Below are 70,086 nucleotides of genomic sequence, written 5' to 3' on the forward strand. Positions count from 1 at the left end.
GTGGTAGTAGTGGTGGGGATGCTGAGGAGTATGAATGGCAAATGAACGAAGCATTGGAGGCCTATACGTACGGTGAGATGAACCGGCTGATACAAAGGGCTTTGCAGCCCGCGGTACCTCGACCTCGACCCATTGTCCACCGCCGAGCAGTGATTGATCGGGATCACGTAGCTGCACATCAGCGTCTATATGACGACTACTTCACAGAGCAGCCGCGGTTTGGGGCCAACCTGTTCAGGCGGCGTTTTAGGATGCACAGTGAGCTGTTTATGCGTATCGTTGACGCTTTGGAGCGTCGATATATGTGTATCCGCTTCACGCACGATGCGGCTGGCAGACCCGGCCACACCCCTATTCGAAAGTGCACTGCGGCAATCAGGCAGTTGGCCTACGGAGGCGCGGCAGACATGTGGGATGAGTACCTCCACATCGGTGAGACGACTGCCCTGAAGTGTCTGAAGTATTTCTGTGAGGGCGTCTTTGAAATATTCAAGGACCAGTATCTTCGAAGCCCTACCCCGGAAGACTGTCAGGATCTGATGCAGATGCACGGGGAGAAGCATGGATTCCCAGGGATGTTAGGTAGCATATATTGTATGCATTGGGAGTGGAAGAACTGTCCCGCTGCCTGGAAGGGGTCCCACACCACCGGCTACAAGGGAAAGAATCCCACTATGATCCTCGAGGTCGTAGCTGATTATTAGCTGTGGATTTGGCATGCGTATTTTGGGATAGCCGGATCGAACAACGACCTCAACGTCCTCAACTCGTCGCTCCTTTTCAACGAGCAGTGCCAGGGCGTCGGTCCGACCATCAGTTTTGTCACCAACGGCAACCGGCATGATATGAGCTACTACTTGGCGGACGGAATATACCCTAGGTGGCCCGTCTTTGTGAAGACGATCACAGGCGCAAATGAGGACAGGAAGGCCTACTTTGCGAAACGGCAGGAGTCGGCGCGCAAGGACGTGGAGCGCGCATTTGGTGTGTTCCAGGCTCGATGGGCGGCGGTTAAGGGTCCAACGCGTTTGTGGCATGTCGACTACATTGCTTCTATAATATACGCCTTTATTATCATGCACAACATGATAGTCGAAGATGAAGGTGTACAACTGACTAGTTGGGCCAATGACGATGAAGCCGGTCCAAGCCACGGCGTGGCCACCCCCAACGTACGAAGGGGGGTACCTCACGATGAAATCGGCCGCCTCCAGGTACATGCCGACATGCGCCAAGTGGTTGCTCATATTCAACTCCAAAAGGATTTAATTGAAGAGTTGTGGGCGCGGAGGACTGCATGACAATAGTGTTTTTTATTTTATGTATTTTTTTTTATTTTAATGAAATTAATGAATTTTCCCGTATATGTGTCATAAATTTAATTCTGTATTTTATGTTTAATTCCGTAAATTTAGTTGTTTTTTAATTTAGATTGTTGTGGCTAGTCTATAGCTAGTCTATTGCTTGTCCAGTTGCTTGTCCTGATGATGTAGCAGGAGAAATTTTAGTGCTAATGATGTGGCAGGAGGAGTTTGTGGCTATCCTATGGCTAGCCTAAACTCATTATGGATGCTCAAACAATAACACGAGATTTTTTTTAGTCAATTCTAAAAACAATAATGCTATGCGGCCATAATGTGGCTGGCCACACGGTGGCATTTTAGTAAATAGATGCAAAAAGTAATATAATAAAATAATAGTTTTAGTTAGTGCTCAGGTACTTTTACTTAATCACCCTTCTCCTTTAATTTGGGAATAGATATGCATTTCACTTCATATATATATTTAAAATAAATCTCCCTCTATATTAACTACAACTCTATTTCCCAAAAATAATTATTATCGGATCTTTAAAGTCCTACATAATTAATCTTGAACTAATGAAGTGTGTACGTTTATTGCATATATTAAAATTTTCCCTTTATAACTAAGACGTTTTTTCATTTAGGGAAGTTCCACTATAGTTAAGTCAATTTTATTATATGTTATAAAAAATACTCTATTTTACACTCTTAATTTATTTCATCTCTTACTTTACTCTTTTTTTATTAATTTTTTATGTTTTTTTATCTTTTACTTTATTATCTATTCCTTAACACATTATATATTATTTTTTAAACTTTGTTCTAAAAATTAAGTAAGTATCTAAAGGAAAGGAAAGAATAACATTTACTGTAATTATTACGCCAAGATAGATACACTCTAACGGCTAACCATATAATTATAATTATATTATAACAAATTTCACTTCTAAAAACAATAATAAGAATAAGTAGTAGATAAATAAATATACTATATCAAATGAGTAATACAAATTTCTATCATGATTTAATGTTATGATTATCAAAATTACCGACTGCTATATAGCACCACGAGTTCATACTTCATATTAAGAACGACTATAGTTTGATACCGTGTAGCAAAATGTCATTAGTTAATATATTTAATTATAAATTTATATAATATATATTTATTATACGCATTAATATCAATTCCCATAATATATTATGGGGCATAAAGTGGGAAAAAGTTGAAGATCAATTAATTAAGTGGATCTAACCTTAGATTTATCAATTTAACTTAAATTGAAAAATCAATTAGAAATAAAATTGATTGATTCAAATTGATTATTGAGGACTTTTTAGATCAATTGGTAAAAATAAACGACTGGATATTCGCTCAATCAATTAGAGTAAAAAAATATAAATATAAATTGATACTCCGTATTAGATATTAATTATAATAATAATAATAATAATAATAATATATTATTATTATTATCATTATTTATTAATTTTTTGCTATTTTCGTAGACTTTATCGTAGTGCCATAACATTATTTTAAAATTATCATCAATTTCAAATATTAACTTTAAATTTCACTTTATATCATTAAATTTACACTGATTTATCATACTATTAGTATTACTACTTATTTAATTATTAGTGCAAAACGTGACACTACACTTAAGACATGTACATTAAAAGGATTTAAATATTTAATGATAACATTATGTTATACAACATTTCCTTAATACTGTTAACTTTTTAAAATAAAAATCCTAAAAATAAGAAAAGAAATAGTGATAAGTATAAAGCGTTCTACATTTTATAGAAGGATAAGGAAGTTGGATGAATTAAGGGAAGGGGTAGAATAGTCTTGGAAATTTTGATACTTTTAATTTGCATTAAATGACTCAGTTTTCAAAATAAAAAACTGATTATGGCCAGCCATAATGTGGCCATTTAGTAGGGATGTCAATCGGGCCAGCCCACCGGGTTTCGGGCCAGCCCTACTCGGGTTACGGGTCAATCGGGTGCGGGCTAACCGGGTTGTGAATTCTTTCGGGTTATAAAAGTTCAACCCTAACCCTAAAAGTTCGGGTTTCGGGCTAGCCCGGCGGGTTAATCGGGTTGCTACCGATAAGATTAACAAGCGATCAATCCAACAAATAATGATGAAAATTAGTTATATTCATAAAATGTAAAATATTTAATTATGATAAATTTGAGATATATGCTCAAACTCAATCAAAAACATGATCAAATACTAATATTTGAGATATATCGTGAAATTTTAATGCATATATTAGAAAATTAAATAATTTTTTTAAGTGAATTTGAAGTTTTTTATTTATTTATCAATTATTATATTAATAAATATTCAATATATAATTTGTATATTTAATATAAAAAATTGAAAATTATGTTTTTAGTTACCAATGAAGTGTCAAATTAGGAGTAAAAAATAGAATAATAGAAATTTTATCGGGTTTTTGGGCCAGCCCATCGGTTTTCGGGTCTGGCCCTAACGGGCCGCGGGTTAATCGGGTGCGGGCTAATCGGGTTTTAATTTTATCGGGCTGGAAATTTCCAGCCCTAACCCTATAAATTTGGCGAGTTATTCGGGCCAGCCCACGGGTTGCGGGCTACATTGACATCCCTACCATTTAGCATCACTCTTCTAAAAAAGCACTAAATATAGTTCCATTTTATTCATCTTTAGTTGCATTTATTTTGTACACCTACTTTGCCTAAGTTTTGCCGACCACTATTAAAAACAACCTAGTTTTTACATATGTCATGTTAAATGTGTTTTGTTTCGGTGGTGGTGGTTTTCACATATGAATAATGACAAAGAAAAATGAAATGTGCACAAACGAAATTGATCGAAAAAATTGGCTCCATCGAAAATGCAAGTGCTAAGTGAAAAGTGAAATTCTAATAGTAGAGATATTAGGACTAATAATTTTTGGCACGACACGATAACACGATACGAATCTATAAAAATTAATGGGTATGTGTCAAGCCTTATTGGGTTCGTGTCCTTATCGTGTCGACATGATAACGACACGAAAACTTCGTGTCGTGTTTATGTTACACATTAAGAAATAATATAAATATATTATAATATTATTATTTTTTATATATTTTAAAAAATTTAAATTTTAAAATTTAAATTTTAAATTTAATATAAGAAAGTAATATTTATACATTATAATAATATTATTATAGTGTCGTTATTGTGTCGTGTCATATATTTGTTGTTATCGTGTCGTGTTGACCCGAAGTGGTTCGTGTCGTTAATAGGTTCGTGTCGTGTTCGTGTCTGAGAGTAGCGGGTTGTGTTCGTGTTCGTGTTTGGAGTTTAATTGGTCGTTTTCGTGTCGTGTTGTTATCATGTCGACACGATAACGACACAACATGCACGATTTGCCACCCCTAGACTAGATATATTCCTTATGTCCCACAATATGAGTCACATTTTGCTATTTTAGTCCGTCTTATAGTAAGAATCACATTTCACTTTTATCATAAATGATAAGTAGATTCCACATTATAAGAACAATATAAAAAAGTGGACCTCATATTCTACTAACTTTTCTAATCCATTATTCTTTATATTTCTTAAAACATGCGTGCCTATATTCAATATAACTCATATCGTAAAACGAAGGAAATATTATATTCTCAAATTGGAATGGGAAATTGAGTTTTTTTTCTTAATTCTTACAAATATAATTTCTCCAACCTCACTCTTTCAGTGAGATATAAGTATAAGCAACATTAACTCAAATCATAGAAAATAGCAATCGGTATGTGATATCCCCAATTATAGATTTAGCCGACAAATTTTACTTAAATGAACTCGAAAGAAAATCGGTAAGACTGATGTATGAACACCTCGCAAAAAGTTTGGCTGGATTTAGTAGCCCGTTACATGGATTTCAAAAGTATTACTAAGTGTATACTTTTCATGATTGATAAGATATATGAATGTCTTTTTTTTTTTATATATATTAATTTTTCATACTGTGATTTCTCCAATTTCACACTTAAAGATACGAATCTAATCAAGATTAGTTCAAATGATAAAAATTATCAATTTTTGTGGGATATCTCTAAATTTCTATCAATCAAAATAAACAAAAGAGTCACTGATGTAAATTTCGGAAGCGCCAAACCAAGGTAGGAAAAGTGAAGCCATACGATGAGCCAAATCGGAGCTGGAGTCCATTTCAAACATCAATCTCCATATCAATCTGAAGTACAAATGATATTGAAAGATCACCATTGTCTTCATCGTCAAAAGAGCTTTGCGCGGGTACCTTGCATGCCTCAATCGAAGCCCGGATGAGATAGTTATGGTCGTTCTAAGAAAGTCGCGCAATGCAGAAAGAAATGCGCTGTCGGGCGTTTTAGTCAAAATATCCGTTTTTTGTCCCGAAACTTCACGTGGGCGGCAAAATGAGCCGTGGGAAACGCACGGTCGGGCGTTTTTCCCGGGATATGACTTTTGACTAAGAATTGTTTTATTTTGCTCTTTTTTTCACCCATAGTATAAAATTGACATGTTAGGGGTTTTCCATGGCAGCTTTGGAATGATATCGTAGAACAAAGTCTCAAATTTGAGCACCCCCTTCATGTTTAAAGGTTTATCCAAAATCCCTTGTGGTTGCATTCCAATCTATTGTCGGACTTAGGTTGAATGTTAAGGTATGCTTTACTAGTTTTTGTGTTGCTAGTTTTGTAGAGCCATCAGATTCTTTGCTTTGATGAAAGTTGCCTTGGGTTATCTTCATTATTTTATAAAAAATTCATATGTTCCAAGCATTTATTTAAATCATAACACTTTTATCTTCTTTCTTTTCCATCACTTTTATTATTTCAATTTTTGTTGAGTTTATTGGGTTATCGAAATATTTTGCAAGAGCAAGTTCGGGCAAATATATTTGTCTTTAATAACTAAGATTCCCATTAGTCGATTATACTTTTATCAACTTATTTCAGCTCCTGAAACAATTAGTTGGGCTTGAGGTCTGACTAAAAGCCCACACCAATACTAGGCTCCTTGAATTGTACTATCTCGATCACCTAATAATATCATACTCTCTTGTCACATTTCTTTTATTAATAAAAGCCAAAGCTTTCTCTTATACACAAAATAATATTTCCAAAAAATCTTGTGTCATTTTGCAAAAGTAGGCCACTGTTTCACAAAACAAAGGGGTATGGAACGACGACGTTTGCTCTGCCCTAATTCCCAAACTGTAGTCGTATGCCCTAATTACCGTCCGCAATTCCCCAATTGGGCTTAATTTTTCAATTCTTTTACCAGGCGACGACAAATAGTGAATCTGTGGCTCCATTGCAGTACGTTTGTCTTTTTATTAGCGAAATAATAACAGTTTTATTGCATAATGTTTGGTGTGCTGGTTTCTTGCATTTTTTAATTGCAAACTGGTTGACATTATAACTCGTTTGAGCTGCAATAGGTGATTTGGGAAGTTAGGTTTCGATTTTGAATAGATTATTGCTGTAAAAATGTGTTATCATGCTGGTCTTAAACTGAACCAACAAATAAAGAATCAAGCTTGTAGATTTGTTTGAATAAGTCTTGTCTGCAATGTTTTTATTTGTACAAGAGTGGATAGTAGTGAAATTGAAGATATTTAAAAGGAAATGCAGCTTTAACCAAGAAAAGTTTTGTTGAAATACTAATACTATAGTTTGAGGACTCTGATACTAAGTTATCTTTTCTGGAAGTTGAGCATCTTGATTGCAAATGCAAATATTAAAGTGAAAGCGATGACGAACACGAGAAGCATGGATGCCACGAATCCCACCATACTGTGTTTGAAGCCGAAGTAGTTTCTCAAGAATTGTTCAACAGTTTCCCCAGAAGCCATCAGATTCTGGTTTTCCCCGAATTGAGTAACAAGCATACCATACAAGCTATAAGCCGTGGGGCATAACCAGTAGTACCATCGAAAATACACAGGCATAGCCTGTCATTTGCAGAAGCAGTTAGTTATCCGTTAACATTCAGAATAACTGAAAAACATTTCTGTAACTTACAGGGCGTGGGATGATGAAGCCCGAGAAGAGATTCCACAGTCCATAGAAGAAAGAAGAGCTAATGTTGGCTACAGTTTGATTAGGAGATACTGCCACAGCCATCATGCCGTATAGAACATAGAATTGCAATGTGATGAAAAGGAAATACAAGAGCCAGAAGAATTTCTCAGCATTCCAATCGAATCCAATCATTGCATAGATAATAAGGCCATATAAAATGGATTGAACAAGGACATATGGAATCTCAATGAGGACCTGCAACAGAAAAAAGGGGCTCTTAAGTATCTCCAAACTTCAGAGGTAACTCATGTTTGTGAATACTCACTTGCGAGAGCGCATATGGTAGATCTGAGTACATTCCTGCTGCCTTTTCTCTGTAAAAGACTGTCCGTTCAATGGAAACTACTGGCTGGACTGTCGAGCCGTATTGGAACCCCAAGAAGCTGATGCTAGAGTACATTGAACCCATGGCATTTAAGAGGTCTTGTTGATTGTCCCTGCAATATGGTATAATGAGCATGAAAATAATGGCATAGTTTTCTGAAATATCAAAAGTTTCTTTAGTGACTTACGTTTTGGAGCCGAGATCCCAGAACATTGAGCCGAACATAAGGGCTATGAAGGTTGTGAAAACAAATCTGACTGCTGTGTATGCGGTATTTCTCCAGTAGGACCAGTGTTGTTTCCATAAGCAAGCCTTGCATTGAGTGAGGAAGGATCGAGAAAACTGCGAGGGGAAATATAGATCTTTTGTGCCAGGGCGAGGGACGCTCAATTCATTGATCAGGGCTTTGTTCCTCCTACAGAATTGTACAGTAGAAGATTATTAGCTTGTCATAGCAACAATAGTCCCCAAATATATTCATATTTTTTAGTACCTGTACAAGTCTGAATTTTTGTAAAGATCCGCAAAATTAGATCCCGATTGAAGCTCTTGTGCAGAAGAAGTGACTTCAAGCATCCAGGTAGCTGGATTATATCCATTTTTAATCTTTGCTACTCCTTCTATTGCTTCAAAGTAGTTGATCATATGGCTCGAGTTGCGGCCCAGTGGCCCGACATATATCTCTTCACCTCCCCTTTTCAGCAAAAACAGCTGCCAAAACCATTGGATGAGAGTTCATGTAAACAAAACAATGTTTTCTCACCGTAGTATATATGTAAAATTGGATTTGTAGGTTTAACTTTTCATATGGGGCATACCTCATCAAATGCTTCAAATATGTCGATGCTTGGCTGATGGATAGTGCATACCACTGTTCTTCCTGTGTTCACCGTGTTTCTGACTGTTCTCATCACAATTGCAGCAGCCCTTGCATCAAGCCCAGATGTTGGCTCATCCATAAATATGATTGAAGGATTAGCTACAAGTTCAACTGCGATTGTCAGTCGTTTTCTCTGCTCAGTTGAGAGACCAGTAACCCCACGCAACCCAACTATTGCTCCTCTCAATGAGTTAAGTTCTATAAGTTCCATCACCTCTTCAACGAACATCTGTTGGATAGTTGATCTACTCATAAGCCTCATAAAAGAATCGTTTTAAGTGTAATCTACAGAACTATGCATAAAAGTATAACTGTTGACCTTTCTAGTTTTTACATCCACTTCTGCTGGCAAGCGCAACCAAGCTGAGTAAGTGAGTGACTCATGGACCGTGACATTTGGAGAATGGATGTCGTTCTGCTCACAATATCCAGATATCCGGGCAAACGTTTCCTGTTTCTTTGGATAACCAGAGATTTTGATGTCTCCTTCAATATATCCTCCTGTTTTTCTCCCGGCTAATACATCCATCAATGTAGTTTTACCAGCTCCACTAACACCCATCAAAGCAGTAAGAACACCTGGCCTAAACGCCCCGCTTACTTCCTTCAGGAGTACCAGTTTAGCTTCATTTGCTCCTAAAGCTTTCATTTCCTGCAAAATGATCTATAAGCATACTATTTTCTGAAGGAAACATGGATATCTTCATTAGAAGTCAAACATACTGTTGGCATGTCAACTGCGTAGCTGATGTTATTAAATGTAAGGGAATGCGGTTCAAATGGCAGGATCATTCCCCTACTCTGGTTCGCATTGGCTTCTATTTCTGTGGATGAGGTTCCACCAACCTGAGCCTGAGCCCTAGCTCGGATGGCACCCTCTTCATCTTCTTCTGGTAATACAGCTTGTTTCTTGTCATATGCTGCAGTATTTTATGGCCATATTTTAGTTGCTGGAGTGTAATATCAGGAAAACACAGTAGAAAGAACTTACCACCGAGATATGTAAGACAGATCAAGTGGCCGAAGTTGAATAAAAACATGAATCCAATGCAAGCTCCCAATCCTATCCAATACCAGTAAGATTCTGGGAAGAAACCTCTTGACTCCATCACAAGGACACCTAATTTAGTCCCATTAATCTTCTGCAAAATCATCATATCATTGTGAGTAGTTTTCTTACCAAATGCTAGTAATGATCTAAGAGCAATGATTGATGTGTTGCTAACCTTACTCCAACTGTGTCCTGTGAATTCGTTAACAAGAATTGCATTCTGAGCATACATCAATGGTGAGGACCAGTAACCCCATAACCACCATTTCTTTACACTGTCTGTGTTTCCAATCAAAATAAACGTAATGAGACAACGACCGACTATTTCACGTGAGATGGATGTGAATGAACAATTTATCTATAATTCATACTTCGTGCCAGGACAAATCCGCCTAGTGCAAAAAGCGCGAGCATAGAGAACATGCCAATTGTGTTTGCTACAATCATATTCCTTGTTGCTGCTGCAATAAATCTGAATAGTCCTCCTGCTAGCTGGTTTACGAAAAAGAGCAAGAGGTACTGCTTCACAAATCTGCATTATAAATTCTGTATCATTGATCTTAGTTGAAGGAGATGAACAAAAGTAATTTATTTGTGTATGGTTGGTTACCTTCCTACATTTGGATCAAGTCCATATACATAGTAAGTTAAACCTGTCCATAGACCAACTTCAAAAAGGGCCAACGGAATGCTCAGTAACCATGGTGGAAGACCATATATCCATGGGGGGAAGAAGAACATATCCTTTTGTTTGTAGAAGACAGGAAGCTTCCTAATTGTCATCGCAAGCTCTGACATTCCGTTGAACATGACTATAATGACTGAGAAAAATTGTACCCCGGTGTATATGCCTCCGTCAGTGATGTTGTCTTTAGACATTCTAGTTCGGAAGAACATTCCCATGGATACAGCTGCCATGCTGAGGAGCTGAACAAACAATTATCAGAAAGGCGATGTCACTGAAGTATTTGATTTGATATAATCCATTGTAAAACTACTGTCTAGCTTGCAAATGCTTGCCTGGAAGATTTTGTAGCGATAGACAAATGAGTTTCTCCTTGTCCACAAGATTTCTCTTTGAGCACAGGCTTTCAGGAGTTCCTTATTCCCGAGAGTGTACTTTTTAGTTGTCAATGCAGCAGGATGGTTCTTGCTCCTATCGTATGGAACTGCAAGCTCTTCCCCAAGCCTCCGACCAACGACAGATGATTGAAATGCCTCTGCGAATTCTCTACCTGAAACGAACTGGTATGGCTTTTCCTTATCTGCCCAATATTGTTGCTGATCCTTTTTTGAGGTTACCTGCATAATATTAGTAGATTTATCATCAATCTTTCGTACGTTTTTTGTGGTGTATAACATTTTTGCATTTCTTACTTCTTGCAAGAAATCAGCCACTCCTTTTCTATCAGGGCATTTGAAACCCATGGATTCAAAGAATTCAAGCACATGTTCTCTAGGACCTTGATAGACAACATGCCCCTCAGACAAAAGCACAATGTCATCGAACAGGTCATATGTCTCAGGCGCTGGCTGCAGGAGTGAGATACAAGCAGTTCCCTCCATGATGTGAACATATTGTCGAAGCATATTGATGATCTGATATGTTGTAGAACTGTCCAGTCCAGTTGATATCTCATCCATGAAAAGTGCATTAGATGGTCCAACAAGCATTTCTCCTGCAGGTTTTCCCATAGCTTTCTGTATTATTTTGTGTTACTTAGTGGATCACTTTGTTTGGTTAGTTTACCTGTTGTGACGCGTTTTTTCTGCCCTCCGGAAATCCCCCTTAACATGTCATTTCCAACTAAAGTATCAGCGCATATATCAAGCCCCAAAACTTTAAGAATGTACTCTGTAACAACATTTGCTTCATCTCCTTCTGTGGCAGCGGCCTACGTTATCACAAATAGTAACATTAGAAAGTTTCTGCGTTGACACTGATAGAGTAAATTCAAGTGTTATGGATTGATAACAATAACAGCTAGCTATGTATTGTAAATTTGGTTTACCTTCATGAACATATCAATATTAGGATCTGGTTTAATGTTTGCTACTTTCTCTCTTCTTGCCAGTTCTGCCAGCATCTCTGCCCGAGCCATAATGACAGTAAGTCGACAGTAAATAATATCAAGAACGAAAATTTTGATTTCAGAACCTTGACTATAGAGTACAGCTATGAGATTTTACAAACCATATCGTGAGCCAACTCCCTGGCATCTGGCCGAAAATGCTAAGGTTTCTTTAACCGTCAATTCTCCTAAATGCAGATCATGTTGGCTGATATACGCTGCAGTTCTTTGGGGCACAAATTCATTCATTTCATGGCCATTGTAAGTCACTCTTCCTGAAAACTGGTAATGTATGTCAATTAGAATCATGTTTGTTTTAAATTGGCATTCATGAAAAAGTTTGATTTACTTTTAGATCAGAATCAAGCCTTCCCGCCAAAGCCAGCAAGTAGGTCGTCTTTCCAGAACTCGGAGGGCCTAAAAGCAAGGTCAATCTGCTGGGCTTGATGATCCCACTGACATCTTTCAAAATGCTAAACGGTTTCTTTCTGCTGGGAATTATACGGAGAAAGCTCAGAATCCCCTAAGAATGAAGAGGAGCACAGATCAAATTCAGACACTCGAAGATTCAGAGATAAGGTAAGATTGTAAGAAAGGCATATATTACCTCGAAAGCGTTGATGTAGAAGTTGATGAAAGTAGGCAGAGCCCTGCTTGCTACGTAGGCTTCTGCATCGATATTCAGATGCTCGTACCTCACTTCAATCGTTGGTAATTCAATTCCCACTCTGTAGAACGAAATATGTCATGACTCTGATTATTCAAAACTCATCAAAACCAAAACCAAAACCATCTCTTTACCTATCAATTCTGCTCCTGAGCCTTCTCAAGAACTGCTCGTTATCAATTTCCACGTTCCTGACCAACCTCTCCACCAGCTTCTTCTTGTCCTCGTCTCCGAGATCATGAACATCAACATCCTGCGCGCCCTTTGATCCTACAAGAATCCCTCTCCTGAGACGAGCAACAGTTGGCAGTTTCTCCAGGGCAGCCCATTTCAAGGCCTCTTCGTCGTCTTCTTCATGTGTTGAGCGCCTAAACACTCCATCATCCGTTTCCCTCCATATCCGCTTGCTGTCTTCCCTCAAGCTCATGCTCAAGGTCGAGCTCGGCCTGTTGTTCCCTCTCATGCTTCCCATCTCCATTTCTCAAGTCTAGTTATTTTTTTTCTTTTTGGGTGGTGATGATAGGATGTGTTTCTACTTGCTTTGTTTCATAAACATTATGATCTTCTTGTATTGTTACACATCTGCATGCTGGAAACTGGGGCTAGTTTGTTTTGGAAGTTTAGAGTCATGAATTTTTTATATAGCCTTATAGTTTGAAAATGCTACTTTTAAATGAAACTGTATTTAATGATTTCCTTCTAGATTTTTAATTATTTTTTTCGAAACGAATGCCTATTTTGTAGATTATCTGACTTTGCCTCTAGAACACACTGTCTAGAATGTGTACTAAACTTTTAATTATTTTTTTGGAAACGAATGCCTATTTTGTAGATTATCTAACTTTGTTGATTGTTTTAAGTCTAGAATGTGTACTAAACAACTCATTAATAAGAATTCCTAACTACACGTGAAAAAATAATACTCACAATGGGAAACATACAGAAATTCACCCTTCCCATATTAGAATTTGTGTTCTTAATTTTGTGATATTTATTAAGTTTTATTGCATTGAAGAATGTGCTTTTAAATGATTAATTAACTTCTTGTTCGAAATAGAAACTATTGTCAACCATATAGTATTATCCATGACAATTGACAATGCCATGATAAGTATTTCAACATGATGATTCGTTTTGTTTTGTTTTTTATTTATTCTCTGTTCTGGTTATATCTCTATGTTCCAAAAAAAAGACATACATAGCATAGAATCATGCGACATATGGTTTTTGTCCTAACCTTTTCTTATTGGCAAATAAACAAAATGAGACTTGAATATGAGACCTTTGGCTTCTTGTATGATGTACTAACCACTCTAACTTTAGGCCAATTTTTGTCCTTACCTTTTAGTTTACTATTTAGCCATAATAAGTTGGCAAGAAATAAATAGCTTCAAAATTACGACCAAATAAACTTACAAAAGCAAGAGCTAGTAGCGATTAGGCGCCTCCACTATTACAATAGGTCCTTAGACATTAATTGGCACAAATTAATCACAAATATTTGGGTTAATTAAGTGGGTGGATATATACATACATATATATGTCATTCTTTACGAGTAGGCAGTATATATCGTAAATGATAAATTTATGTAGGACATAATTATCTACTAATAGACTATAGTTGTTATTTTCAAAATAATATAATCTCTCTGGATCGCTTGGCAGCTGAGGTGTAATTAATAGAATGTAGACATAACATGCTAAATGAGTAGGATTTAATTTGGTGAACCTTAGTCTAAATGCATGGTTGATTTTTCACTATTTGAAAGCAAAGTTTCATAGCATTTTTTCATAATCTATATACAGGGATGTATTTCATTGTAGTGTTTCTCTTTCTTTCTATTATGGGTTTTGAATTTTGACCTCTACTCTAGTGATTTTTAAGAAAGATTAGATGTTTCTAATTTGAGTCATCATAAGATTATCTTTAATAAGAAGTTTTAGTTTTAAATATTGCTTGTGTTTGATGTAGTACTTAGTATTTTTATCACATCATAATTTGGGAAAATGTAGTATTTTCCCAAATTATGGTAGTGTGATATGATATACTACTATACGTAAAAAGTTGCAATCAACTTCGAACAATATCTTAATGTAGAACTAAGACCAAATATCAATCTCTTAGGATTTGGAAATTAGACGACTGTGATTAACATAACGTTGTATATTTTGTATGTAACAGTTAAGAGTAATCGTTTTCAATTAATGCAAAACCAGTTATGGAAATATTGTAATTCATGTGGTATGTAGCATGCTTTCTGCTATATGCACTATGCTGAAGTGAATCCAATATCATAGCATGCACATACATGCTACTCCTAAAGTAAGAAATCTCTAAGATTATTTTCTATCTTACTCTACCATTGGTAGGGGTGATATTGTTCATAAAATTTCATCCTTAGATGAGTTATCACCCCTACCCAACATGCCATAACTATTTATTAGTATCATTTTTATAAAACGCGCGAGTGTAGAAAAGTGATCCGGACTCCTAAAGTGGGACGGAGGAAGTAATAAACACCGGATGATTCTTATCCTACACCACTTCACAACACATTGTCGTACGAGTTTGTGAAAGGTAGCTTTCCTCGATACACACTTGAGGACAAGTTGGTTTTCGAAGAGGAGGAGAATGATACGTGCAGATCTCAGCCAATGGGTCTGAGTGTATTTCCTAGTCGTTTTGTAGACTTTATTTAATTTTCTATTGACGTATTAGTACTATTTTATTTAAAATTCATGAGTAATTGTAATGAGCAAATATTAGCTAATTTCTCGATTTTCTAAAGGTTCTTTTGGATGGTAAAAAGAAAGTTAAACTGCATAAGATCCAAGATCACTATTAAAAAAAGTCAATATAGTAAAATATTGAATCTAATTTATCACTTTTCCTTAAAATCTCACTCTCCTATAATTCTTTTCCTTAGCTCTTCAACCAGCGTGTTGTTACCACAATACTTACCAGCATTATTGGTAACACAGAGTTAGGCCATTTTTAATTTGTGGCAGCCCTATACTTAGTAGCAGACGTGTATATATGTAGATGTAATAGTAGTAGTATATTTTATCTTTGTTACTAAACTCTTATTTAATACGGTTTCCTGCTGTTAGTCTAATAAAGACTTCCAAAAATAAATACAACAAAATTATTTTGTGACGATAGATTTCATTCGTCCTATAGAAATAGGCCGAATTTTCTTTTTCGTTCGTCTCATATAAACAGCTCATATCTATATGAAAACTTTGTCTCTTTTGCTTTTACTTTATTATTTATTGGTCTCATTATCCACTATATTATTTCAACTATTTTTTCTCCTACTCTCTTATTTTACTAATTATGTATTAAAACCCGTGACATTCTCAATTGACTTATTTCTATGGGTCGAAGGGAGCGTGACAATGATACAACCCAATTGGACTCCTAATTATTTTGTTAATGTGATGGTGACACAGACACGATAATTATATATTCCATTCATTATTTTCTATTTTAGCTTCATGTCTGTGTAGTGTAGAACTGTAGATGTTGATAATTTCAACCATTTATTCAATTTCAACTATGTATTTTGATTAGAACACGGTAAAAATGCATAACTATAGGACCATATATGCAGGAGGTGACGGAAAATCATTAATTAATGTCGCTACTGGAAATTAAATTACAGCTGTGAATTGTGGGCACACAATTAAATTGTTGAAGTAGGCACTTGAAAGTCTAAATAACCATCTATAAAGTCATCAATTTCTAATAGCACTCCAACCTAGATCTCAATTGAAAAATCCATCACGGTACACATTAAAACAAATAAGCATTCAATTAAAATTCAACGCAAAATTTAAAAAATAGTACTCCCTCCGTCCCATAAAAGTTAAGTCGTATTCCTTTTTAGTCCGTCCCAACAAAGTTGAGTCATTTCCTTTTTTAACAAAAGACAAAACATCTAATCACTCTTACTTTATTCCATCATTTACTATACTCTTCTTATCTCTCCTACTTTTTTTATCTCTCCTATTTATTTAATATAAATTCTTAATCTCCGTGCTCAAAAGTTTTGTCTCAACTTTTATGGGACGGAGGGAGTATTTTTTTAATTTAGGGTGGGTGGTATAATGAAATTGGAATTGAAATTATGATGGAATTAAAATTAAATAATTAATAGTATAAAGTACTACCTCTGTCCCTGGAAATTTGATACATATTACCATTTCAGTCCGTCCCTGAAAATTTGGTACACTTCACTTTTACCATTTTTGGTAGTGGACCCCATATTCCACTAACTCATTCCTACTCACATTTTATTATAAAACTAATACTCCCTCCGTCCCAAGGTATTAGACTAACTTTCCTTTTTGATATGTCCCAACATATTAGACTCATTTCCTTTTTTAGCAAAAAGCATTTATCTTATTTTATTCTCCACCTACTTTTTTCTCTCTTCTCTCCCCTACTTTTTCCCTCTCTCATACTTTACTCTCTCCACTTTAATTATTTAAATATCAATTCCTTAAATCATGTGTCCAAAAGAAGTGAGTCTAATACTCCGGGACGGAGGGAGTACTTTAAAAGTAGGACCCACATCCCACCAACTTTTTCAACTCACTTTCCATTACATTTCTTAAAACCCGTGTCAGGTCAAAGTGTAGCAAATTTTGGGGGACCGAGGTAGTAATATTTTAAAAGTAGTAGTACTAGTATTAAACTTACTAAACAAATAAAGAATACAGAAATAAAATATTACTCCCTCCGTCCCACATAATTTTACCCAGTATTCCATTTTGGGCCGTCCCACATAATTTTACCCATTTCACTTTTACCATTTTTGGTAGTGGACCCCATATTCTACTAACTCATTCCTACTCACATTTTATTATAAAACAAATACTTTAAAAATAGGACCCACATCCCACCAACTATTTCAACTCACTTTCCATTACATTTCTTAAAATCCGTGTTGGGTCAAAGTGTGTAATAAAATTATATGGGACGGAGGGAGTACTACTATTATATAGTACTACAAAAGTATTAGTATTAATTATTTAATTTTAATTCTAGCACAATTTCAATTTCATTATACCACACCCCCTAAATACAAAAAAGAATTTCACGAATAGTGAGAAGAGACATAACTAGACCTAAAAGTATAAACTTACCTTGATTTTCTTCAGTAGAATTTAAAAAAATATTTGATCGTGACTGCCTTAAATATTTGAAAGATCGGTAAGGGCAAATGCTAAATGCTACTCCATAGGTTTGTGTTAAAATGACAACCCCTCTTAAAATAACAACGTGACACCGCTTATACAGCAATATTATAAACGCTACACAGCAATATTACAAACACTACACAACAATCTATAGATTGTTGTATAGTGTGTCGATATTGATGTTTAAGAAAAATTGCTGTTTAAAGACCAACACATTGCTGCCCGTCTCTTTTCAATTTTTTTTTTTTTTTTTGCCACGTGACAGCTTATTATTCGTCCACATATACAAATGATTGGCTAGAAATGGTGGTATGATGTTATTTTAAGAGGTGGTGGCACCCTAACATGCCCATGCTAGTACATGGATAAATGAAATGAAATTCTTGAATTACTAAAAAGTGAAAAATTAAATAAAAGGAAAAGTAAAATGGATTTAGAGTTTACAATCTTCTTTGAGTTTTGATTATAAAATATATCTTCTCGAAGACTTAAAATTAACGTTCTAGTCCTAGCCTTCGTGAAAATTAATGTGCTTCTAGATGGCCGTCGTTTCCTTTTTTCCTATTGTAAGATATTTGTATTTTATTGCCCATTTAATAAATCAAATTCCTCGATGTCAGAGCCTATATTGATACAGTGCATAATTATTGATTCACCACATTACGAATGGTAAGGAAAATATATACTCCTTCCTTCTGTCCGTGATTTAAAAACTTTTTCAACATGAAACGAATTTTATGGAATTATTTACTTCTAGATTTAAAAACTTTTTCAACATGAAACGAATTTTATGGAATTATTTAACTTTAGAAGTAAAGTAGATAAAATAAGTTAATGGAACGTAGATGCTACTATATACAATAATCTAGTACGTAGAATTTAAGGTCAAGAGACTCCAATTAAAAATGGGGAAAAAAATTAAAATAATGGTGCTTGTGCTTTGTTGCGAAATGAATGTATACGAATTAACTTTTTGCGATAAAATTAAAATAAAATCAACTTTAATTTCAGATAATTGTTTTAAAATATGGGGGCCCAACGGAACAAATTGGGCTTCAGAATATAGTTGACTATTATATCGGCCCATGAAACTTGGGTTCCTCATTACCTAAATTCAAAACTAGGGCATCTCAAGGGCGACCAAATTGTATAAAATTAAATGAGCAATTGTGTTCAGTTGAGCAAATTTTATTTCTTTTATTTATTTATAAATGAACAATTGTGTTAAATTAAATATTCAATCTCATGGTCGCAAAGAGAGAGTCAACTCATATTGTGATCAGGTGTCCGTTGCTCAGAGCCAACGTTAAGACCTTACTCATCAGCAACAGATTCAACCCCAAAAATTTGTTCCATCATTATGATCGTTTTCTAATTTCCTTCAAATTATCAAGAGTTTTTCCAGGCGAGAAGAGGAAATCGTGAAACCACCTCGGGTCCACGCACTGAGGCGCCGTAAAAGCTTTTTGCTCTATCTCCCATTTTCGGCTAAGACCTTGGAAAACCACCTCTTCCTAATATCTCATATAGACCATATTACAATGTAGAAAATTGATATCCCAAGTTTTGGAATTAAACCTTGTGAACAAGGATTAAAAATAAAAGACCTTGGATCATTGAGTGTTGACTTTGAAATATCACAAATTTTCTCATGCATTAAGAGAGGAAAATAAGGATTAGATTTGATATAAACCAATGAAATGATATCAAAATCCGACCGTAGAAAAGTGCGGAAGTCCCATGTTTATAACGTGTGGTAATATTGAAAGATACGATTGCAATTAAAACCAAAAATTCAATGCATTACACGAACACAACGCGCAAGCATATACTACACATTAGAAGCATGTATAGAAGTGGAAATGTAAGGGATAAATCCATGGCCTCAAATTTGTTTTTATTTATAGTAATATTTTCATGTAGTGTCACGGCTTATTCTCGAACAAACACTGCTACTACCAATGCCAACGCCTCATTTTATAGACCAGGTACTTTCGTTTTTACCCAATCAACTCATTTATTTTATTATATATTAGTACTATATGTTATTTGTGCTCTATTTTCGTATATTTATAGTATGTTTAAGTGTTCTTTCATAGCATATATGATGGTGTTTATAAAATTATAACAGAGAAGTGACTATGTATTACTCCATCTAATATAAAATTTATTGTTCATATTTCATACTCCCTCCGTTCCATAGTAATAGAGACATTTCATTTTGCACACTCGTTTTGAAAAAATAATTATAAATGGTTAAAGTGGAGAAAAAGTAAAATAAGAGAGAGAATAATATAGAGAATGGTCTTATCTATAATATTTTCTCTCTTACTTTACTTTTTCTCCACTTTAACTATTTATAATTATTTTTTCAAAACGAGTGCGCAAAATGAAATGTCTCTATTACTATGGAACGGAGGAGTATAACTTATGAAATCAGCTGACAGTAAAACTCCATTTTTTCTGTCCAAAAGAGACATCGATATAGTAATATATTTATAGTAGTTATCCTCGGAAAGAATCTCCTGCTCCATCACTCATACTTCATTACTACTCCAATACTCCCAACATAATAAAATAATATTATAAAATCCCACCATCACAACATGTTTATAATATTATTTTATTGTGTTGTGAGTGTTGGAGTAGGAATGAAGTAGTAGTGTTGGAGTAGGAGATCCACATTGCTGCTAGGCTGCTAACTATTTAATATTATTTGTTGCCTTTGTTGTTGTATTCATTTCTTAATACTCCCTCCGTCCCTCCGTAGCTGAATCGTATTCCTTTTTTTGGTTGTCCAACGGTAGCTGAGTCATTTCCTATTTTGGCAAAAAACACCAACTTTTCTTCTCTCTTATTTTACTCTTTCCAACTTTATTCTCTCTTTATCTCTCTACCTTTTTTCTTTCCTACTTTATTCTCCCTTCACTTAACTCACTTTTGACACAATTTCTTAAATTTCGTGCCGAAAAGAAATGCATCCATTAGTAGTATATTTTGATTTTCATACTATTTTGGGGACATATATAAAATATGATAAGATATGGGGGCTCAAGTCAACATGCACGGGCTAATGAAATCTACCTCAAGTGTGATTTGTGAAAGTTGAGACATCACAATATTTTTCAACAAAATGTGTTGGATTTGAATTTAGCCTTACATAAACAACTTCTATTATGGAATATAGTATTCATCCGCTCCATAATAATATAGTCATTTTGATACGTTCCATAACAGTGGAGTCATTTTATTTTAATAAAAATTAATTCACTTATTTGACTCTCTTTTATTTTATTCTTTTAGCTTTATCTCTCTACCTTTTTCATTTCCTACTTTGTTTTTTTCTTTATTTAGCTCACTTAATAATTTTTTCTTAAATCGTGTACCGAAAAGAAACGGAATCATGTAATCAATTAAGTTAGTTGGTTGCGTGGATTGCACGACCATGAAAGAGAGCGAAAGCAAGCTGCAGTGCAATGCACCCTTCACTTTTGACTTTCCACCTCTCTTTCATTATCGCCATTACAGCATCTAACTAAGTTCAATACACACACAAAACCAACCATATATTTAGCTTAGGGTTTCGAAACATCCCCCTTTTCCGAAATCAGTCATAGTTTTTTTCAAATTTGGTTGTAATAATATGGGTGAAATGGAAGAAGGTAGCTTGGTGAATCTGGAAGCAGTGAGGAGTAGTCTGGTGAGGCAGGAAGACACCATCATCTTCTCTCTCATTGAGCGCTCCAAATATCCAATCAACTCACGCTTGTACGATCCAATCAATTCACTGTTGCACTTCTTCATCAAACAATCCGAAGCTGTTCAAGCTAAGGTATGTGTCTCTTTAATTTCTACTGGATTATCCACTTCTAATTTTCTTTGGATATTGATCACATTAACTCAATTTCTAAAATCGTACTACTAATAAAAAAGTTTCATGTATTAAGAAATGTATGGAAATGTATAATGGTGCTATTAAAATAATGAATTTCAAAGGATAATCAATAATGCTTGCAAATTTGAGTTTGATTACCTTTCTATACTACTATTAATTTATTTAGTGGATGCACTTGTAATTGAAGCTAATGGTCGTTAGTATTAAAAAATAATGTGAAAATTTGAAATTGGCATTATGCTTTTTAAATGATTCTTTGTTTTAAATTGAGCATAATTAGTTTGACTTTACGCCAACTACCGCTTTGTTAATGCGTGAGGATCTTCTTTCTTTAAATCTTATTTTTATTTAATTCAATTTGTGTTATTGCGTTCAAATAATGCTACACTTTTCGACTCTTCTTGTAGTTGAAATTACTAACTTTAGAAGTAGCCGGAATTATCAATTGCAAATTCTAGGTGTCCCCAATATCCTTAATAAACTGATCAAAAATAGTAGAGTTATATATGACATTAGCTTAGAATAAATATTCAAACAACTTAAACATTCTATGCAAAACTAATTGAAATATCCTAAAACTATAAATTTGGTATTCGTGATTATAGTTACATAATTTCTATAACAACTTGTAAATATATTGACACATGATTCGTCCAACCAGTTATAATACTCAGTAGAAACCCCTTTTTCCTCCTTTTTTTTCTCTCGTTTTCTGTCGTTATGATCGGCCAGATATACTATGTCAATATGTCTGGACCACTGGATTTTTACTTAAGCTTACGATGATTCCGTTTGTAGGCTGGTCGTTACATATCACCGGAAGAAAACGCGTTCTTCCCAGATAGTTTGCCTCCTCCTATGCTGCCTCCTCCTAAACACAAACCTGTAAGAACTAATCCAATTCAAAACCTCTTCAAAACACTTTGAGATTTATATATTTTAGGTCTTGCATCCCTCGGGAGCTTCCATCAACATAAACGAAAAGATCTTCGATCACTACCTCAAGACGCTGATCCCTCTCGTTGCTGCTGAGGGCAGCGACGACGGGAACTACGCCACCACTGCAGCCAGTGATCTAGCATGCTTGCAGGTAACATGAATACTAAAAGTGCATTCTCTTTTAGTAATAAATTCATGTGCAAAAAATTTATCACACCATTTTTAGGCTCTTTCGAGAAGGATTCATTTTGGGAAATTCGTGGCTGAGGTGAAATTCAGAGACTCCCCTCAAGACTATACACCGGCTATACTTGCTAAGGTATACTACTATTTGGTTTGATCATTTCAATATTTTGACTGTATGTTTATGGTAACACTAAAAAAGTTGGAGGAATGCAGGACAGGGAAGGTTTGATGGCGTTATTGACGTTTGAGAGCGTGGAAGAGGCGATCAAGAAGCGCGTGGAGAAGAAGGCGATGGTGTTTGGGCAGGATGTGGAGAATCCGGAAAGTGGCAACTATAAGGTTAAACCTGCAGTGGTTGCTCAACTCTATGGGGAGTGGGTGATGCCTTTGACTAAATTTGTTCAAGTCGAGTACCTTCTTCGTCGTCTCGATTGATTAAGTTGCACCACTCTGTTTTTCTCTCTGTTTCATTCTTGATGAACTTCAACACTTGATCACCATCATTTGATTGTTATGTGACTCTAATTTCGTGGGAATAATAAATAAAGTCTAATTTATTGCTCCTAGATTTGTGCTACATCAATTATTTCTTGCTTATTATATTACCAATTAAAAATATGGAGTACTATATGATTGGTATATATAATAGAGCTAACTACAAAAATGGTCTCTGGACTATGGGTTTATCTCGTCCATAGTCCTTGGACTTTAAAAATATCGCCAGTAGTCCCTGGACTAAGGGTTTATCTCGAAATTGGTCCTTTTGGCTTTTTTTGGTACGAAAATACTCTTTGATATTATTTTGAAAGGTTGGACAATTTGGTCTTTTTACACTTTTAACATTTTAAATCTGATATTATTTTAGTTATGTACTAACTTTGATATTATTTCAAATTTATCATCCTTTTTCCCTTTTGTCATCCTTCACTTTATTTCTTTATTTCAATATTAGATTTAATTTTACAAAATTTTAAATTTTAATTTTTAAATATCAATAAATTTTTTTAATTATAAAAATTATTAAATAGCAAAAATCAATAATTATAATCAATATTTGATAGTGTATAGTACTATGTAATCAATAAAGTATGACAACGCCTTAGTTTTAATCAATATTTAATACTCCCTCTGTCCCACGTTACTTGAGTCATTTTTTTTTTGCACTCGTTTTGGAAAAATAATAATAAATAGTTAAAATGGAGAGAAAAAAAAAGTAAGAGAGAGAATAATGTAGAGAAGAGTCTTAACTATATTATTCTTTTTTTCACTTTATTTTCTCTTCACTTTAATTATTTATTATTATTTTTTCAAAACGAGTGCAAAAAAGAAGTGACTCAAGTAACGTGGGACGGAGGGAGTAGCTTTAATCATAAATAGATTATATAACACAATTTATTCTGAAATAAATATGCATCTAATGTAAGACTAATATAATTTTCGTTTATTAATTTGAAAACAATCAAAATTTACTAGAAAATTTCAACAAAAATACTCCTATATAAAATTTTAAGTAGGATCAAATTTTTAGTCAACTTCATAATATTTAATCACAAGCAATTATAACAACCGAACGGAGGCTAAATAGAATAACTCTTATTTTTCCATCATGATTAATATTATTTTTCTGTACTTCTTCAATTCAATTGAATATTATATTAAATAACAAAAATTAATAGTTTTAATCAATATTTATAGTGTCCATGAATTAATAGTTTTCACTAAAAAAATTTATTGATATTTAAAAATCTAAATATTAAATTTAATTTTATAAAATTAAATCTAATATTGAAATAAAAAAGAAACAAATTCAGTGAAGGATAACAAAATGGAAGAAGAATGATAATTTTGAAATAATATCAAAGTTAATACATAACTAAAATAATATCAGATTTAAAATGTTAAAAGTGTAAAAAGACCAAATTGTCCAAACCCCCCAAAATAATATCAAAGGGTATTTTCGTACAAAAAAAAGCCAAAAGGACCAATTTCGAGATAAACTCTTAGTTCAGGAACTACTGACGATATTTTTAAAGTTCAGGAACCATTTTTGTAGTTCACTCTATATAACAACCAACTTCTTGTAAACAAAAACAAGACTGCTTTTATATTTCGAGGATGCTACTGTTTGGGTAAAGCGTAGCTGTTCAATATCTTAAAATTAATCTAATAATGTTTCATTGGTTTGTGACAAGTAACATTTGAGATTAAGAAAATAGTTATTCTTTAATTTTGGGTCCTTTTATTTTCATTCAAGTGTCAATTTACATATAAATACACTGTTGTGATATAATAGAATCAGATTAGTTAATTGTTCATGATGTTTTTAGTTAAATTAGTTGCCCAATCTCACTAAATTACAAATAAAGGTAGTATCTTTTTGAGAAGGAAGATTCGTTAGAGCTTTAATTAGCAGTATTAAGGTTGGAAATTGGAATCAAATGATTAATCATAATCTAAATTTGTCGTGGAAACACGTGCACGTGAGAATTTTGAAAGTGATGGGCGAAAGAATGAGTATGAAAGGAACAATATTAATTACATCCATAATTTGATCGATTGAGACAAAACAGTCAGATCCCAACATTCTCTTAATCAAACAAAAAAAAAATGTAATCTTGACGAAAAATCTAACAAGAAATGAAAAGGGATGCCCTTTTTCCCCACACGCTCTCTGCTGCAGCCTTTGAATTTCCCCTCTTTCGAAACACAAGCTCACACACACAACACAGGTAAGTGTGAATTTGAAGAAATGTATCTGTATCACATGGAAAGAGAAATGAGTGTTTCTTGCACCCTCAGCAAAATGTAGCTGGCCTCTTGTTTCTGATTCCACTTTCTTCAATCTTAAGGATGTAATGCATATATACTTCTGTTTCCGATTCATGTTTTCAAGATTTTGCAATCTAACAATTTTTTTTGGAGATTAGGTTTTGTGATTGACGTGGAAAGATGGCTCTTTTCCGCAAATTTTTCTACCGGAAGCCGCCGGAAGGCCTCTTGGAGATCTCTGAAAGGGTTTATGGTATGTGATTTTGTTTTTTGGAATTTCTTGAATTTTCTTGATTGAAAATTTGTTGATTTGGGGCTAAATATGGATGATTTCCAACTCATTATCAGTATTAGTATGTAGTGTTGGATATGGTAATGACTGAATTGTGGTGATTTTGTAGTGTTTGATTGCTGCTTCACTACGAATGTTTTGGGTGGGGACGAGTATGAGGCGTATATAGGGCGTATCGCGGATCAGCTACGCGAGTACTTCCCCGATTCTTCGTTCATAGTGTTTAGTTTTGGGGATGGGGATTACCAGATAGAGATCAGTAGTGTTCTAGCTCAGCATGGCATAACAGTGGTTGATTACCCCAGCCAGAATGCGAGCTGCCCGGTTCTCACGGTTGAGATGATCCACCACTTCCTCAGGTCGAGTGAGAGCTGGCTCTGCATCGGGCAGAGGAACGTGCTCTTGATGCATTGCCAGAGTGGCGCCTACCCGGTGCTCGCCTTCATGCTATCAGCGTTCTTGATATATAGGAAGCAGTACAGCGTGGAGAAGAAGACGTTGGATATGGTATACAAGCAAGCCCCTCACGAGGCTTTGCACACGCTCTCGCCTATCGACCCGTTGCCTTCACAGTTGAGGTATCTGCAGTATGTGTCCAGGAGGAATATAGGCACCCGTTGGCCCCCCTTGGACAGGGCTCTCACGTTGGACTGTGTCATTCTTCGAGCCATTCCCAATATGGACGGAAAGGGCGGTTGCCATCCTATTTTTAGGTTATATGGACCGGATCCGTTCATGGCTGCTGATCCTAACACCAAGATGCTTTTCTCTATGCCAAGAAGATGCCAAGAAGTGTGTTATTTTAGACAGGTATGTTATTCAAGATGTTTTTTTTCTTCATATCTTCAAATCCTTAATGTGTATCTTTTCAAACTTTGTATACAGGCAGACCATGAAATTGTTAAAATTGATCTCAATTGCCATATACAAGGGGACGTTGTGCTCGAGTGCATAACTGTGGATGATACCCTGGAACACGAAGAGATAATGTTCCGTGTGATGTTCAATACAGCGTTTATCAGATCAAACGTACTGATGCTTACATGTGACGAACTTGATACAGTGTGGGACGCTAAGGATCACTTTCCCAAGGACTTCAGAGCCGAGGTAAGGCCCATACCTGTAACCGAAACAAATGCTTAACTTGTAGTAACTATGGATTCTTGTCGGATTTAGGTTATTTTCTCGGACATGGACTCCACTTCTTCAATGGAGATGCTTGATTCACCGACCAACGAAGAGATAGAAGGTCTTCCCATTGAGGCATTTTCTCAAGTTCATGACATATTCAACGACCTCGACTGGGGGGACACGGAGATAGACAACGCTCTTAACATTATCCAACAAATGACTGTCTCTAGTATCCTTGAAGAGAAAGTTGATTTTACTAGTTTTCCAATTAGCAGAAAAGGGAGCTGGCAGAATCTTGGCCAGAGTGAGAAAGATGAACATGTAGAAGATTTGAAGGTTACTCCATCTGGTGATTTTCATGCAATTGCTGAAACTGAGACAAATTCTCCACCAGCCGGGCTGAGTGAAGTGCTTTCTACAGCTTCTTCAAAGTTGTCCTTCGATTTGGAAAATTATACCAAGAACAGTGGACTTCATGTTTCTGTTCAGAGACCTGCTCAGTCCAAAATACTATCACCCCGATTTTCTCAAACATCGCCATCTACTCAACCTGCGTATGCTAGTTCAGCACAAGGTTTTCCTGGAGCCCTCACAAGGTACCGTAGTGCACCACCCTCAGCAGTTGGGATTACAGCTCTGCTAGAAGACCATGCTGAGATGGAAACTTCTATCTCAGCAGCCACTCCGAGTTTAGTGAAATCGGGATCAGGAGCTGCTGCTGCTGTTGCTCCCCCTCCTCCTCCTCCACCACCATTGCAGTCTAGTCCTCGTGTATCTCCTTCCCCACCGCCTCCTCCCCCTCTGCCTCCTACTGTAGTAACAGCCGAGCCTCCACTGTTGCCATCAGTACCTTCCCCTCCCCCTCCGCCCCCATCCTCGTCTCCTAAAACAATCCCTCCTCCTCCAATGGGGGCGACCCCACCTCCACCACCTCCACCTCAAAAACAGAAGGAAGTGCCGGCTACAAGCCATAAAGGTGTTCCACCTCCACCAGCTCCATCGAAACTTGGACCTTCTTCATCGCTGCTTTCATCTTCCGCAGCTGTAATTGGTGGAAAGAAGCTTGCAAGGGGTGGTGCAAAAGCCCTGGCTAAAAGGTCATCCCTCAAACCATATCACTGGTTGAAGCTAACAAGGGCTATGCAGGGCAGCCTATGGGCTGAGACACAAAAGCCCGAGGAGGCTTCACAGTATGTTACTACACCATTTATATTTTTCCACCTGAGTTAGTCTTATCAGATTATGCAAGTGTTTTTTTATATTCGTCTTCACTCTATGTCATCTTTCCAGAGCCCCTGAGTTAGACTTGAGTGAACTCGAGAGTCTTTTTTCAGCTACTATTCCAAATTCAGATGGTCGGAAAGTAAACATGCGTGGCTCAACTGCTAAATCTGATAAAGTCCATCTGGTATGACTCCTTTTAACTTTTTGAACCGAGCATACTCTAGAATGAAATTTTCTTTGAAGGGTGTACAAAATGAAGGTTTTAAGAAATTTGTATAACTCCTGCAGATTGAGCTCCGTAGAGCGTACAACTGTGAAATCATGCTGACAAAAGTTAAAATTCCTGTGTCTGATTTGATGGTAGGTTAAAGTTTCATTATGTGTATGTCTTTGTTCAATCTCCCTGCTTATGGTTTATCGCTATTTAAAATCATCAGCTATGCCCTCCAAAATAGCAATCATTTGCTTCCTCTGATTGTTGTAACAGCACTTTTTTTGTATAGAATTCAGTCCTTGCATTAGATGACTCAGCACTGGATGCTGATCAAGTCGAAAATCTCATAAAATTTTGTCCAACCAAGGAAGAAATAGAACTCCTCAAGGTATTTAAATCTTTTATATGTACGAGCAATAGATCAAGGCATGTAGTGACTACAACTTTTTCTTACAGAATTACAAAGGTGACATGGAGAATCTTGGCAAGTGCGAGCAGGTGATGAACATACCTCTTCTATGTCTCATATCAAGCCAAGTTAATTACCTTGCAGCATTATCCTAATGTTCATGTATCGCAGTTTTTCATGGAGTTGATGAAAGTCCCACGGGTTGAGGCCAAGCTAAGAGTTTTCTCGTTTAAAATTCAGTTTTCGTCCCAGGTCAGAGAATAATATACCTTACTCTATCAGTTGATTGAGTTTCCTGGTGATATTTTTCAATTTGCGGAACTACATTATCGTGCAGATATCAGATTTGAGACAAAGCTTAAACATTGTGAATTCTATATCTAAAGAGGCGAGTGGTTTTACTCTTTCTCTTTTCTTTTGCCTCAATAAATTACCTTCTTTTGCTGAGAATTGTTTTTAACAGGTCAAGAATTCTGTGAAACTTAAAAGGATCATGCAAACTATTCTTTCATTGGGTAATGCATTAAATCAGGGAACTGCACGAGGTGGGTGTAAACGACGTTTATTTTGGAAATTTACTCACTTTGAGTCTTAACTGAAATTATACTTCCACTCCTCAGGTTCTGCAGTTGGATTCCGCTTGGATAGCCTTCCAAAACTCGCTGAAACTAGAGCTCGAAACAACAAGCTGACACTTATTCATTATCTCTGCAAGGTAGTATCATCGTTTTCAATGTTCCATTATACTGTTACTGTTGATGAAGGTGACCTCTTCTTATACGTAGTCATAATCGAATCTTGTTGCAACTTCTAGGTGATTGCCGAAAAGTTGCCAGAAGTGTTAGATTTTCATAAAGACCTAGAAGATTTAGAGGCTGCAACGAAGGTATGCATACATCCTACTTAACTTCCCGCTGTTTGCTTTTGTATGACAAGGAATTGTTAGGTGTTAACTATGTCCGATACATTCAACTGCAGATTCAACTCAAGTACTTGGCAGAGGAAATGCAAGCCATTACCAAAGGGCATGAAAAAGTCGTACAGGAGCTTACTGCTTCTCAAAATGATGGAGCTGTATCAGAGGTCTTCTGCACGGTAACTCAGTCATCATTCTCATCAAATATGTTCTTTTGTGCAGATAATCATTGCTAAGAATCTTATAAATGTATCTTCTGTATTGTTTGTCATTTTGTTGCTCAAACGGATTTCTAATTTCTAATTTTCGTGTTGAATTGTTCAGATTTTGAACAACTTTTTGGTCACTGTTGAAGCTGAAGTAAGATCTCTAGCTGCACTTTATTCCGGAGTGGTAAATTCCGAGCCCTTTTAATCTGGTTCTCAACTTCTTGCATAATCTGATGAATTTGAGGTATTCTAGGGAAGGAATGCAGATTCATTGGCTCAATATTTTGGAGAAGATCCGGCACGTTGCCCATTCGAGCAAGGTATTCGAATCATCATGGATAGGCATATTGGTCACCAATTTTTTTTCATGCAAAATGAGAGCTTGAGATGGTTGTGCAGTTGTGTCAACTTTGCTCAACTTTGTGAGGATGTTTCAAAAGGCTCACGAGGAGAACTGCAAGCAACTGGAGTTCGAGAAGAAGAAGAAGGCGCAGGAGGAAGCGGAGAATCAGATGCCTAAAGCAAATGCTTCAAGCAAGGAGCTGGGAAATGAGAATGGTGTTGCAACTCCACCAAAACTTAAATGAAGTCATTGTTCAAGCTTAGATGATATTTTTTTATGATAGCTAAGTGTGTGTGTTTTACCCCCCCCCCCCCCCCCCCCTACCTGACTACAAAACAAATTGATGAGACTCGAGAGCTCGGCCGATCACCGGGACCTGGGAGATGAAGTGAAGTGATCTTGACCTAATAGATTCTATGTAAATATCAAGAATCCATTTTTATTTAGTCCAGTTCTGATGCAGAGAGGCTGAGAAATTCGGAATATGGAACTTTTTTGTGTTGCTGATTTTTAATGGTCTGAAATTTGATTGAGACTGTGTATGTAAATATTCTAATGTAATTTGCATATTCTTCAACACTGTCCAACACATTATTTGTGAAAATTATCACAGTGAGAGGATGGAATTTTTATTAGTTTGAAGAAGATTTGAACACCATACTTATTTGTGAAAATTATTACAGTAAGAGGACTATCATTCATTTTTTACCATATCATGAACTTCAGGCCAAATTATTTGAAAATTTCCAAATGTGTTCCAAACAAATATTTTGATATTATTGAAGATTAATGCATTTCCTGAAGTTCATGAACCAATGATCCAACTCTTAGTTATAGATACATGTATTTGTGTAAATTCGTCCAACTAATATCAAGAATTTGGATAGAAGTATGCAGTATATAAATGTATAATCAATATATAAGCAAACAAAATTCATTGCATAATTTTCATTATTAAAAATGAATCCTTTGTGAACACCACACAGAAAATAAATACAATCAGTTACCTTTCATAATTTATTTATGAGTAATACTCCCTACAAGAACTAACCAAATTCTGACCTAATAAAAGCAGAAGCTAATAGGTTAGGCCCCAGTTGAAATCTGGACAGTTGCTTTAATAAAAAGGGAATAATTAAATAATTAGACATAACAGCCAAAACCAACTTTCCCAAGTCCCCACTCCAAATTTTCACCCCACCACACGAGAAAAGAGAAGGCCGTAATTGATGGCTTTTCCTATTTTATTAAATCAAATTATAAGAGCATCCAAGGCCCAATTTTACTATTCATGAAGACACTTTCAGAGCTTTGGATTCTTGCATTTGACTTGCAACATTAACAAATGTGTGTGTGTGTGTGTACACGAGGGTTACTAAGATTCCACATGTACAATGTCAACTTTTGTTTTTTTTTTATTAAGATTTTCTGTTCTTTCCTTTCCGTTTTTAATTTTTTATCATAAAATTACAGAGATGGGAATTATTAGCTTTTACTTTACAGTTTACATAGGTCAGCCATAAGCACCTTTTCCCTTGACATTTGTTTCCATGATTTAGGCAAATGAAAAGAAATTGTGAAATCATTAGGGGATCAAATGAAAAGAAATTGTGAAATCATTTGGGGGTCTCATGATCAATGTGTGATCAAGTTTGGAAAATTGATGTGTAGAAACAACAAGTGTATAAATCAAAGAAAAAAAGCCCTAGTAAAAGCAAGCACATAAAAATACCAAATCAAGTCCCATAGCTAAAATCTTGGCAACCATCATTCTCAAAGTGCGAGAGAATGTTAGTTCTTTTTTCTTATCATTCATCTTTTTTTTTTCTGCGTTTGGTATTGCATTCATACAACCAACTCCGTCTCTGAAGTATTAATATTTGGTTCGACACGGGTTGTAATTCATGTATAATTGATAAAATAAGAGAAGGATAAATGATAACGAAATAAAATGATGTGCAGAGAATAATGTATGGTTTAACTATTCCACCATTATAATGTTCATACTTTTTAGGAGCATACTAATAAGTAAATACTTAGTTCATACTTTTTTAGGAACGAAGGATTGCGATGGATTGACACTTGCATTAATATATATAGTAGTATGAGCTTTTCAATTATATTTTAAAAAATACTAATGTACTACTCATTTTCTTTTAAAATACTCCATATTCTAGCCTAAATGGTCACGAAATGTCAAATGTGAAAATTTGAAAAAAAATATAAATGATTGGAGAGTGGAGCCTAGTGTGTGTATCCAAATAAAATGTAATATTGTAATCTGAATATTTAAATATCATGGAAACTATAAGAGTATCTTTAACGCTATTGGGCCGGGCCGCAACTCGCGAGTCCCGCCCCGATTTCAGCTTTGGAGGGGGGAGAGTCACGGCCCGGGACGGTCCCGGGGCCGCAGTTCCGTCCCTGGGCCGCTCCCGGGGTCCGGCCCGGCTCAGGGTTATATGCATCGGGACGGGCCGCAAACCCCCAAATTTTTTTTTTTTCTTTTTTTGATTTTTTTGCCATTTTTTTATATCCATTTCTTCAACATTCTTCCACCAATTTCTCCATTTCTATCCTCTAAATTATTTTAATATTTTTTCTAGGATGTAATTTTTATTTTCTAGGTCTTAATAATTTTTTTTCTAGGATTTGTAAAAACTTTTCCTCGGATTTTTAATTTTCTATTTTTCGACTGAACAATGAATTTTCCCGGTTTTAATTGTTCAACGTATTCTATTTTACGATTAAAATATGTTGTAGTTGTGAATAGTGCAAATGAATAGTTGTGGCATGAGTTGTGGCCCGATTTGTGGCTTGCGGGGTTAATAGAGTTGTGATCTAGAATCCCTAATTTGAGGGAATGATGACGTGGAGGGGACTTGCGGGTTAAGGATGCTCAAAACCCAAATAAACCATTTATATAATTAAAAAAGTCTAATATGTTGCGCCACGTTTGATTAAAAAATCTACTAATGTTTAGACTACAAAACCAAATATGGAGATAGAAGAAAATGAAAAGGCACAATTCCCTATCTAATGTATAGTCGTATATCCCTGTCAACTGTCACACAGTCAGAACTCAATCCCATCATCTGACCTGTGATTACATACACTAAATTCTTTATTCTACTATCAAATACATGCTTCCCAATTATACACCTAATCAATTTCATATATCTCCATTGATAATTCAATTTTTTATTTGTATTCGTCGCTAGATTATGGGTACAACCTATAGTACTTTAATATATGAAGAGACTAAACAAATTTCAAGTTGAAAATTGTGTTAAAATTTCTCAACCACCAATAATCAAGTCCTTATTTGCTATGGAATACACCATACTAGATCACATTGTTATTGTTCATTGTAATTGAATGTTAATTTGTACGTTAATTTTCTTATATTCACAGCCAATTTTAAGTTGATGTGAGTATAGATTAATTGTAAATATAGTTTAGTTGTCGCTTGGTTGTAAATCATACATTCATATGGTAAAATTTCTCTTCTAGATGAAAGTTATTAAGTTATAATCTATAACTAGAAAACTAGTCTTGGGTGTGAATGAATGAACTTAGAATCACTCCACACTTTTTGCTCAACATGCAACAATAAATCGCAATTAATACATTGTAATTAAAATTTAATCACCTTGATTAAGGGCATCAACAACGAGAATCCTGAAATCAGCTCTATTTTAGGTCAGAATCCATTTTTCTTCTGTCATGTCAGCATTTTTATTAATGTCAGAACACCCGCATTAAGTCCAGCCTCATTTCAAGTCCAACTAATTTCACCAATTTTATTTTTATTTTTCCATGTCGTTTCCTTCTAATTTTCAGATTATAAAACAAATAAAATTGCAAAATACGAAGAAAATAAAGTACTAAAATATTATATAGATTCAAAACAAATTATACTACATAGATGAAATTAAACAACAACATGGAAAGAACACGTCAAAGTGTTGAATTTGTGCAAAGCAGCTAGATCAAGTGGTGAACGCATTTGGCGATCTTCCTTAGATTCTGCCTCGTCCGTAGTTTCATCGTGAACTTGAACGTCTTCATGATCAATGCAAAAGTCATCACTTTCACATTGGGATCTAAGTCGACTTCTACGGACTCAGTTGCACTACCTATGCTATAGGTTCAGTTGTTGTCGTCGTCGTTGAGCTCGGTTCTCTTTGAGCTGCCAAAGTCAAAACTCGGCACAAACTTCGGGTGATCCTTGTACGTCATAGTTCTTGAATTCTTTAATGCTAGTATTATTCGCAATGAAACATATTACTACTATAATGTTTGTCATGTATGGACATTTTGACAAAAATACTCGAAACTAGGGCTGGGTCGATACGATATACCGTATCAAAAATTTTGTTTCGTTATCATACCGAAAATATCGATATTAAAGAATTTCATATCGTTATTGTTTCGAAAGTTTCGGTATATCGAATTTCGGTATACCGAAAATTCGGTATGGGAAAAAACTATACCGTTACCGTTTCAAAAATTTCGGTATATCGTATCGAACTTCGGTATACAGTTCTGAACGGTATATCGATATTTCGTATGATATACCAAAATTCTATACCATTTCAGATACTAGTATATCAAAAAATATAATTTCAAAACTGAAAAATAACACCAAAATTAATATAATTTTAACATAATAAAAACATTGTCCACATCTTCATAATCAAAAAATATATAATTAAGTTATATGGATATATTTATGATTGAAACATTTAATCTTAAAAAAATAAATTATACTATTACTATTACTATTACTATTACTATTCCTATTACTACTACTACTATTATTATTATTATTATTATTATTATTATTATTATTATTATTATTATTATTATTATCAGTATAAACGGTATAAACGATATGTATGATAATTTGATACGTATTGATTTTTGGTATATTTCGGTATACTGATAATATCGATATATATCGTATATTCGATATAAAACGGTATATCACGGTATAAGAAAATTCATATCGTTATCATACCGAAAACTTTCGATACGGTATTGTATCGTACCGAAAATTTCGGTATACCAAAAATTCGATATTTTTCGATATTATTCAATACGATACGATCGATATACCGTTTTTTCGATATATTTACCCAGGCCTACTCGAAACTAACATGTATTGAAGGAGGGCCTCTATCACTTTTTCCCATTGAGCACAACTCCTTTTCGGCTTTATCTTTTGTCGTAGAGCATCTTCTTCACCCGTGACTCATTATTAATCATTCATGTTTGTCAAACCCAACACCTTTCACTTTACTCTTTGTCAACCCCATTTCCTCCACCCTATTTAACCCCTTCCCCCCTTCACCATCACATCCCCACTTCCCTCCATTCTCTCTCAATCTCAACAAATGGATGCTAGAAAGAGAAAGAGAGATACTACATCCGAATTCCCACTCAACGACCTCAACCAAGACCTCCTCGAGAGAGTCCTCTCATGGCTCCCCACCTCCTCCTTCCTCCGCCTCACCTCCGTCTGCAAGCGCTGGAAATCCATCTCCCACTCTACCTCCTTCAAACTCGCCTGCTCCCAAATCCCCTCCCGCCGCCCCTGGTTCCTCATGGTCCCCTCCACCACCACCCCCAATCCACCAATCATCTTCGACTCCGCCGAATTCAATTGGAAAATCCTCAACAAATTAAACCAAATCCCCGTCGCCGCCGCCGCCGGCCTCCTCTGCTTCCTCCGCCCCGACGCCGGCTTCACCGTCACCAACCCCGTCACCGCCTCCTCCCGCCACGTCGATCCCCCGCCCTCCACCGCGATGCTCGCCGTTGCGATGGCAGCGGAAGGCAAAAATTTCAAGCTCGTGTTACTCTCTGGCGAGCTTCCGAATCTCAGATTTAGAGAGTACAGCTCCCTGACCCAGCGATGGAGCGAGGAGGCTTCTTTAATTAGAAATGGAGTAGAAATACACACGCCGTATTTCCTAACCAAATGCGGCAATGTGGTGACGACGCAGATACAGAGGAGCGCGTCGAAGCGGTACGCGTCGCTTCTCATCGGCGGAATTCTGTACTTCCTGAGCTCCGGCGGGACGGTGGTGGCGTGCGATCTGGAGAGGAAGTCCTTCTTCGAGTATCCGCGGCTGCTGCCGGCGATGTCGGAGTACTCGATCGATCTGGTGGAGGTCGAAGGGAGGATGTGCGTGGTGCTGTTGTCGGAGTTTTTGGAGACGGCGAGCCTCCGTGTGTGGGGGTGGGATGAGGCGGGGAGGCGTTGGGAGCAGAGGGCGGCGATGCCGCCGTGGATGTCACACGGATTGTATGGGAAGAAGGCGGATGTGAATTGCGCGGGCGGCGGCGACGGGAAGGTGTTGGTGTGTGTGAATTCTGCGGAGATTTGTAGGTATGTGATGTGTGATTTGGGGGAAAATGAGTGGGAGGAGTTGCCGGAATGCACCGTGGACGGCGGCCGGAGGGAATTTGTGTCTGCTTTTTCATTTGAGCCTAGGATTGAAGTTTGATTGATTTTTTTAATTTTATTTTAGTTTTTCTAGTTGTATGGAGTAGTTCATTATAGGAATTGAGATGATGTTTAACAAATATTTATTGGAAATTCAACAGCTTGTACGTTGAATACAAAGTTATCCTTTTTTAAAAGTTCAATCAATTTTGACTATGTGAAGTCTAGTAATTTGCTTCTGTTTTGGTCATTGTCGTTGTAAAGGATAATCTTAAAAACAACTTAGGAAAAGTAATGAGGACTAATATATAAAATCTTGAACGAACTAAAACAAATTAATTTTCATAACTCTCTGTTGGACTTTAAACTTAGACCTTGTCAATAAAGCAAAAAAAGTTGGGTTGTCAACTACTCCTACTATCTATACATACACATTATTATTTTATAAAAGTATGGACTTATGGTATACTTCAATTAACTTGAAACTATGCTTAAGTTAGTGGGCTTTATTACTCACCCAAGCTTCAGGCCCAGCCCAAGATCATTGTCACGGGCAATGCATGGCCCAATTCAAGTGCCCAACAAATATAAATGCTAATTTAATTCTATCCGTATAGGCTACAGTAGTTCATCTTTAAGAAATAGTAGTAGTAAGTATGAATTTGCGCAGCTTCTGTGTGTTTTTTTGTTGTGAAATTATTTTATATTTTTAATTGCAGGAGTATAAGATAACATCTCCTTCATTTATTATCTACTCCCTTTGTTCGGCAATATGTATCCACTTTGATTTAACACAAATTTTAAAAAATGTGAAGAAATATAAGTGTAAAGATTTAGTAAAATATAAATTGTGCATATTATTAATTTTAAGGCATAGTTGGGTGGTGGCTATAATAAATCTAGATTAGCTACATTTTTTATTATTTGGTGGCATAAGTTATTTTTTTTTCTAAAGCCCATGATTAAGGGCTGGCCCTACGAAGCCCAAGAAAATAAACTCCAATTTTGCGGAAAATTTTTCTGATTTTCATGGTCTGATTATTTTTCTGCACCAATTTTTTACACAAATACTATCAAATAATCGTAAAAATAAAACTGATGTTTTTCTAGAACCTACTAAACATTCTAATAGAATATTTATTACATTCAATTAAGATAATTTACATAGTTGATCATTTTTCTTAGAATGATTTCATTAACCTACCAAACTTTAGAAAGTTAAATGAGGTTGGATTGATAGACAACATATGTTCTACTTTTGTAAATAAAATCTCAGCTTTTCTTACTCTCTTATTTATTTTGTATCTCTTTTTGTTTATTATGGATGATAGAATAATTATTCTTTAACTAAAAAAATTTCAATTCATCCTATGATTCATAATTTTTTTTCAAATGTTGGCGAATATCAAAGTTCATTTCAAAACATCTTTTAAGTTCTTCAAACACTAGCTATGGTTGGAGTGAGCGCAAGAAAACATAGCACTAATGAGTATTTCACTAGTATGAATACAATTGGCGGGAGCAACCGAACTATTTGCAAGCTACGAAATGTTCCGGATTTATGTGAACAAAGAAGAGCGGAATAATCACTAAATTGGATTTAAAAAAAAAGAGAAGAAAATAATGATTTATATACTCTACATATAGAATTGCAAGTCTAGTTTCTTATATGAAAAATAAAGCTCTAACTTTTGAATAAAAAACACTCACAAAACTTTGGATGACTTGGTTAAGCATATATGAAAAAAATTTAATAGTTGAAACTGGATGAGTAATTTTCATCCTTTTTAAGCATCAATTATGCATTTGTAATTTCGTATTTCAATTGTATTTATAGGTTTGTTTGTTTTATAGTACTTTGTAGTTTGTAGTTTTTTTTTAATGAATTTTGCAAGTGTGAAAAAGAGAAATTAGATGTAAAAAATGTTACTAGTTGCGTGATCTGTGCCAATCTCTAATCAATTTAGTCTTAACTATTAATAGAAGGTGATATTCACTTAGCAAACATAATAAATCATAGTAAATAAATTATGTAATGACCAATAGACCAAATTAAATAATAAAATATAGATGTATATTGTCAGACAAGGGAGAGTAGTATTTAGAAGATATTGTGATCTTAAAACCTATTAGCCCCAGATAAATATGCTACATGTCGATCAGTATCAAATCAGTAAATAAGTGAGTAAATGGATAATAATTTTCCTACTCTTCAAATGAACTAGAAGCTTCAATATTGTGCAATAAAATGAAATTGAAGCATTAATTAATTAAATGTAGTAAGACGTGATGGTTCATTTTCTTTCTGCATCCTGTGCAGTGATTCCAGAACTGCGATGCGTGCGTGCATCAAATTAATTCACTCTAAACTAAAAAACATACGGAGTAATAAAATTTCAGTTGTTGAGCGACTGTGATATGTCACTATATATTATCACCATCTTAATTCATCATAATTAATGCTCCACGCTATCCATCATATTAATAACAAAAAAATAAAAACAATTCATAGTTGATACTGCACACTGCTATCACCTAATATATAACCCCACGTCGTCTCAATACAACATAAATATATATAGATTAATAAAAATATGGAGTATACAACAATAATTTCGTTTTTAGATTAATAGATTTATATAAATTACATATCATGTTCAATTCTAATAACCAAATTAATAATCAATACGTAAACCAATAAACAACGTAACAATACTACTATAAAACCCAAATTCTTTTTCAACGTCAATATAATTTCTTTTCGGTGCTTCAACTTAGCCAGTGGACAAAAAAATTTCGTCCAAATGTTATATAATGCTTATACAAACTTAGATACACACCAACAAAAAAATAAAAAATAGTAAAATGAATACCAATTTTAATTTAAGTTATTTAACTAGGCCAGATAATGTATTAACACTTAACACAATTGGGCCTTCTTTGGGTGACCATTCCAATTTCCAGCCGTATCGTGTTTCGATTGATGAAAGATTAAATTGTGCATTAAAGCACTTTCCTGTTATAATACAAGTATCTTCGTCTACTACCAATATATTTGTAGTGGACTGCATGACTTTAATGTAAATATTGGTCAAAAGTTCAATTACGACAATCTATCTTAATCTTCCTTTATAATCTTCATAATTAGATTGTATTTCATAACAAATCATTTTACTTTCAACCCTGTGCCTAATTTAATCCTCGACAATTTCTATTATAACTTCGCGTATTAAATACAATTTTAATGCGCAAATGATGAAGTGAAAGATAAAAAGAGAGAGGATAGTGGAAATAGTATTAGTGGAAAATGAGGTCTATATTACTGTAAATGTAATTGAATTTTCAAAATCAGAATGTTCATATTTTTCAGGGACAAACTAAAAAAAAGTATAGGAAGTATTATTTTATCTAACGAACTGAATACCACCTTCGTATAAATTGGATAATTTGAAAAATATAAATAGAGTTTAGTTTTATTATTAACCTAGAAGGTCGTTTTTGGTTGGTTAAATAGACAGGTGAATAGGAAAGGAGGGCAAGGGCGGTGCATGGTTGTATAATTCGTAAGTGGGGAAAACTCAAATATATAGATGATAGTAATTTATTATTATATGGTCCCCTTAAATTATAATGTCACACCCCCACTTATACCGGAAAGTGACCTTACAGTTTGTCATTTGAAAGTGACTACCTCATTCAATGCCCATTCATAATGTCTTCAATTTCTCAATTTTCTCAAGGTTCAGCTTAAATTAATTTAGATCTTCTGTTTGTTAGATCTTCATTTACGGAGAATAATGTTTTAGTTTGCTTATATTCATTACATATTTTAGCATGCAATTGAAATAAAAATTTGGAATATACATTTGTTACAAAATCTGGAGTACTATATTTCCTTGATATATATTTCATTTTAACATATCCCTACATATATATTTAACATATAACTACTCTTCTTTTAATTTATTAAAATTTGAAGCTTCTTCTAATTCTTATAACTAACTTGGCCGCGCTCTCATTTGCTAAACTAGATAGATACATACAAGCATTACGTATTTACGTACAAGCATTAGTGTATTTAAAAAAATATATATAATTTATTAGAATCCATTATATGTAAAAATCGAATCTATATTTATAATATTTTTAATAAATATGCTGACTTCTTAATTTGTCATATAATTTAATAATAGAAATTTCAAAACTCAAACAAATATGATTTAAATTTTTATTCATGTCATATATATATATATATAATGCTCCGCTAGTCCTTCAGGCTGACCATCAATCTACCCGGATAAGCTATTTCTCAATCTATTGGTATCATCCTTCCTTGCATAGAGGTCACACTAATCTTCTTTGTATCTTTCTAATTTTATCAAATGCTCCCGAAGGGACATTGGGACAACCTCCTGGATCAGCCCATATAACACGCCGACCATTTCGCAATTTGGTCGAAGAACCTAGATATGATTTCCGAGTTATGAAAAGTTGACCCTAACCTTTTATTTTTCCTACTCTCTCCGTCCCACAAGAATATGCACTCTTTCCAATTTAGTCCATCCCATAAGAATATGCACTTTCTAAATTTGAAAACTCTTTTCTCTCTAATGAGATGAGACTCATTCTCCACTAACAATCCTTTTATTACTTTTTGTCTATACCTCTCCCATACTTTACTAATTTTTTATTATAACCTGTGTTGAACCCAAAGTAGTGTATATTCTTTGGAGACAGAGGGAAGTATTATTTTTTCAGGTTTAACTCTTAAATTTCAAGTTGAATCTGCATCGCTATTTATGACGCAATTGCTTTAGGGAAATACCATTTCTTAACAATCACTTATGATGTATTGCTTAATTAAGTAAATTGATGTTACATATACTCACTGATGTTATTGAGATTTATTCCACAACATTAACGTCGAAGTTGGAGTTCATGCAAAGTAGAGTTGACATTTGCAGCATTTTGACAGCTCTAGGTCCTATTATACACTGAAGCATATAAGTAAAACAAGAATCCCACTGTAAAAATGTAAACAAGATCTGAATTCTGGACCACAATTTTTCCTTTTGTCTAAATCCATATTTATTTACGTAACAGCCAACTGATTTCACAACGTTAAGGGACCACCTTTTCACTTAATTACATTTAATAAATGAATAGTACATGCATATTATTCATTAGTTGAAATTTGAGAGCATGAAGATATACTGACGGTCAATTCAGATTTTACGTTAGTTTTACGTCAAGTTAGATTTTACAGACCAACGGGTTTTAGCACAGTTCGCAGCGCGGAGCTATAGTTGCCTTTAGGTCACGAGTTCAAACCCGCCACCCACTGGGAGACTTCCGGCCTTAAACTGCAAAGCCGGCCGAACAAGATCAATTCGGAACACCTGTGGTCAAAAAACCAACTGGAAGACCTTCTGTCCTATTCTGCAAGCCCGACATTACAAGATTAGTTCAGAGATTAAAAAAAAAAACTTTTACGGGTCTCGTCTTGCGAGGCTGGTCCCCCTCTTCCCATGTTTTATTAAACGTACCAACCAACTAATAAATTATGTATCCTATAATAATAATAATAATAATAATAATTAAAAAAAATATGTGTTATACACAAAATGTATGGGAATTAAAAGGAGTGATTAGGGAAGAAGTGGCATGGTCTATGCAGAATTACTACTAGACAAGTACTTCATTTATTGTTTAATGACATGCAAACCTTAATTCACGTACGTAATGAAAAATGAAAATTCATGTTTACAACAACGTAGCATTAGAAAAGTGTAGTAATCCATATTACTACAAGTACATCTTATTACTAAAATAAACTATATTTTCATTTAATCATATTACTTTTAACTGTATTTTTTATTTACGTTTCTATCGTGTCGGGGTGTGAAATCCCGGGACAATGGAATCGCCTTTCAAATACTTCCTCCATCCATGAAAAATAGTCCAATTTTGCCATTTTAGAATGTCCACAAAAATTAATTTAATTTTTAAAAATGGAAAGTTTGTGTCTTCTACTTTATCTATTTTCTCTCTCTTCTTTTACATTTTACCCATTTTTTCTCCTCTTTCTTTAACTTTATCTATTTTTTCTCATTCTCTCTTGTTTTATCAATTTTAGAAATTTTTTGTGGACGGAGGAATTGTAAGTGATCTAAATCAATTAATTTGCATATTGTTGTAATTTATTGCCTACTATATTAATTTCAATAACGACGACATGACGATTACACGATGACTCTCTAAATTTGTCGACTTTGATAATATTGCCTCCTCTATTTGACTCATCGTCTAACCCCTTATTGTTTATGTATTTATCTAATTAATGATAATCAATAGATCAAAATGAAAGTAAGTAACAAATTAAACAATATATAAATATTGAAACAAGTTTTTATTTTTTCCTAATAAGTAAAGTTTTCATCTTGTTATTAATTTGGGGCTTACAGATACCCTTACTCTACTCTCCTCCAGGCTCCAGCTAAACCACAAACTCCATATCTTAGAAAAGAGCAAATCACAAAATTTGATCGGTATCTCCCCACATCTTGGCAACTTGATTCACATCAAGTTTCTCTCATCATCACCATCACAAAACAATATAATAATTGAATACAGACATTTTCGGCAGCGGCGGTGTGAAAGGAATCATACGCGTATGAATGAATATTTATTATACAGTTATGGCGGAAAATGTTGTGGAACCATTCCATTCGTCCAAACCACCACAGGCGTCTGCGGCGGAACCGGATTGGTCGAAGCTGCAGCAGGTTTTTTTATTTTTCCTTCTTTTTTTTTTTGTAAAAATAATTGGGATCATTTTTTTTGGATATTATCCAGTGGCGCCGCACCTTTTCTTTTACTGCTTCATTATTTTATTTGATGTCTTATGTCAATCCATATATTTTCGTCTTTGAATTGGAAAATTTTGGGAGATTATTAATATTTTCGGTATGAGGTTAAGATTTCTTATATTTACTGTTGCATTCCTGAGAAGAATTTAAAGTGAAAACATGAATTGTTCCAAAAATTATATGAAAATCTCATACTATAAATCTGTAGAAAATACCACTAGAAATTTCTAAAAACAGGTACCAAGGAGGAAAATGGAGATAGAGTTAAATTTTATTAATGTAGTAATTAATCATTCAATTGGAAAATGGAAGGACTTGCAAAGATTGGTGGTTAATTTGGATAACTGATAACTCATTGGTTGCTTCTGGATGCTGCAAAAATGCAGTTGATTGAATTTTGTATTTAGCAGAAAATTAGTAGCATTTCTTTTTTATGTACCAAAGAATGGATCACATAACTTGGCTCAACAGAATTACTGAAACATTATCTGCTCTGTTTGTATCACACGAGTTCAAACTCAAGTTGGTTTGCTATTTTGATTGATAAAGTCTGGATATTGTGTAAATTAGCATTAGACCAGAAGCAATTGAGAAAAAATGTTTCTTCAAGAAATAGCAATTAATATGATGCTGTTGAGGGTTATTACAGTGTGTAAATAACTTATAGTATTTCTTTTAGATTCAGAAATGTATTCGAAATAGTAACATACTATAATTGTTTTTGCAACAGGTGCTGCCGCGGAGCCATTGTAAAACACTCATAAACCAATAAGCCAAAAAGCTGTTTAGGGGGAAAGGAGCATGAAAGCAAATGACAACTGAAACAATGAGGGGATGAAGGTATGGACCTTTTCTGTCCTATTCAGTCTGTTTTTATGACTTTATAAATGGTCCAAGTTCGTTTCATCAACTGACTTAATCATGTTGAGCAATTAAAAATATTCAAAATATTGAAAGTTGAAGAACAACATTTCATATTGTTACATGTTCAAAAATACATTATTTTCGCCGTCCTGTCTGTTTCTGTTGCCTTCATTCTGATCTTCCCAGAGCTGGTCTTATTGCATATGGAAACTACTCGAAATCTATAACTGTCTTATTATGGCATGGTAACATTTCTCTTTGTTTGAATGTGAACTTGATTCATGTGTAAAATACTATGCCGTCAATGTTGATGCCCCAAATTCATTCTACTACTTAAGCCAAGAGTCAAACAAAATTAAATTTGAATGGTTATTTTGATAGGATGTGCTTGCCTTCAAAAGCATGAATTGTTAGTTAATAAAAGAAAAGTTGGTCCTTAGAAGCATTTCTCGAGGATTAAATAAAAATAGGACTGTGAAATTCGTTGGTAGTCAGGAATCTGGTAAAAAGCAATTGAAGATGACTTTCTGCAGCAACAGGGCAAAATCAAATGTGAAACTTCCTCTAACTACCTACTGAATAGTGTCTTCCCCACAGATAAAAAGAAAATTAGAAACCTAGTTGTTTGCCAAAATAGGGAAAATTCCAAGAGAATTTAAAAGCCTAAACTGTGTTGCCAGCTATTTATAACACCCACGAGCACCTCTTCATCCTACCTGTTATCTGCATTCTATGCTTCAGCCCTCAGAAAAGCTAAAGCTTGATTTTCTAGACCCACCTTACCTTCTCTTCATCCTTCCAATCTTCTCTTTTAATTTCCAAACTTGAAAAAAATCTTGTTAGTTAGAGAAATATGAGGGGTAAGTCTTCTTTGTCAAAGTCTAAAAATGGTGGAGTTGAAACCGAGAATGAGCCTCATTTGTCGGGTGCTTACATTCGAAGCCTTGTTAAACAGTTATCCTCTTCCTCTTCAAAAACCAAAGATTCATCCAGTTCCAGCTTAGAGGGAGATGGGAATTCGAGCAATGAAAGCTTGTTTGGAAGTAGCTGTGATGGATTTTCTGATCAGAAAAAAGAAAAATCCCCTCCGCCGCCTCAACCACACAAAAAGCAAGTAAGGAGACGGCTGCATACCAGCAGACCCTACCAAGAGAGGCTGCTGAATATGGCTGAAGCGCGGCGAGAAATCGTCACTGCCCTTAAGTATCATAGAGCAGCTATGAAAAAAGCCACTGAAAGACAGCAGCAGCAGCAAATGGAGATAACCTCCCAAACTCAGGTGTTTGAGCCTTCATCTCATCATTTTTCTTTAGAACAAGAAGACAAATTGAAATTCAGGAGAAATCCAAGATTTTATGCTTCAAATTCCTCAATTCCTGATAAATTCCCAAGAAGTTATCCTGATAATTTCTCCCAATCACCGGGATTTTCATCTCCGTATTCTTGGTCCATTTCTCCGATTGCACCACCACCACTACCACCTGTCCAAGAAAATTTCAACTTCACACTGCCTAGCCAAACACTTGGCCTCAATCTAAATCTTCAAGATTTTAACAACTTGGATTCCACTTTCCTCAGTAGTACAAATCATTCATCAATTTACTCATCCTCATCCCCATCAACCTCTTCCTCCCCTCTTTCAGCCACCACCGAGGAAATTCCATGCATGGGACCACCAGCTTCGGTGGCTGAGTTTGGAGATTCCGGTTTGCATGCTGTGATGGATGATAAGGAGATTGCTGAGATCAAGTCAATTGGAGACCAATACCAGATGGAGTGGGATGATACTTTGAACTTGGTGAATTCGGCTTGGTGGCTCAAATTCTTGAAGGCAATGGAAATCACACCTGAGAATCAGAGTGTTCAGGATTTCCCATTTGATGAAGTCATGGAGTTCCCAGCCTGGCTCAATGCGAACGACGGCTGCTTGCAGGATGTGAACTCTGATAATTACTTTGAAGATCCTGCTTTGCCGTGGTAAGAACTAGTTTGTGTCTGCATTCTTACAAATTTTGACTTATTATCTTATAATTTCAGTCTTTTTATATCTCGCATGACTCTTTTCCTTGAATGTGAAAATGATTTGTTGTCTTTTTTTTTCTCTCTGTTTTTCAAATTTTGCAGCATGGATATCGGAGAAATCGAAGGGATGGATGGTGACTGGTTAGCCTGAGAAAGATTGATTGTTCCTTTTTTCGCATAATAATCAAATCGCCGGTAGCCTTCCCGTCCTCCTCCTGCCCACCGCTTGGGCACCTGGAGCTTATAAAATACTTATATTTTTCCAAATATTTCGAATAAGACTTGTCTGCCTGTGTAACCAAATCAGGCAATCCAATTTTTTGTTGATTGAAGTTGTAACATAGTACTCCATTTCTTAGTAGTTTGTAATTGCAAAAATCCCATTTTCAAGCTTAATATAATACAAGGAAAATCTGATGAAACTCTGCGTGCCACATATTCTCTCCTTTCATCCCTGTGTTTCTATCTTTCTGATAAAGAGGCTATGAATGTAATGAAAATGCATAAAGATGATTTGTTTTGAAATATTGTTTTCTTACTTCTTCATCTATTCAAACACAGTTTCAAGTCCATTAGGCATTATCCAACCAGGTAAAATACGTACACAATTTCTTTTCTTGTCATCCACTCATGTCTATAACGACTCCTTTTCCTTCCAAAGTAAAAACCAAAACTAAAAAAAAAAGAATGGAACGTACACAATGTCTTTGCAAAGTATTGGAATAGTGTAATGAAAACAAATCATCTAAAAAACCCCATTCCCCTGCACAGGATACCTGTGGATGCAGTCGACCCAGGGGCCAGTCTCGGGCCTCCGGCTCCTCCTCAGCGACTTCCAGACGACGCTGTTGCACTTGAAACCCGAGCCAAACGACAGCTGCCAGACACGATCCCCTCTCTTGACCCGCTCCTTGGCCTCGAGGTAGGCCAGCTCGTACCAAATGGAGCTGCTGGAGGTGTTGCCGAACCTGTGCAGAGTGGCGCGGGATGCCTCGAGATTCTCGTCGCTGAGCTTGAGGTTCCTCTGCAGCTCGTCCAGCACGGTCTTGCTGGCCGCGTGCATGCAGAAGTGCTCGAACGCAAGCTTGTAGTCGGGGATGTAAGGCTTGGGCGGCTGCGGGCCGCCCATGACCGTCTTCCAGACAAGCGTCGAGAGGAAGAGGAGCTGCTCGGAGAACGGGAGGACTAAAGGCCCCAGCGTCGTGATGTTCGTCTTGATCGCGTCGCCTCCGACCTCCACTAGGTCTTTGCTGATTTTAAGCCCCTTGTGCTTCTCGCTGTCCTCTTCTTGGTGCACGCTCCTGTTTTCATACAATATTGTTAGAAATGAACCACTCACCTCCTTAAAAGACCTATTTTTTAATGCAATTAAGAACGCTAATCTTTGTTTTTATATATACAATCGCTTACGAAAAACATCTTGATGTCCAAACTAAAATTAGGGATGCAAATAGAAGTGGCCTATAAAATAAAATATTAACATAATTTGTCCATAATCTAGTGACACTTTTTTTTTCATCCTAAATTGTACTCCCTTCGTCCCACCATAATTGAGGCGCTCATTTTGCGCACAAAATTTAAGAAATTGATCATGTCCTTCCCAGGGTACCAATTAAATTTCAACGCAAATTAATTGTTTCACCTTCTATTTTTGTGTCCTTAAAAGATAAGTTTTTTTTATAGTGACAGTACCTGAAGCTGCGGTCGTCTGCACCCTTGTGGGTGCGGACGATGTGCTCTAGGCTGTACTTGGCCCTGCGGCCATCGCGGCGGCGGTTGGAGAGGAGGACAGCGGAGCAGCCCATACGGAAGTAGCAGTTGGGGATGAGCATGGAGCGGTCCTTCCCGGGGTACCAGTTAAACCCGACCATCTCGGTGCTGACGACGACGGCGTAGTTGTTGGGGTTGGCCTGGAGCATGTCGCGGGCGAGGTCGAGGGCGATGAGGCCGGCGCTGCAGCCCATGCCGCCGAGGTTGAAGCTGAGGATGTTGCCCCGCATCTTGTAGTGGTTGATGATCATGGCCGAGAGGGACGGGGTCGGGTTGAAGAGGCTGCAGTTGAGCACGAGCACGCCCACGTCCTTGGGGCGTAGGCGCGTCTTCTCGAAGAGCTCGTCCAGGGCGCCGAAGATCACGGCCGAGGCCTCCGTGCGCCCCTCCTTCATCGTGGCCGTGTTCTCCCCCGACCCGATGGATTTCGGGACGTATGTCTCGTCGCCGAGGCCGGAGGAGTCGAGGATCCGCTTCTGGAATTCGAGACTGGCCTCGTCGAATTTGCCGGATTTTCGAGCGAGTGAGATGAATTCATCTTTTGTTACCTGCATTAGTAGGCATTGTTTGTTCATCAAATGAGTTTGCTATGTGTTTATTGAACCATAAGCCAAATAAATCAAGAAAAACAATGAAATTTTGTCTTTTACACACTTTTTGAATTCTAAAAATGTAACTCATGAATTTTGAGATTTTCGCAATTATCTATCCTTATCTTTTCGGTGAGTTATGCTCTGATGTGGCAGCCGGTTTAAAACATGTGGATAAAAAAACGGTGTTAGACAACACGTCTAATTAAGTTCAAAATGTAATTTTGTTCACGTGTTTTAAATCGACTGCCACATCAGTGTACAATTAACGGAAAAAGGGAAGGATGGAGGATGAGATAATTGCTAAAATCTCAAGATTTGAAAATTATCGGGCATACTAAAATTTGGCAATATTTTGTGATTTATATGATAATTTGCCTATGGATTGTAATAAATTTCTTCCAAAGTAAAAATCTACAAATTAAAATTTAAAAAAATAAAAAAATGAACTAATAGTCCATTTCTAAGTTATCAAGCCTTTTCAATCTCTTCCTTAGTAAAAGAGACCAAAAGTTTAGCATTTGTCGAGATCTATTTGATAATTTGCCCATATTTTTATAAAAATTCTCTGCTAAATAAAAATCTACAAATTAACAATTTCTGATTTATGAAGACTAATCTGTTCTTCCTAAATAAAAGAGACTATTCCTGTAGTAGTATATACGTAGCACTTCATTTTCGGTCTAAACATAAAGTGACAAAATTCTTCTAATTCCATTATGTCGACCAAGCCAATTTGGAATCCAAAATGCTTCGCAAACATAAAATAAAATAGAATTGGCATAAATTAACACAATCTAATCCTAAAACAACACAATTCATACAAATCGGATTATAAAAAAAAGTGATGGTACCTTATAATCGTGGCTAGGTTTGTAGCAAGCAAAATCAACAAGATAAATGGAACGCGGCCGCGAGAGGAAGTAAACCGAGAGCGTGAACACAAAGAGAGCCACGAACGCGACGACGGTGGCGAGGTCGTAGCCCGCGGTGCTGTCCCATATCCTCCGCCACACCTCCTCCCTCCTCAGGCTCCCGACCTCCGCCCCGAACACCAGCAGCAGCACCGGCACCGTCGCCAAATACACCCCGTGATTCATCAAGTAGTGGTAACCCAACCTCACGTATTTGAGGTTGACCGAATTCACAAACTCCGGCAGCCTCCGCCTCACCCTCACCGAGAACGTCATCGACCCGGCATCCGGCCCCGTTGGCTCGATGCCTCGGTTCACTATCTCCGTTGATAGCATGTCGTGCTCTCGAGCCATATCGATCGATCAATTAGGAATTTTTTTTTTTTTTTGGCTTTGTAGTATTTTTTTTTTTTGGGGGGGGGGGGGTTGGATTAATAGGATTTTGGGATTGTAATAAAATGGTGTGGTTGGATGGTTATGGAGATGAAAGAGTTGTGTGTATTTATTATGGGAGTAGGGTGGTGGGAGGATTAAATGTGAGCACAAAAGTTGGTTGGTTGGCTTTCAAAACCAACATTTAATTCTTGCATTTATGATAAGTAGTTCGAATCATGACATCTTTTTCCCTTCTGGCAATTTCGTATGAATTTGGGATCTCATTTAGTAGTATCTGTTTTCATCTGTGTTTTTAAGGAAAAATTACGTCGAGTTTTGACGGATGGACGTTTCTCCATTGTGTATGTTGTCTACCTTGTTCTAAGAGAACTTTATTACGTGAGATAATTAAATTGTTGAAATCATAATGTACGTATGAACTTGCAAAAATAAACGGAGATTTCCCTTATTGGATCATTGTCGAGTATGAAATCACACAAGTAGAAATCGAACTAGTTTTCGTGGCACTATCTCCCGAACCTTAGAGAGTGCAATTGCGGGTATAGGATTTATTTTTATTGTTTGTGCATATCATAATCATTTTAAATCAGTTTTCGCTTCAATTCCGGGTTTGGGATTCACTCGGATTTGATTTTAGGTTAGAACTGCTTAAACGAGTAATTTGTTATCGGTTAAATGAGGAGTAATTGAATTGTTTCGCATCAGTTAAATTGGCGGTTCCGGGCCCGGATCAAGTGGATTCGGTTTTTGGTTCTACTTGAGCAACCGTATTAAATTTAAATTTTAAGTTGATCCTAATTTTATAATTGTAATGATCAATAATGTCAATAATATATATATAAATAAAATGAGAAGAGATACAATAACATGTGTTCGTGTAGCCAAGCGGTACAACACCACACCTCACATGCTGGATGCCTAGGATTGAGGCTCTCCCAACAACAATATTTATTTTTTAAAAATGTAACATTAATCGGGTAGAACCGGCCAAAAATGCTTGAGTTTTGATTCCGGTTCTTGTAGTTTTGGTTAACCAATCAATCGATTTGGTTAGGAACCGAACCGAAGGCCTACTTTTAGTAACATTCAATTTGGATGTTATAATATGGAGGCTTGAACCGTCTCCTAAATGGCAGTGCTAAAGTCATTGGGTTTGCTCATTATGATTTATGGGCGTAAAGCCCTAACACAACATAAATTTAGATGCTTGAATTAATCAGCTGAATATTGTAGATACTACAATTACCTAAAGGGAAAAAGTGTAAGGCATTTGAATTATTAGGTTCTATTTATAACCGAAACCTATGGAACTTTTATTGTGACACATGGAGTAATTTTTAGTAGACCATTAATAACTTATTGCGTGCGGCACACATATTGTAAATAGTGCTAGTTTTAGGTGTTATACTACAATATAAGAACTTCAACAACATGGTAGAGTAGAACAAATCTTTAATATTTGGAGCCCAAATTTACATTTTTCCTCTGTGCAATCAGAATCCGAACTGCATAGAATTTCACAAATCATTAGTGTTAATTAACCTTCGATTTATTCTTATACTTCTCAGTGTTCTCAGTTCTCACCATATGCTAAAACTAGTGTAATCGTAAACTAAAAAAAATCTAAGAAGAAAAACAAATATGGAGTAATAGTATTAGTATATATCACAAGTTGCAGTGGAAAATCAGTGTCGGAGTGGTTATATTGATTATGTAGAGCGCAATAAATGGTTGCACGATATTGATTTTTTCCAGTCTCTAAACCTAAATTGTACGCCGTCTCATAATAGATGGCAAAATGACATGGGATTTTACGGGATAAATTATATTTCGTCCTATAATAAATGGCATAGTTGAAGAATGACATGGGATTTTACTGGATGTTGTTTTGTGTATAAGGTGGAAAGAGAAAATAGTATTCCCTCCGTCCCTAAAGAGTATGCACTATTTCCTTTTTTCGTCCGTCCCCAAAGAATATGAATTTTCAATTTTGGAAACTATTTTCTCTCTATGAGCATCCACAATGGGGCGGACGATGCGTCGCGGACGATGGCTTAACCATCGTCCGCGCCCGATCGATCATCCGCGGACGAAGCACGGACGATGCTCATCATCCGTCGCATCGTCCGCCACTGTGGCATCGCGGACGATGCGACGCGTTTTTTATTTTAAATTTAATTTTATTTAATTTTCATAACCTATATATATTCTCATTTTTTTCACTCATTTTTCACTTTTTTCACTCTCAAATTCACACTACATATTCTACACTTCTAACAAAATGAGTCCCGGAGATTACCCAAGTCCGAATAGTCCGATGTTCGGTGGTGCACGATGGCCGGGTACAGAACCCGACGACTACCGGCCATTCGACAGCAACGCCCAGTACGATCCCGACTTCAGCACGGACTCGTACGGGCTGTCAGACATGGAGCCTTCTTCGAACCGCACACCCGCCGCCCCCGCCGCTGCTCCTCGCGGCAGATCCGCCGCCCACGCCGCCGTGTCGGGCTCCGCCACCAAGAAGAGGCGGCCCAAGGCACGAGCCCAGAAGTTGCCGCAAATGGCTATGTGTGAAGAGTTCGCCCCGGGAAGGACGAACTACGCCGCGGACGAATCCTTCGTCTTGACAAGATGTTGGATTGATGTGTCAGAGGATCCGGTGTTCGCCAACAACAAGAAGGTTACGGCATATTGGGAGCGCATCGCCAAAAAGTACAACGAGGCCAAGCCGCCCCAACGAGGCAAGCACTGGGATCAAATCAAGAAGCATGTCAATCTGTTCGCGGGGAAGTACGACAAGTGCGAGAGGGAGCAGGCCAACGGCGAGAGTTTGTCGGATGTGCGCGACAAAGCGGTGAGATCGTACACGTCATTGTACGACGACTTCAAGCACTACCAGTCCTGGGCGATCTTGAAGGAGAAGCAGAAGTTCGTTGGTGGTATGATTCCACAATCGACGGTGGCGAAGAAAAGGGCGTCGAAGCGCACCTTCGCTGATTATACAAGCAGCGAGAGCGGCACGTCTCCAATGGACCTCAACAATCCGATGTTCGAGGATGAGAGTTCCGGCACTCCGATATCCCATCATCCCCCTGACATCAAGGCTGCCAAGGCCAAGGGCAAGGCGACCACATCCGCCACGGCGCTGCCTGACCATGCCGCAAGCCCGGCCCCGAGCTCGACCCTGAGCGCGAACCCGACCGAGACTTCGGCTGCGTCCCATGCCTACACTGATTTGGTGGCCTCCTCCGACTACAGGACGTTGTTGGACGCACACAACGCCCTGATGCAGACGACCAACCTGGCTCAAATCGAAGGCATCCAATGGATGATCGATGGCCTCACCTGCAGATTGGGACTACTCTAGACCGGATTTAGTGCACTTTTTTTTTTATTTCTTTTGTAACCTTTTTTTTAATTTCTTATTTTGCAATTTTTTTTTAATTAAGTAAATGTAGGATTTGCATTAATTGTGTTTTTTTTTTTATATTTATTTTGCTTGATATATTTGCATAAATTATATAATAAATACAAAATAGAAGTAAAATGCTTAGGGCGTTGCTTAGGGCGGGCTATAGTCCGCCCCATGGCAGGTGGAAGTGGCGGAGGATAAAATGCTGACGTGGCGGTGCATAGGGCGTCGCTTAGGGCGGGCTATAGTCCGCCCCACTGTGAATGCTCTAATGAGTTGGGACACATTCTCCACTAACAATACTTAAAAAATTTCTCTATCTATCTCTCTCTCTTACTTTACTAATAATGCATTAAAACCCGTACCGAATTCAAAGTTTATACTCTTTGGGAACGGAGGGAGTATATTTACATTAATGTGAGAGAGAACTTTTTTCAAAAAAAAAAAATGATATCTTTTGTGGAATAACTAAAAAGGAAAGTGTGACATCTATTATGGGACGGAGGGAATATTGACTTTGTCTCAATTGGAGTAATATGTACTCCTTTCATCCATTATTAGGAGTCTCATTTCTTTCCAACTTGAGTTTTAAAAATTATTAAAAAAAAGTGAGTGAAAAAGTTAGTGTGATATATAGGTCCCACTATTAGCTTTAAATAATATGTGAGTGAAATGATTTAGTAATATTCATAAAATGTGAGGCTCTTACGACTATTTGTGATGATAACGAATCGAGACTCCTATTCGCACCAAAATGGAATAATGAGACTCATATTCGCGGACTAAGAGAGAATAATAAAGTGGTGAGTTTCTATTATACTATTATTCACTCTGCTAATTTTTCTTTCTCTCTAATTTAACTATTTATTACTCCCTCCATTCTAATGAAGATGACCCCGTCCTTGGGCGGCACCAGAATTTATGCAACTTTATTTTGTGTGTGAAGTGAGGAGAGTAAAGTAAGAGAGAATAAAATAAAAAGAAAGATGTTTCCACTTTTAGGACCCGTTCACTATGTAAGATATAGCAAGTTTAGGCTCAATTTCTGTAGTTATTCTTACGTCTACTTTCCAAGATGAATTACTTGTTGGCCCTACAAAATATCCTCGGCCCGCACTGTTCATTAGAAAAATTGCCCAAAATTCAAATCAGTAATAGATGTAAGATTCCGTTTTTACCCCTCAGCTTCATTTCACCCAAATTGGTTTTTCATTCCCCCCTCTCAAGTTTCCCCCAAAATCGCTAGGGCAAATTCTCACTCCTCCTCGCTGCATCTTTGTGTACGATACCCTGCTAATCATTCCGCGAAAAATCTCGCCGAAGATGTGTTGACAATTAACAGACGCAGAGACATAAGTAAACCAATTGGGCCACTACACTCAAAATCCAACCAATTCTAAAGTAAATCACATAAGAACATTACTAATTCGAGCATACCTATTACCAGTTGAACAAGAGTTTTGATTCCTGTAAAGCAAGCGACGTAGCCCAAAACCCCTTTTTGTAGAATGGGGGCTGCTGAAAAATTCCAAAGTGGCGCCCATTTTTTTGCTTTCCCGCTACTGAAATGATTTTGGGAATTTTGGAGGGTAATTTAGGTAAACCACTGAAGTGGGGGACTTTTTAAGAAAATAAAAAATCATGGAAAATGCAATTATAGTTTAATATCGTGATCAGTGAACATCTGAAATAAAATTGGAATATGTGGGCCATACCACTCCATTTAAGACCAAGTTATTTATCTATTCATTAAAAATGAAGGTAGGTGAACGAGTCCTTAGTAATGAGTTATTTTGATCGAGACAAACTAAAAAAAAAAAATGACTCATCTTTAATGGGACGAAGAGAGTATCATTTTTTCAAACGCGTGAAAAAAGAACTCAAAAGAACCGTGTATCTTAGACGATGTACTAATTCACAATCCAATTTTCTTAATTTGGGCTCAGTAATATAATATTCAGCCCATCTCTCTCTTATTCTGCTCTTTTAAACATCGAGTTTTCTTCTTCATTAAAAGAAAAAAGTCAGCATTTTTATTTTAACAGAAAAACAGAAAGTCTGCCTGGACTAGCTTAAGGCGGCCGCCGTGATCGTAATTCCGATCACTGCAATTGCGTAGTCGATTTGGTTGGCTGCTCAAACCTTTTCAAATGGTAATGTCCTCCTGCACTCACTTAATTCATTTGTTTATGCACTCAATTTTGACCCATTTAATCTATTTTCCTGTTTAGGTTTGTCAAAAGCCTAATCCTCAATTCAATTGAGTTCAATTACTTGCTGTGGCACTCCAAACTAACGAAAATTCATCATACAATGTCTCTGAAGATTGCTAGAAGTTAAGAAACCAAAGCATAGAGATTAAAATCAACGGGGAAAACATGGTTTCGGAGATGTCAAGTGCGGATGGCGGCACATCTGCGAGTTTGCAGCGCACTTTTAAATACTTATTAGGTTTTACAATTTTCACGTTCATCTCTATCTCCAGTTATTGAGTTTGTGATACAGTATTTACGTGTTATAGTGTTTACTTTGTAGCAACGCAGTTTCTGGCGAGGGGAATCCCATTCATATTCAACTCCTGGATTGTCAGACACTTATCTGAGGAAGATTATGCGGTAATTGTATTATGATAATATTAATCTCTTTTTGGCGAAATGAATGTGAATTTTGTCATAACTTTTTTAGGGAAATTTAGGAGTTACTTAATTGTTGTATGGTTAGAGAAATCACTTGTTGAACAAAAATGGACATACAGAATTATAAATGATTGTTAATCTGTTTGATTTCAACAGCCAAGAATCTCTATGGGGTGGGTGTGGAGGATCGAAATTGACTATTTCTTGTTTCGATTAAATTTCAAGTGATTTGGGCATTAACATAATTTAAAGGCAATTAATCTGAATTGTAATTTCAGTTCTAATGATTCATATGACCTGTGTCCACTTTACATTGTTTGGGAAAGATTTCGATGTTCAGAAGCATGACATCTAACCTTTTGTTTTTCATTATTACACTTGTTATTTAAATTATGTGTACTTGAATTAGTTAATATGTTTCTTAGTTCATTGGACTTTGATATTCTCACAATATTTCTTGCTAACTATGCTTGCGTTCATCATTTTTTTTTTTTTGAAGTACTATCTAACACTAAGGGCCCGTTCGATTTGCAAGATTGTATCTCATGATTGAATATGTATTATGTTCGGTTCATGAGGTTGAATCTAACAACTTAATCTTAGATGGATAATCATATGATAATGAGTCGTAGCCACCCCTCCTACTAAAATAACCTGACAACTTAATCATAGATGGAAGATCATAATGAATTAATGAGTCATAGCAACTGAATGGCATCTAAGTGTTTCTTGAAACAATGCAGGTTTATGCCGTCCAGTTCCATTTGTTTGTTACCTGCATATTGTTTCTTAGTAGAGAGGGATTCCGGAGAGCATGCATGCGGGAAGATATCAAATGGTATTCTTAAATGCTTTTATTACTGCGATGCCCTATTATCCGTATTTTAGTCTTGTTTTCATGTACCTGCTCTCTGTGCTCACTTACCTTCAGTCTGGATTTGCTTGCTTCCCTTAATTACCTAATGACTTCCATTGATGTGATACGTGTCCATCTTTTCATGAATGTTCAGTGTCATTACTTAACATAGAACAACTTCATCAGTGCATAAAAATGTTTTATGTAATTCAGTTTTTTCATCCAAAATCTAGTTAAATTATGATTTCTTTATTGTGGTAATAACAGATGTAAAATGATCTACAAGTAGAAACTTACAGTTCAGATCACGTTTCAGGTTATGTGCTTCTTCTGCTAATTTTAAAAAAAAACACATATGTTTGCCAATGTTCGGGCCTTTGATGATTTTTTCTGATGTAAATGTTTTAAATGCCAGAATATGCATGGATATTTACTTATTTAGTTGTGTTTGGTTATCTGAATGTACTCTGAAAATGGATTAATCAGTGATGGAGCTTCAGCAACAGGAGCAAATGCTGCTAAAATTTTGAAAGTGTCCTGGATAACTTTGCCTATAGGAATACTGGTTACACTTGGAGCATGCATATTTGTATTCTGGTGGCAAGATCTAAGTTATTCTAGTCCATATGGACATGCTATCTTGATTAATGGTAAGCCTACAGACCTAGAGTTTCAGGGATGTGGTGCTTTGGTGCTACACAATATTAAGACAATTCTGATATTAGAAGTCTTGCATTTAATATATTAATATTTAAAATGCGATAGTGAGCTAGTGATTGTTTAATAATAGTAGAAGCAAAGTATATTGGTCTCTTCTGGTCCAACTAACTTCTGATGTTGAATCATTCTAAGGTTGTTGCTATTAGCAAAATATATTACTCTTCAACTTTGAGATACATAGAGCATTAAGTGGTGTTTTATTCAATCAGCTGCTCTTCTTTGGGAACATAATGGTTAAGTGGCATATAATACAGTCATCATCTTACTTTTCTCTCTGTTTAAGACATATTTTATCTATTTGTGCATATGCAGGTTTTGCATGCATTCTTGAGCTACTGGCAGAACCGTTTTATATTTTGTCCCAGACATTGGTTCTTCTGAAATTGCGGCTTCTTGTTGAAACTGCTGCCACTCTTTCACGCTGTATGATAACATATATTCTCATCCTGAAGCAGCCAAGCCTGGTAAGTAGTAGAGCTATGCTTTGCATTCTCAATCATAGAGGAGTTCTTACTGTCCTGACCTATTTTAGTGAAGAATCAAGCAAATTATATTTTACTAAAACTGTATGCTTAATACTTTCATCCAATGGAATTTATACTGCCCTTTATTATTTAGGGAATTAGGTTCATGCAACCTCAAACTATGTCGATTTTTGCTGGCTCAATCTTGACACCATAAAAAAACTAATTGGTCTCTCATCTGGCCCCTTAAGGCTCACACCCTAAAAATTGAAGCAGATCCCCTCTGTAATGATCAATTCGTATGTTCTTTTCTTGATTGTGCAAACAAATCGTCTCTCTCATATTCTCGAGTGCCTTTAATTATTAAAATACAGATATTCACGAGTATTATTGTGCTAGAACTTTTATGTGTTTTCTTTGGTCTTCAACTGAGTTGCACTGTAACTTCCAACTAATCAAGTATTATATGAACTACAGGAGAAAGCAATTGTATTTGCACTGTCACAGGTTGCATATGGAGCATCTATTTTCTTGGGTTACTGGGGCTACTTTCTTCTCTTTCAAGTCTATAAATCCTCCATTCTCTTTCCATTCAGGTATTATAATCTTTGTGGCCTCCATTGTACTGAGCTGCACTTATTTTCCACAAAGAACATAACATGGAAAATCAAATGGCTAACAAGTAACATCTAAGATAATTATTTATTGAAGTGTATTGGAGACTATTGTTTTCATGATCTACTCTGTTGCCTGGAAATTTAGTTTCTCTTTCACATTCCTTTATTCATGTCATACTCTAATTCTACTACCTCCGTCCCTTAAAATAGAAACTATTTCCATTTTGGGCCATCCCTTAAAAATAGAAACTTTTAATCTTTCTATTTTAGGACGTGGACCCCACAATGCACTAACACTTCTTCCGCTACTTTTTCTCTTCCTCTCTCTTACTTTACCCATTTTTCTTTTCCTCTCTCTTACTTTACCAATTCTTTTCTCTTACTTTACCATTTGTGCATTATAACTCGTGCCGTTTCAAAAGTTTATGCTTTTCGAGGATGGAGGTAGTATTATATAACTCCATCTTTGTTTCAAGTACTTAGGTGTTTTATTTTGAGACTGAATAGGATGATTGTTCAATAGCTAGTGGTCAGAGGAAGTCAGCTGGGTTTTGTTTTATGAATTGTTATATGGTTACTACCTTATCTTTTATTCTACGTGGACATTCTGGGGTAAGATCTCAAAATGGTGTCAATCTGGATAATCTTGTAGCATTTGAACCACATAGTATTGTCTATCTAGCTTTTTCTAGCATACAAAACCCTTGGTGTATTCTTCCAACATGCATAATGATTGTAATTTCAAGATGTAGTAATATTTTTGTAAGTTCAATAGAACAATCACTTTTCTCATTTATTTACTTCGAGTTTTTTTTTTTGATACTGCTTTTCAGGGTAGGAAATACAACGAGTTATGACCGTCCGCTTGCCAACATGTGTATGATTTTTACTCTTCAATCTTTCCGAAAGTTTATTCTTCAGGAAGGTGAAAAGTTTGTCCTTGTTTGGTTGGATACACCATATAACCAAGCAGTCTATGGACTAGTCGACAAACTTGGTAAGTTGACCATGCACGTTTTTCTTGTGTTCTTTTCTATATTTCATTTGCAAGGATAAGATTATTTTCAAATGGATGCTTGCTTGATAAATGATATTGGATATGCGTGCGAGATTTACCTATTTTAGAATTTTTTTTAATCGCTAGTCAGTCAGTAATCCAAAAAAACTAAGATGTTTTTCTTGCAGGAAGCTTAGTGGTGAGGTTGATTTTTCTTCCATTCGAAGAAAGTTCTTATATGACTTTTGCAAGGTCTGCCTCAGGTTTATACCTCTTCTTTTATGAGAACTTTATTTCTGGCATGCCAATGTGTATATCTATTCTGCAATCAACAATGATTTGGTGTACAATTATTAGAATTTACTTGGTGGTTGTTGTTTATATGCTGACATGCTTATCTGATGTGATAAAGTGTGTGTGGGGGGGGGGGTGTCTTCCCTTATATAAAGCTGAACTGGATTAGACAAAAGAAATTAAAAATGAGTGCGCATCCAAACAATGCCTCAGCTTTCGGCATGCCACGTGCGATTTCTGTTGCTGGAAATCGAACTCCATGATGTGACTGTTAAAAGTTGATGGTTCAGATTTTTATTTTCTTTAGGTATTAAAGTGTGACTTTCCCATATTTTGTTATCCTATGCTACTGGAAATAACTTCAATAATCTCATAAGCAGCAATTCTGATGCTAGATTTGACTGTAGTAGTCCATCAAAGTTGTATGGGGGTCTTTTGGCCAATTTTTAGTGCTTCTGTAGATTTTATGCTTGCCTAAGCTATTAATCTAAAGGTATACGGGTGAGATTAGCTTTGGTAGAGATTGGGAAAGAACAGTAGATTACATTGTTTGATAATAGACATGAATTGGCTTTATTATTTTAAGGTAAGACAGAAAAATGAACAAACGATTCTTATAGATTGTTCAAAAAGCATTGTCATGCAATAAAATTAATTTTATTTGGCAAATTGTGCAAATTGTTGAAGCCTGGTTATGGCTGTTTTACAGTTTACAATATTTAGCCTCATTATAGATAAACATGAGCATTCATTTCTAAGATGCATGTTAACTTTCTAACTTTGTGTCCACGCAGGAGATCCCAAAAAAAAAGTGAAAAATCTTGCGAGGAGTCTTACAGATGCACTAAAGCTTGTTTTGCTAATAGGTATACTGCAATTGTCTTGCTTCCTAGCTGTGTACCTTTTGTTCTTTGAAGATACCTATGATTACTCTATTTTGCAGGTCTGGTGGTTATTGCATTTGGTCCAAGTTACTCCTACTCCCTCATCAGATTGCTGTATGGCAGGAAATGGAGTGACGGAGAAGCTTCTACAGCACTCCAATATTTTTGCCTTTACGTGATAGTTATAGCCATGAATGGTAAATGATTGTACTTTCTACTCTTTCAGTATATCCCTCATCTTTCCTATGAGTCTTGACACTATATTATACTGTTTTTCTTGTTTTGGGGTCATTGTGTTTTATGCTGCTGCTCTTTGATTATTTTTCGGCAACAAAATTGGTTTTGCAGTTTCTGGAAGAACAATACTAATAGTTTCTAGCTATTTAAGGACAACTACATGGCTAAAGTTGTTTGACTGATCATAATCTTATCTATCAGGAACATCTGAAGCATTTTTGCACGCAGTTGCAACAGAGAATCAACTTAAACGATCGAACGACGCATTGCTAATCTTCTCGTTGATTTACCTGGTCATGAATGTCTTACTTATAAGATCAGCAGGTGCAATCGGCTTGATATTAGCAAATTCCTTGAGTATCCTTTACGAATTTTCTAAATATTACTATAGGCCATTCTAATCTGCCATACTTCTGCTTGATGTAGTTTATTATGTTAAGTAGCAGCACATATAACAATGGTGATAATTAATTGATCATTCAAAAAATTTTCTTCCTTGACGTTCAATAAAAAGACATGATCTTGCGGATAGTCTACTCAGCAATTTTCATCAGACAGTTTTTCAAGGTATGCCTATAATATGCCACTTATATGCCTTCTTTTGAAGCATTGCAGCTTGTGGATACGATGAACCATAGCTCATTGTGTGTCGTCTTCGCAGGAATCCTCCTCCTTTTCCTTTAAAAGTTGTTTGCCTGGTGGGTATGAGTTTCTTCTGGTTTCAGGTTTTGCCACCTTCGTCTTTGAAAGGCTATATCTTGATCGAGATAAATTCTGGGCCACCTTTGCTGTGCATCTCTCTTTCGGTTTGTCCTGTTTCATTGTATCTGCATATGTAATGTGAGTATTACTGTGGATTTTTTCGTGACTGTCTTCCAATCGAGTAGCTTTGATGTTTCTAATAATGGCACTCTTGTCTTCAGCTATCGAAAGGAGAAGCCTTTCATTAACAAAATCATACGTTTCCGCGAACATGCTGATTGAATCTGCTACACATCGAAGGTTACATGTTTTTTTTCGCAGTCAATCTGTCGTAAAAGATTTTTATTTAGTATGCAATCTTACCTTCTTCATTTTTTTTTTCAATATGTAGGTTGTGACATGACGATAGAAAATCACTGTTGCAGAACGATATCTGTATCAGTTGTAGCTGACATTAGTACTTGAACTGTAACAATATAAGTTAGTTTATTGCCTAGCAATCTCATGATTTAGTGTTGTGACATGTTATGCTTCTTGTTAATTTCTTTTTGAGGGAGGTGTATTAGTGTTGTTACTACTTCTTAATCTAAGAGGTGAAGTGGATGCAATTTGGTTGAGTATTAATAAGATTGACTCAGTCCTTTGCTTGCTTTAAGTCAAAGCTTGAATTGTGAATTGGAAAACTCAGAAGACTCATTAACATTATAAAATTTATTTTGAGCTCAATCGAGATTAAAATTCTCTGTTAATATAAAATTTAAATTTAATTTGGAGAATATAATTTTAATAAATTAGTTCATAGATTTTAGGTCATATTGGACCATGTATTTTGGGTCATGAACAGGCTTACACCCATTCAAAATGGGCCCGATCTTGTTTCTTCCTCTGTTCCATAGATTTAATTTCTTCCTTTCATTTCCGTAATGATGGTTTACGAAAATGAATATTGATATTTATATAATTATTATGTAAGCTATAAGATTAAGAATATATAGAAGTAGAAATTATCACTTTATATTAGTCAGTTTTGAAACCATATTCATTGTTTTATCTCACTATGGTTTACTCTAGTTTTCTGATTAATCACTTTATCTATATTGTTAAATGTCTTTATGTTAATTAATTTTGTGCATGTTTGAAATAATTTCAAGACTTTGATAAATCCAAAAATTTTGGAAAATCAAAAAAGTCAAATCTTAATGCTAAAGTCACTCAACAAAAAAGGTACTCTGTCCGTTAGCCGTTCATAATCTTATTTTAACTCATAATGAGTTTTAAGAAATTGTTTAATTTTATGAAGAAAAATAGAAAAATAAGTTAGTAAAATATGAACTTTCACTTTTATATACTTCCTCAATCTTATAAAAATAGATTAGTTTTATCATGTTAGGTCATTCCCAAAATAAGACAAAGTCTAAATAAGGAAAGTTTTTAACCAATTAAACATCACTAATAATGTGGGCCTTACAATCAACTTATACTGCTCTCACTACCTTTTTTTCCCTCTCTTACTTTTTTTTCATTTCTCTCTTACTTTACTAATTGCACATTAAAATCTGTGTTATTTACAAATTTGTCTATTTTTTGTGAGGATATACAGAGTGAAGTATTGATTTTATAATAAAATGTGAGTAATGATTTAGGTGAATGGGGGCTCTACTTACTTAGAATGAAAAACGGTAAATAAGACTTTAAATCCCGGACAGCCTGAAATGGCAAAATGAAATATTTTTTCACGGACGAAGGGAGTATCAAATTAAAATACTACTGCACTACATTTTTAGTGTAAATATCATATTCTCTCCATCAATAAAAAATAGTAGTTCCAAGGATAAATATCACATATATAATAAAAATTAGAAAAGTAAGAGATACTGAGAAAAGTTGAATAAGGTATGATAAAGAGAAAAAAAGTGGTGCTATTAATTTGCGAAACACTTTTTTATTTTTAGATGGAACTATTTTTTGCTGACACCTCAAAATGAAAATATAAATAAAGGAATATTAAAAAGTGATTTTGCTTCAACTATATTTATACTAAAATCAAACTTAAAATAAATATTTTTATTGACTTACTTTTATATTAAAAAAATTAGAAAAAATAGTTTAAATTTGTTTTAGTGTAAATTTAAAAATAGATATATCTTGTTCAGAAACCTAAAATGGATAGATTTACACTACCATTAAAACTACTCTTACTACTCTATTTTGATATTTAAAGTAATATTGTTAGAGATGGTTGTAAAACTTTTTCATTACTCTATTTTGGTATTTAGTGTAACACCAAACGCTAAATATACACAGTACAAGCTGGAATTTCTAGTGACATTGAGTCAATTACAACTAAAATAAAGATCAATGAAGTTTGAAAATGAAATCAATCTACTTTTGAGGTTACGTGCTAGGCATTTCTGGTTCACATAATTATATCCTACTACTCTGAAAGAAAACAATTTATTGTGCAAATGGATATAATGCTATTTTGGAATTAATATTTTTAGATTGATTGTATATGTTACAGGACAGGGAAATGCTGAATCTTATTGTTCCATTAATTTTTGAGTATGACCTTCTGAATATTGTTTTCTATACAAATGTCATATAAAATTCAGTAGCTTAAGCCTTAACGGTTTAATTATTAGTCTTTTAACTAAAAAATCTATGGGCCAACCTCAATGAAAACATATTTTTATTCTTTATTTCTTCATTTTATCGATTGATGTTATTTCTTCTTACCAAAATAAACTCTTAAAATATTTTATAAAATCTAAACTCCTACTAGTTTACATATATTATAAGTTTTATTTATTTTAAAAAATCTAGTTATTTACATTAGTATGTAAATATATTTGTGAATATTTATAATAATTTTAGATTTTTAAAGTTAAGTTGTTTCATTATGAGTCTAATCGGGGAATTAAAACATGATTCTATCAAATTAAATACAGATACGTCTTTGGAAGGGAGCTCGACTTGTGCTTTTGGGGGTGGACTATTTGCGACGCTACAAGATGTTGGAAAGGTGGGTTTATCACCAATATTGGAGTTTGTTCCATTTTGACTGCAGAAATTTGGTGTATGTATTATGGGTTACAAGTCGCTAAAACTTTGGGCTTTCGGAAGTTGGAAGTAGAGAGTGATAGTTTTTTCGGAGTTTCTATGATTATGGAGCCCCTCGAGGTATCTATCTGTTGGCAATTGTGCACAAGGTACATGAGTTATTGAAGGATTTTGATCCGTGGTGGTACAGCATGTGCACCGAAAAAGGGAATTTTGCTATTGACTTTATGTCACATTATGCTTATAGGTTTCATAGAGGAATGCATGTGTTAGAAACAGTCCCTATGGAGCTCCGTAGTTGGCTGCTGCATGATAGAATAGGCATTTCTTATATTCGGTAGTTTAGTTTTGTTTTTAGGCTTTGCCTTCGTTAGCTACCCAAAAAAACATGATTTGTTTACAATTATAAAATCCTTAATTTTTCTCTATGTAGTGATGATGGATATGTATTCCGACATTTTTCAAAATCAACTAGTTATTTCTGGAAAATCGGGACATAAATCTTACAATGATGGTATTATCAAAAGTCGGGACACAACATTATACTTTCCCTAATTAAATTATATAGCATGAATAACATGATTGTAGACCTGCCCAAGGTTTACCGAACCGACAATTAACTGTGAAATCGTAACCGCCGGTTATGGTTCCAAACCGGAACTGTGAGAAATATTCCGAACCGAAACCGTGAATTTTAGAACCGTGGTTCGTTTAGTTTTCAAATTTTTTGAACCGAAACTGCGACCGAACCGCTAGTTCCGACAAGAGACACGAGGAATCACTGCACCAAGTGACGTTTCAGCTTTTTGCAGACGATTTGTTGACCAAAACCGGCGGTTCCACGGCCGACCAAAAAGGTGAGCGAGGTAAGAGAACTACGTGAGCTTTGATTCCTCAATTAAATTGTGGATACGTAGGCAACTTAACTCAAATTTGAAAAGTCTAACTTTGAAAATTTAAGTTGAGCTCAAGCCCTTTTCAATTTTTTTTCCTTTTTTCCTCATTTCATGTTTTTTTTGTTTACGTTTAGACGAGTACGACACTTGTAAATTACTATATCACATTGTAATTTGTTTGTAAATTTTATCACATTGTAATTTGTAAATGTAAATTGTAAATTTGTAATGTATGGTTGTCCGTTTCAAGTTTCAACTCTAATTCAATTAAATTGATATAATTTTCACCTTATTTGTCTTACTTCAATTTAAACTATCCATTTTCTTTTTTCAATTTATTTTATAATTTCAAACCACATGGCAAAAAAAAAAAAAGGAAAAACACCGCGAAACCGAACCTACGAACCGTCCAAAAACCGACGGTTCCAAACCGAAACCGAAACCGCCGATTTTTGAACCGAAACCAAAACCGAAAAAGTCTCACGGTTTGGATCCGGTTCCATATTTCCCAAAATCGGAACCGGCGGTTCCGAACAGAAACCACCGGTTCATGAACCGTGGGCAGGTCTACATGATTGTGCTTAGTCATATCACATCCACCAATTTTTACATCATTTTGGCTAAGAAATTTATTGTTTGATTTTACTACTTATGTATCTTAAAAGAAATTAGAAACACTCATATACATATTTGAAGACAATGGATTAACGTTAGTTTGATAATACATAGTACTAAAATAAACTACTCTCTTCGTCCCACTAAGTTATGTTTAAAAACCTTTTGTTTCTTTATAAGACATTGGGATATAAAAGTGCCTATTTGTTTTGTTTTTTGTATTTCTAGCAACGATTATCGGGATTTAATTTAATGAATACTACATTACTAATATCAATTAGATCATGCTCATTTTTTTGTATATCATGGGCCGTATATGTGGGTTTTCTAAATTATTAATAAGCGTTGCAAACTTGGTCACGAGACATCTGTCTTAGTAATGTTAAGAATGCGACACCAAAAAAGGAGAAAGATTATGATTTTTTTGTCATTAAATTTGGGATGTGGTCACTTTAAAATTGTTGAATGTCAACGTACATTTAGAACCATACAAAAGTTGAGCTTGCATCATTGCTGATGCCTAAGTAGAAATAGCAGCTGAAATCTTGAAAAAGAGTCTTCGGTTCCATACAAAAATATTTCACATCATCAATCACTATTCCACAATAATAAGCCGACCCATAAAAATGACTTGAAGATGGTCATGTGAAAGGATCGATTTTTAACTTCATATCAAACTACATAATTAATTGCGTCCACATTAGAATTGAAGAGAGTGAGGTGTTGCGTTTTTATTTAATTATTTAAATTTATTTTCAATTTCATTTTTTTTGCTTTTAATTAAGTAGGGGACCTCATATATAGTTGATGGTAGAAAGGAATTGATGTGATGGCGACTGCCCACTCACGCATGTTTCAAAATTGACACTTGGATAGTAAAATTTCATAAGTATACGCTCCAAAATATAATCCCGTACATATAGATTGGGAATTCCATGAGTTCAATTAAAAAAAATTGTTAGAATAAAATAATAAACATAAACTTATAAAAAAACCTATAAAGAAACATTGATTTTGTAGCCGTTTTGAAAGAGTCAACCATTTGACCATTAATAGACGTTGACGGGGATTGAGGATATTATATTATACTAATTTCTAATCATCGATATATTTATTTTATAATCATCGGTATAATAGTCTTTATATTCTAACAACAAAAATTAATCGTATAGTTTAATGTAAAGATTTTCTTTAAACGTTTGATAGAAATTAATAATAGGGTCCCCAAAAGAGACCATAATATAAAAAATATTCCTTCCGTTTCTTTTGACATGTAGATTATATTTAATATGTTAAAGGGAGAGAATAAAATATTAGAGTGAATAAAATAAGTAAGATAAAAAAAAAATAAAGTACGAGAGAAAATGTATTACTCTTACTTTTTATCAAAAATAAAAATGACTCTATTATGTTGGAACGTCCAAAAATGAATACGACTCTATTAACATGGAATGAATAGAATATAAAATTGGCATCAATCGATGAGTATACTTAAATTTGGAAATAGATAAACCATAGTCGTTATTATTAACAAAATCCTTATAGTTCTACGATATTAGAATTATGAATCCAATAGAAGAGAGAACAAAAACTTAAGAACAATGTACCATTCTTGAAGGCGTAGCAAAGTTAATGAAGTAGCACAATCTCTTTTATATATAAATAGGAAATTTAAGTTCGCTCATGATGGACTCGAATCTAAGATATTTGGTCTCGGAGTGACCAATTTTTGGTTAGAATATAATCTGGATCACCTATTGAAGTGGATTTGACGAGGTAATTACACAATTCATACAAAATGTTTTCTCTTTGTCTCATATTGGTGCGAAATGTTTGAAGTTTGCATAATAAAAAAACTTTCATCGTCATATGTGTTTGAACGTCATTAATTCATTACCTACGTGATGTAGAAATATGAAACAATGATGAAATTTTTCGCACCAATGTAAAAATAATGATACAATTTTTTAAATCAACATGAAACAATAATAGTAGAATATTATATACTCTACATTGACAAAGACTGAACGACATCCAAACATAATAATGGAGGTACTAAATTAAAACATGAATGAAACTTTTTATACTATGATTTATGTATATTTTGAATTTTTTTTTAACAATATATAATAAGTTAAAATATTTTCTAACTCCGGATTTGGTAGAAAGTTAGAAACTACTCCACTATACAAGAATATGGGGCAGACTTCTGTAAAGATGTGGGATCATAATTATGTTTAGCATCCATAACAATTAAATTCAATTTATGTAGACCCTACATGTGGAAAATTAGGGAGATTAAGTGTTTATTTTGATCAATTTAGATGTGCACAAGTGCACAATTCTCAATCATAGTAATGTATGATTGATTGAATAAGCATTCTAGATATATGCTATTTCAACATAAAAAGATTTTGATATCAGCATCATCTGAATTCATAGAGTAGGAATAATGTCATATTATTTGTATTTTCCTCTCATTCACAAATTTCGGCGTTTTTACATAGCTTTTCAACTTTAAAAAAAATCCATATTATCGAATTTTAATGTATTTAGAAATTTTTAGTTAGTTCACATATTTTCCTTTTTAGATTTTGAGTTTAGTTACTGCATTCAGTTTTTTAAGCTATTGCCACGATGCGTAGTTTAATTTTTTTATATGCTTTTCATTCTAAATTTAAAGTTTTTTAGTTTTTTTCTTATACGAGAGAAAAGGCTCAAACCGCTTAGAGATCGGTGAGCAAAGGAACCAAAGTTCAGTATCAACTAGCCCAAGAAAACAAGCAACAAAAAAACCTCAAACCAGGAAAAGCAAGCTAAGCAAAGGAAATGCACCCCCGAAGCAGAACAAAGAAAACAAAAACTAAACAAACATCAACCAACTAACTAGGAGGCAGGGCGAGCTATAATGCACATATATGTTTATCAGAGTTGCTTCTGTGATTATGCTCCGTCCATCTTCTAGCTTTAAGAAGTCCTCACACATTTGGCTCGGTGAGAAAGGAAATTCTGGGCACCATCCTTTAGTCCATGCTCCAAGCCTCCAAATAATGAGTCTCTTCTCAGTTTCCCAGTTCGGTTCCAAATAATGAGTCTCTTCGAGTTTTTTAGTTATTGCGTAATTAGCCACTTTTAATATTTCCGTTTACTTATACTACTGTATTTACTTTAATTTTGATATTTATTTAGCTTCTGCATAATTAGTTGTTTGTGATTAATGATTAATACTTCTTCTGTTCCTGAAAAGTATGAACTATTTTCTTATTAGTTCGTCCCTGAAAAATACTATGAACTCTTATTTTGAAATAGTTAAACAATACATTACCGCTATACATCATATTTTGTACAACTTATACCATTATACTACATTACTAATGATGTGGAACCCACTCTCCACTAGCACTAGTTACACTTCCATTATATATTTCTTCTCTCTCTTACTTTACCAATTATACATTAAAATCCGTACCGAATAATGTTTATACTTTTTAGGGACGGAGGGAGTATAGTTATATCTTGTTCTCTATTATTTTGATATTTTGACCGTTTTGTGCAAAACGTGTAGATAAAGAGCTTAACTAGGTGAAAAAAGGGATAAAAAAAGTGGACCTCGAGACATTTCTACCCAACTAAAAACCCAACGACTCGCTAGGATGACACTGACTTCCA

General features: G+C 35.4%; 7 protein-coding genes, 1 long non-coding RNA gene and 1 other non-coding gene across 18 annotated transcripts; 6 read left to right on the plus strand and 3 right to left on the minus strand.

Annotated features, from left to right (window-relative positions):
• Nucleotides 1-6,446: 6,446 nt before the first annotated feature.
• LOC148930928 (uncharacterized) lies at nt 6,447-12,238 on the plus strand. 3 transcript variants are annotated; one of them, XR_016137244.1, is made up of 6 exons: nt 6,447-6,653; nt 7,047-10,922; nt 11,062-11,359; nt 11,750-11,783; nt 11,945-12,007; nt 12,107-12,238. It is a non-coding gene; the product is annotated as an uncharacterized LOC148930928 (long non-coding RNA). The 3 variants fall into 3 exon arrangements; XR_016137243.1 differs by having other exon boundaries at nt 12,102-12,228; XR_016137245.1 differs by lacking the exon at nt 11,750-11,783 and having other exon boundaries at nt 12,102-12,228.
• On the minus strand, nt 6,862-13,046 carry LOC125213763 (pleiotropic drug resistance protein 1-like). 2 transcript variants are annotated; one of them, XM_048114490.2, is made up of 20 exons: nt 12,548-13,046; nt 12,354-12,474; nt 12,096-12,269; nt 11,869-12,028; nt 11,687-11,763; nt 11,425-11,569; nt 11,052-11,353; nt 10,695-10,976; nt 10,285-10,601; nt 10,046-10,206; nt 9,850-9,953; nt 9,615-9,765; nt 9,347-9,543; nt 8,943-9,275; nt 8,562-8,852; nt 8,237-8,454; nt 7,931-8,158; nt 7,684-7,855; nt 7,359-7,613; nt 6,862-7,288 (listed from the first exon to the last, which is right to left on the minus strand). In XM_048114490.2, exons 1-20 carry the CDS (start codon nt 12,889-12,891, stop codon nt 7,031-7,033), a joined length of 4,290 nt encoding a protein of 1,429 aa, XP_047970447.1. In that variant the 5' UTR covers nt 12,892-13,046; the 3' UTR covers nt 6,862-7,030. The 2 variants fall into 2 exon arrangements, with proteins under 2 accessions (XP_047970447.1, XP_088925025.1); XM_089068899.1 differs by having other exon boundaries at nt 9,615-9,953.
• Nucleotides 13,047-21,097: 8,051 nt separating this feature from the next.
• CM2 (chorismate mutase 2) lies at nt 21,098-23,204 on the plus strand. The gene is made up of 5 exons (XM_048117137.2): nt 21,098-21,450; nt 22,312-22,398; nt 22,457-22,603; nt 22,679-22,771; nt 22,852-23,204. Exons 1-5 carry the CDS (start codon nt 21,262-21,264, stop codon nt 23,071-23,073), a joined length of 738 nt encoding a protein of 245 aa, XP_047973094.1. The 5' UTR covers nt 21,098-21,261; the 3' UTR covers nt 23,074-23,204.
• Nucleotides 23,205-25,367: 2,163 nt separating this feature from the next.
• On the plus strand, nt 25,368-30,790 carry LOC125216947 (formin-like protein 18). The gene is made up of 18 exons (XM_089069406.1): nt 25,368-25,490; nt 25,566-25,660; nt 25,809-26,509; nt 26,585-26,806; nt 26,876-28,020; nt 28,121-28,238; nt 28,343-28,414; nt 28,558-28,656; nt 28,725-28,766; nt 28,849-28,929; nt 29,015-29,065; nt 29,141-29,222; nt 29,298-29,392; nt 29,492-29,563; nt 29,656-29,772; nt 29,918-29,986; nt 30,056-30,122; nt 30,202-30,790. Exons 2-18 carry the CDS (start codon nt 25,588-25,590, stop codon nt 30,387-30,389), a joined length of 3,294 nt encoding a protein of 1,097 aa, XP_088925532.1. The 5' UTR covers nt 25,368-25,490; nt 25,566-25,587; the 3' UTR covers nt 30,390-30,790.
• Nucleotides 30,791-35,501: 4,711 nt separating this feature from the next.
• Nucleotides 35,502-36,796, plus strand: LOC125216948 (F-box family protein). Its single transcript, XM_048118739.2, has one exon. The coding sequence runs from the start codon at nt 35,545-35,547 to the stop codon at nt 36,658-36,660; it is 1,116 nt and encodes a 371-aa protein (XP_047974696.1). The 5' UTR covers nt 35,502-35,544; the 3' UTR covers nt 36,661-36,796.
• A 4,100-nt stretch (nt 36,797-40,896) lies between these two features.
• Nucleotides 40,897-40,997, minus strand: LOC125217314 (U6 spliceosomal RNA). Its single transcript, XR_007175726.1, has one exon. It is a non-coding gene; the product is annotated as a U6 spliceosomal RNA (small nuclear RNA).
• A 2,052-nt stretch (nt 40,998-43,049) lies between these two features.
• LOC125212759 (protein AAL-toxin resistant 7) lies at nt 43,050-46,776 on the plus strand. 2 transcript variants are annotated; one of them, XM_048113007.2, is made up of 4 exons: nt 43,051-43,384; nt 44,199-44,308; nt 45,288-46,309; nt 46,457-46,776. In XM_048113007.2, exons 2-4 carry the CDS (start codon nt 44,303-44,305, stop codon nt 46,503-46,505), a joined length of 1,077 nt encoding a protein of 358 aa, XP_047968964.1. In that variant the 5' UTR covers nt 43,051-43,384; nt 44,199-44,302; the 3' UTR covers nt 46,506-46,776. The 2 variants fall into 2 exon arrangements, with proteins under 2 accessions (XP_088923344.1, XP_047968964.1); XM_089067218.1 differs by having other exon boundaries at nt 43,050-43,384; nt 44,199-46,309.
• Nucleotides 46,777-46,902: 126 nt separating this feature from the next.
• Nucleotides 46,903-50,061, minus strand: LOC125212758 (3-ketoacyl-CoA synthase 10-like). The gene is made up of 3 exons (XM_048113005.2): nt 49,569-50,061; nt 48,047-48,672; nt 46,903-47,655 (listed from the first exon to the last, which is right to left on the minus strand). The coding sequence occupies exons 1-3, from the start codon at nt 49,980-49,982 to the stop codon at nt 47,100-47,102; spliced, it is 1,596 nt and encodes a 531-aa protein (XP_047968962.2). The 5' UTR covers nt 49,983-50,061; the 3' UTR covers nt 46,903-47,099.
• A 5,382-nt stretch (nt 50,062-55,443) lies between these two features.
• LOC125211083 (lipid transporter) lies at nt 55,444-62,501 on the plus strand. 6 transcript variants are annotated; one of them, XM_048110769.2, is made up of 16 exons: nt 55,444-55,592; nt 55,671-55,890; nt 55,975-56,054; nt 56,819-56,913; nt 57,418-57,581; nt 57,964-58,115; nt 58,593-58,711; nt 59,566-59,729; nt 59,918-59,992; nt 60,818-60,889; nt 60,967-61,104; nt 61,346-61,501; nt 61,659-61,711; nt 61,806-61,984; nt 62,068-62,146; nt 62,238-62,501. In XM_048110769.2, exons 2-15 carry the CDS (start codon nt 55,818-55,820, stop codon nt 62,126-62,128), a joined length of 1,581 nt encoding a protein of 526 aa, XP_047966726.1. In that variant the 5' UTR covers nt 55,444-55,592; nt 55,671-55,817; the 3' UTR covers nt 62,129-62,146; nt 62,238-62,501. The 6 variants fall into 6 exon arrangements, with proteins under 6 accessions (XP_047966726.1, XP_088923063.1, XP_088923064.1 ...); XM_089066937.1 differs by having other exon boundaries at nt 55,983-56,054; XM_048110770.2 differs by having other exon boundaries at nt 55,447-55,592; nt 55,765-55,890.
• Nucleotides 62,502-70,086: the final 7,585 nt, after the last annotated feature.

Source organism: Salvia hispanica, chromosome 3, assembly GCF_029641045.1.
Source record: "Salvia hispanica isolate PSC_SH4W2 chromosome 3, Shi_PSC_v1, whole genome shotgun sequence".
Taxonomy (NCBI): Eukaryota; Viridiplantae; Streptophyta; class Magnoliopsida; order Lamiales; family Lamiaceae; genus Salvia; species Salvia hispanica.

What these genes read in the sequence shown, in the direction of transcription:
- LOC125212759 (XM_089067218.1), top strand. Translation starts at nt 45,186, where the DNA reads ATGAGGGGTAAGTCTTCTTTGTCAAAGTCTAAAAATGGTGGAGTTGAA. An exon ending in GAAGATCCTGCTTTGCCGTG is followed by an intron (nt 46,310 to 46,456) that starts GTAAGAACTAGT and finishes CAAATTTTGCAG; the next exon opens with CATGGATATCGGAGAAATCG.
- CM2 (XM_048117137.2), top strand. Translation starts at nt 21,262, where the DNA reads ATGGGTGAAATGGAAGAAGGTAGCTTGGTGAATCTGGAAGCAGTGAGG. An exon ending in CTCCTCCTAAACACAAACCT is followed by an intron (nt 22,399 to 22,456) that starts GTAAGAACTAAT and finishes TATATATTTTAG; the next exon opens with GTCTTGCATCCCTCGGGAGC. An exon ending in CACCGGCTATACTTGCTAAG is followed by an intron (nt 22,772 to 22,851) that starts GTATACTACTAT and finishes GGAGGAATGCAG; the next exon opens with GACAGGGAAGGTTTGATGGC.
- LOC125212758 (XM_048113005.2), bottom strand. Translation starts at nt 49,982, where the DNA reads ATGGCTCGAGAGCACGACATGCTATCAACGGAGATAGTGAACCGAGGC. An exon ending in AACCTAGCCACGATTATAAG is followed by an intron (nt 48,673 to 49,568) that starts GTACCATCACTT and finishes CTACTAATGCAG; the next exon opens with GTAACAAAAGATGAATTCAT. An exon ending in GCAGACGACCGCAGCTTCAG is followed by an intron (nt 47,656 to 48,046) that starts GTACTGTCACTA and finishes GTATGAAAACAG; the next exon opens with GAGCGTGCACCAAGAAGAGG.
- LOC125216947 (XM_089069406.1), top strand. Translation starts at nt 25,588, where the DNA reads ATGGCTCTTTTCCGCAAATTTTTCTACCGGAAGCCGCCGGAAGGCCTC. An exon ending in TGAATTCTATATCTAAAGAG is followed by an intron (nt 29,066 to 29,140) that starts GCGAGTGGTTTT and finishes TGTTTTTAACAG; the next exon opens with GTCAAGAATTCTGTGAAACT. An exon ending in CTGCACTTTATTCCGGAGTG is followed by an intron (nt 29,987 to 30,055) that starts GTAAATTCCGAG and finishes GAGGTATTCTAG; the next exon opens with GGAAGGAATGCAGATTCATT.
- LOC125213763 (XM_089068899.1), bottom strand. Translation starts at nt 12,891, where the DNA reads ATGGAGATGGGAAGCATGAGAGGGAACAACAGGCCGAGCTCGACCTTG. An exon ending in TCTACATCAACGCTTTCGAG is followed by an intron (nt 12,270 to 12,353) that starts GTAATATATGCC and finishes CTTCATTCTTAG; the next exon opens with GGGATTCTGAGCTTTCTCCG. An exon ending in CTTGATCCAAATGTAGGAAG is followed by an intron (nt 10,207 to 10,284) that starts GTAACCAACCAT and finishes TTTATAATGCAG; the next exon opens with ATTTGTGAAGCAGTACCTCT.
- LOC125211083 (XM_048110769.2), top strand. Translation starts at nt 55,818, where the DNA reads ATGGTTTCGGAGATGTCAAGTGCGGATGGCGGCACATCTGCGAGTTTG. An exon ending in CACTTTTAAATACTTATTAG is followed by an intron (nt 55,891 to 55,974) that starts GTTTTACAATTT and finishes TTTACTTTGTAG; the next exon opens with CAACGCAGTTTCTGGCGAGG. An exon ending in TCATCAGACAGTTTTTCAAG is followed by an intron (nt 61,712 to 61,805) that starts GTATGCCTATAA and finishes TCGTCTTCGCAG; the next exon opens with GAATCCTCCTCCTTTTCCTT.
- LOC125216948 (XM_048118739.2), top strand. Translation starts at nt 35,545, where the DNA reads ATGGATGCTAGAAAGAGAAAGAGAGATACTACATCCGAATTCCCACTC.